Source organism: Tamandua tetradactyla, chromosome 3, assembly GCF_023851605.1.
Source record: "Tamandua tetradactyla isolate mTamTet1 chromosome 3, mTamTet1.pri, whole genome shotgun sequence".
In the NCBI taxonomy this organism is placed as follows: Eukaryota; Metazoa; Chordata; class Mammalia; order Pilosa; family Myrmecophagidae; genus Tamandua; species Tamandua tetradactyla.
The window spans coordinates 153,979,182-154,037,060 of NC_135329.1; the positions used below are offsets into that span (position 1 = coordinate 153,979,182).

General features: G+C 35.0%; 1 long non-coding RNA gene across 1 annotated transcript; it reads left to right on the plus strand.

Annotated features, from left to right (window-relative positions):
- Nucleotides 1-381: 381 nt before the first annotated feature.
- Nucleotides 382-56,225, plus strand: LOC143677833 (uncharacterized). The gene is made up of 3 exons (XR_013172916.1): nt 382-412; nt 10,988-11,064; nt 56,148-56,225. It is a non-coding gene; the product is annotated as an uncharacterized LOC143677833 (long non-coding RNA).
- Nucleotides 56,226-57,879: the final 1,654 nt, after the last annotated feature.

Here is a 57,879-nt window from a genome sequence, read left to right on the forward strand (position 1 = left end):
ACTTGATAGACTGGGGCATCTGAAAATCCTATTCTTAAATCCATAGAACAAATGTTTAAAGAAACAGTTGATGAATACTTGACTTTAACTAATTCCTTGAATATGGAGCCATCCATTTTATGTCATCCATCATTGTGGTTTCTCAGCACTTAGAAATATGATCCCTGAATAAAAATTATAGAGAACCACCTGTCTGCATGGCAGTATTCCAAGAATCCACAGCCTAATTTATGCTTACCACTAACAGGAAATGTAGGCGACCACTATCTACTTGACATTCTCAGATACGTTTTTCTAAGCAGGGTATTACAAAGAAGCTAACTTTATAAGACCAAAAATAGTAAAGCACACTTCTCATATATTGCACTTTAGAGGTAGATGTTGGGATTTGAGGAGGCACTTGGGGAACCAGGTAAGGTAGACTCACAATATATAACTTCTAACATCCTTTTCTGCCATTTGATTTTGGAGTATAATATATTTGGAGTCTAATGAGTTTGTTGGTGAGTCTAATGAGCTTCTTGGTGATGAGGTAATCTAATAGTAAAGTAGACCGGGAGTATTAAGTTTCTGTCTTGAATAGTTAAGTAATATGAGAGTAATTTCTTTTTGTTTACTTAGTAGCTTTTTTTAAACTGACACTTTTGGCAATTTCCTATCTGACAACTGTGAGCTGAGCACCTGAACTGTTGTTGTGACAAGTAGAAATAGAAAAGGCACAACCTCTAAACAATGGAATGAATATTAAGGTATGTTTGTAAGACAGAAATATCACTAAGAATGGAAAATAAATACTGATATATATAAATTGTAATTTCAAATAACTATGCTGTTAAAATTTATAGTATTTGTTTCTGGCTAATTTCACTCAGCATAATGTCTTCAAGATCCATTCATTATGCTGAGTGAAATTAGCCAGAAATAATAAGACAAATACTGTATGGTCTCACAGATATGAACTAACATTAATGAGTGAACTTGGAGAATTTCAGTTAAGAACAGAGGTCAGCAGGAGATAGAATAGGGTAGAGATTGGGTAATTGGTGGTTAAGGGATACATATTGTGCAACAGGACTGGTTGTAAAAATTCAGAGATGGATCGCATGATACAACCTGATTGTAGCACAAAAACGTAAGTACACTGAATGAGCTGAATATGTGAGTGATAGAGGGAGAAGGGCTTGGGGCACTTACAAAACCGGAAGGAAAGATGGATAATAAGGACTGAGATGATACAACTTTTGAATGCCTAGAGTGTACCATGATAGTGACTAAATGTACAAATTAAAAAATGTTTTCGCATGAGGAAGAACAAAAGAATGTCAGTATTGCAGGGTGTTGAAAATAGATGGTCATTCATATTTTAAAACTTCAACTTCTATATGAGACTAAAGGGAGAAATGTTCATTTGTTGCAAAATTTATATTTTCACTAGTGCATTTCCTTATTTAACTTGTATGGTCAGTGTAATTGAACACCATAAATACATGGAACCTTGAATAGGGCATGAGATTTTGTTAGTTTGTCCAGGTTAGTGTGATGCTCCGATAAATCCCACATTGATTTGAACAGTGAATAAAGAGCTATTTGCGAAGTCCCCTTGGGGGAAAGGGGAGAAAAGGAGAAACTTTAACTTTCCCATTTGGAGAATTCCTGATACTCTCATAAGCAGTGAGAACAGCCAAATCAATAGCAGGGCCCTCGATCTCGGGGTTTGCTCTTATGAAACTTATCCCTGCAAAGGACAGACTAAGCGTATTTAAAATTATGCCTAAGAGTCACCCCAGAAAACCTTGTTTGTTGCTCAGATGTGGCCTCTTTCTTTCTCTAAGTTGACATGGCAAGTGAACTCACTGTCCTCCCCCCTCTATGTGTCACATGACTTCTAGGGGTGTAAACCTCCCTGGCAGCATGGGACAGAAATCCTGGGATGAGCTGGGACTAGTCATCCAGGGATTGAGAAAACCTACTAGACCAAAATGGGTAAGAGAGAAATGAGACAAAATACAGTATCAGTGGTTGAGAGATTTCAAACAGAGTCAAGAAGTTATCCTAGAGGTTATTCTTATGCATTATATAGATATCCTTTTTTTAGTTTACGGTATATTAGAGTGGTTAGAGGGAAATATCTGAAACTGAAGAGCTGTGTTCCAGTAACCTTGTGGCTTGAAGATGATTGTATAATGATATAGCTTTTGCAATGTGACTTGTGTGATTGTGAAAACTTGTGTCTGCTGCTCCTTTTATCTATGGTATGGACAGATGAGTAAAAAATGTAGATAAAAAATAAGCAAATAATAAGGGGAACAAAGGTTAAAATAAATTGAGTAGATTGAAATGCTAGTGGTCAATGAGAGGGATGGGTAAGGGGTGTGATATGTATGAGTTTTTTCATTTTACTTTTTTATTTACTTCTTTCTCTGGAGTGGTGCAAATGTTCAAAAAAATGATCATGGCAATGAATACACAGCTACATGATGATATTGTGAGCCATTGATTGTACACCCTGTATAGAATGCTTGTACGTCAAAAATGTTTGTATGTTTGTTTGTTGCTTACAATAAAAATTTAAAAAAATTATAGAATTTGCTAGCTTCTTTAATATTATAATGTTTGACATTAACAACATACTATAGTGACCAAGTGTATGGGCTTAAATTAGGACCTAAGACCTGACTTTGAAACCTGCAGATGAGAGACAGCTGAGCCCTGGTCATCCGTCACCACATATTCAGGACACAGAACATCCAGTCATGGATAAAAATGAGATGGTGGTCATTTTGGTAGGTCATTTTGGAGGGTAGTCTAAAGTATTGAGCAAATGATGGAAGGTTCTGAGAAAAAAAACAGCAAATGACTCAGGAATAGAGAGAGAAAATTGAGACAGAGCTAAGAGATATCTGCAATGATGTGCTCTCTTTTGGAAAAGCTCTTGATTTTCAGTGCCTCACGAGCAGAGAGCACAGTCTTCTATTTGAAAGTGAAAGGAGACTGCTATAGTTACTTGGCTGAGGTTACTGTTGCTGATGACAAGAAAAGGATTGTGGATGAGTCACAGCAAGCATACCAAGAAGCATTTGAAATCAGCAAAAAGGAAATGTAACCAACGCATTCTATCAGATTGGATCTAGCCCTTAAGTCTTCCATGCTCTATTATGAGATTCTGAACTCCCTGGAGAAAGCCTCCTCTCTTTTGCAAAGACAGCTTTTGATAAAGCCATTGCTGAACCTGATAACTTAAGTCAAGAGTCACACAAAGACCACAAACTAATAATGCAATTACCAAGAAACTTGACATTGTAGAATTTGGATACCCAAGGAGACAAAGCTGAAACAGGAGAAGGAGGGGGAAGTTAACCAGCCTTCCAACTTTTTTATGCCTCATTCTAAAATTTACACAGTTGTCATCCATGCTGCCCTACAAATAGCTTTTTGTTTATGACTAAAGACAGGTTTATGTCACTTCTATTTGAATTTCTGTATTTCTCATGTGGTTTTTATGTTTAATATTAAGGGAGTAGAGCCAGCTAACATTTAGAGAGTTATCTATTTTCATCTTGAGGTGGCCAATATGTGGATGTGGAATTTTTATATAAGCTATAAATGTTGAAAATAGTGCTTTATATACATGTGGCTTCACAAGGACCAGTGTTAAAACTGCTTCTATGTCTAAGCAAAGAAAACTGCCTACATAATGGTTTACCCTGGTGGGGTGGGGGGTGTGAAAGGGATAATTGGTTCCAATGACAAGTGTAGTAATGTGGGAACTTTAAGGTTTGGAGAACTTTCAAGGCTGTGATAGAAAGAGATATCCAATGGCTATAACATGTTGAGCCATGACTATCTGTGGAATACAGAATCTCAACGTGCTTACCTTTGACTACCGCTGCACTAGTGTTCCTTTAGATCTGGCCCTTCTCCAGACCAGTTAACTCTGGAGAAGGGAAGGAACAGTTCACATTCTATTATTTGTAAAGTTACTTATTGTTAGCTTTCATTATTTTTGCTGTATTCATTTTATTTGTATTTACATGTTTTAGGCACCCTAAGAACAAATGTTCAAGTAACGATGCAGTAAAAATGAGTTGCTTGATATCTATTACGTCATGTATATCAAGCACAGCAGTGAAATAAAAAACTCATATATTTATCTTTTTTTAGGTTTTTTGCTTTTGTGATTTTTTTTTCGATACTTGCCTAACATGCATGTGCTGTAAAAATAGGTAACAGGGAAATAATTTGATGATGGCTAGCTTTATTTAATGTCTTATGAAATTTTCATGAACAACCCAAGCATAATTGTTAAGACATGTCTATTAAGTTGATGTAAGTAGAATAAAAGTTTTATGAATGGACTTTGCAACTTCTTTCTCTACAGCTTTTTATGTAAATTAGTCTTTTGGGTCTCAAACTTCTCTAAGAAATTGTACATTTTTGGAAATTTATTCTTTATTCCCTTTTTTCAGCTAATGGGCTTTTACCAAGTTTAAATAATGGCTAAAATATTACTCATGTAACTACTGTTTCCAACCATGTCCCATTCTCCTTTCCCACTCTTTTTCTCCCCTACCCCAAATCAATTTCTTTTTTGTTTCTTTTTTTGTCAGGGGGAGGGTGGCTTCAATTGGATAAAAGTAATATGTTTCTTTTAAATTTTTGGTATATGGCATTTTGTAACTTAGGAAGCCACAGTCACAGTGTTCTTGGCCCATCATGATGCTGAGTAGCATTAACTGTAAGTTTTGTGCTTCCACTTTTGGTTGTTAAGAAATTCTTGATCTTCTTATAGTCTGCCTTCAATTTTGATTATTTATTCCTTCTATTTGTCGGGTGTACAGGATTACCTTCCTTTTAAGCCTTCTTCTGTCTCGTCACCAGCCATTTCTGCCTGGTATTCCTTTACTTGGAAAAAGGCCGCGTGATATTTCTGGCTCCACTCAATGTCTAAGGTACTACCCTATGCTTTGCTTGCATCCCACAAACTATTCTCCTTCATCCTACCTCTCCTTGGTTGATGAAATTGTGTTTATCTCCCTCTAAACTCTATCTATGTGAATGGTCTGTCATTGTCTGTCTTTAACTCCTTTCTCTTCCTCTATTCTCTAAATATTGATTAGCCTAAGTTATACCCAAAGCTCACCCTACAGATTATTTCCTCAAAATCTTGCAGAAAACACCAAACAAAAATACCATTTTAAAAGAGGTATGTGGGTTTTTTCTTTTAGAATGTAAGCTCCTCAGAGCAGGGACAATGTTTTCTGTATGTTCTTTCGTGCCTAGTACACTGCAGATGCTCAATAAATATTGTTGGTAGGCAGTGAGTCTTAATGATAAGGCTGAGAAATTGAAATAGCAAAATCTGTTTTGTTGATGTTCTACTATGACCTCAGATTAAATTGGGAAATTATTGGCCCTTTTGGAAAATTATCCCAAATATTACATTCAAATAAAAGTGCAATGGAGGCCTTGGGGTCTTTCTTTTAAAGAGAAAAGACTTCTCATATATGTGTTTGGGACAACATAGCAATGCATCTTCACTTACAGATCTTTACCTTGTCTATTGATTTCTCCTGACCCCAGACCAAAGAGGTGAAATAATCACTTCATAGCTAAGGAAAATTGAGCTACAGTGAGGCTATAGATATCATTCAATTAAGTTACACTTAAAATCTGAAACTTACTACATTTGCCTACTAGCTGTTTCTACTGATCAGTCACATATGAACCTGAAATAAATTGTGCTAATACTTCATTTAAAAAAAACCTGCATCTGATACTTAGCAGTGATGGCATCATGAATTAGTGACTTAACCATGCTAAACTTCAATTTCCTCAGTTGCAATACATTAATAATCATAACTATCTCACAAGGTGATTGAGCTCAAAGTAAATGCTGTGAATAGGTACTAGTTAGTAAGAATGGAAAAAGCAGAAAATCATTCTTTGACCACAGAGTATCAAGATGTATTATTTTTAAAACTTAAAAAAAGATATAGTAGAAGAAAAGAATCAGAATTATTTTTAGTATGTGAGCCCAAAATGGAAAGAGCAGGGTGAACGTGTGGGTCTATGTATGAGGTTATGCCTTTGTATACATTAAGACTATCATAGCTACTGCATTTGAGCTTCAAATTTGGCTTTGAAATAATTGGCAGCCAGTTATAAAGAAGAAAATGTTCAGTTATAATTTGTCATTATCTGTATGAAAAAGCATTCCAATCATTTAGGCAAAACAAAGTTTTCCTTAATAATATTTTCTTAAAGAAATTTCTTATATGAGGGTTTACATACAGTGTATTTCATGGTAAAGATAAGTCATGCTTCAATAATATATTCCTGAAGCAAAACAGTAATTTCTGGTTTCTGTGACAAAAAAACTAAAGAGTTATCATCAATGGACAACTTGATGAAACCAACTACATTAAGGATGATGTTTATGTGGTTCAATTATGTATTCTTCTGGTGATTGTGGTGGGTTCAGTTATATACCCCAGTTTAGATATGTTCATTATCTTAATCCACATACCTATAAGTGTGAACCCATCATAAATAGAGCCATTTGAGGGTGTTGTTTTTAGATAAAGCATGGCAAACTGAACCAGGATGTGTCTTAATCCTGATTACTAGAAGCCTTATAAAGAAAAGGCCATGGAGAAAGCCAGAAGTAAGCAGAACCCTGGATTAGAAAGGAGAGGACATTGCCATGTGATGGGAAAACCAAGGAACCTGGAGGATTTCTTGCAGCCTAGAATCAGAATGCTACAGTTTTCAGGGAGAGAGAGCACGACTTGCTGTTACCTAGATTTTGGACATCTAGCCTTAAAAACATGAGCCAATAAATTTTCACTATTTAAGCCAAAACCCATTGTGTAGTATTTGTCATGGTAAACGGACAAACTAAGACAGTGCTCAAGCCCATTCATCCAAGGAAGGACTTAAAGTAACTTGAGAAATGGATGGAATATGCACCCATCTTATTCAATGTCTTCAGGTGGCCTTCTGACGAAAGCTGGTTATGAAATGTTTGAGCTCATTCTCAGAGGTAAGGGTAGATTCATGAACTTTAGGAACAGAGGAGCAATTGGGAAGATTAGCATCCTTATGAAGATGTCAACCAAATCCCTTACTGGAGTATTCAATGTAAAGCCCTTTTAATAATTATAGCTAAAAATTGCTTGCGTGGGAGGGGTGAGTTCATGTTTACAAAAAGATTTAAAGTTGCAAAATATTGTTTTATGAGTATTTTTATGTTTTTTAGGCTAATTCATGGCATTTAATGTGTACATATCTAAGAATTTCTAAGAGATAACTAGGGCACATCATCAAAAACTGAAGGCCACTAAAACATAGGTGTAAAAGTTGAAGTGCCACATGTTATTAAATTTGTTTGGAGAAGATTTTGGAAAATGGGGTACAGATTGATGATATGATAAATATATTTAATTCTTTATTTAAATGAAACCATCCTTGATGTCAAATAATAACAATATGGATGTACACTGTCTTATAGTAACCAATTTTTGTTAGTGTCACCACTAACAATATAACACCATAAGTTAACCAGACTAGGTTTTGACTTGTGCCAATTGAAATAATCAAAACCTTGCTAACTTGAATGTGGGTGGTTTTCCCTTTATTCAGTCCTGGATATAAGTAATCAGGCTGTGTTGTGGTCCTGCCAGGTTGAGCAGTTAAAGAAACTAGAAAGATTTTCCTAAACCTCTCTTATCATAGACTCACCTGGAGCTTCCCTTGTCAAAAAATACAAGTCATGAGCACCATTATCAGAACTGGGGGCAGGAGAGGTTTGTTGGGAATCTGTATCTTTAACAAGAGTGATTCTTATAGTCAGGCAAGGTTATGCCAACAAACTAGGCCAATACCTCTCAGAATCATTCTGGGGACTGACTTTACTTTTGAACATCATTCTCCTCACACCCCCTACAGTCTCACCTTTTGGAACCACTGAGCGATCCACAGAGGCTCTAAAACACTACCATCAACTGTTGGCCTTTTTGTGCCTCCTGCTCACAGAGTTTACCAGATTAGAATCTGTGAAGTGCTCTGCTGCTTTTTGGCATACTGTGTACTTTGTGAGTACTTTTTTTTTTTTGGCTAACAACTCATGTGGTCTAGAATTCATTTACAGAGCCCTATGTATATATAGAAGATTAAAATCTGATTAATTCTGGGACTTGTCCCCTCCATTAAGTAAAGGAATATAGGGCACAAGATAATGGAATAATTGTCTGAACAGTCTTCTTTACCTTTTCAGGTGCAACTGAATGTCAAACATTTATTTCTTGGTGTGTGGCTGGAGCAATATATCTATTTTTAAACATTCTGATTTTTTTAAAGTTATGATGATGTTTTAATATGACTTTTTTCCCTTTTTTTAGGCAATTACTATTTATTAAGATAAATATCACATCACTTGCACATGTGCTATGTTACTATAGTAGAAATAATTTTAGGCACAACAAAATTGCCTCTTCAGTTTTATACCTTCTATTGCTAAGTTACACATATAACATACCAATTTATAGTTGAGGTTTTATTTGACGACTAATTACAATTAAAATTGAGTATATTATTTAAAGAGTATAATAATATAGATATAATTTCACATACATGATTGATATATAAATTTTTAATTTCATTTTAAATTTCATATACATGATTGATATATAAATATTCTTCTGAGATACATCAAGACTGAATTTGAGAAAATGTATAGTAGATTAAGCACCATCAATTTCGTAAATGGACAATAGCGAGATAAGATTCCTTTCGAAGATTTCAAAGACCCAAGGTTCTTGGTGAAGTTCCAGGAGCTTGGATGGTTGATCTGAAGGTTGAATTAATCATGAGGGACTCCTATCTGCAATGTGATCATGGTGGAGAATTCAGTCCTTGCAGTTTCTCATACGCCTCATAGAGGAGGCTGAAAGAGAAAAGGGGATCTTCTGGTGAATGTCTCCATAGATTCATTCACAGTAATGAACTTCAGATTGAAAGATGGGCTGGTGTCCTGGACGGGAAAGAAAATGAACGGAATGGGAAGGAGAAGAAAGTAAAGTCCTGCTTTCAGATAGATGAATGGCACCCCCCATCCCATATTTGATTATGGGCCATAAGGAAGATTATTCTTGGCTAAACACTTTGTTAGTAAAGTTGTTTGTGATGTGCTGGCTCCTGAGTCATCATCTAGTGACCAGATCATTCTTGTCATCTCAGCCATCAACTCTTCTTCTGAACATTGTACCACTCTTCATTCAGTTCTTGGTCTTAGGAAGTTATTCTTCCTTAACGATGAAATTGGTCCTCTTCAGTTTTTTTGTTGTTGTTGTTCATGGTCCGGAAATTGAACCCGGGTCCCCACATGTAAGGTGAGCATTCTACCACTGAACCACCCGTGCACCCCCTTTTCAGTTTTTTTTTTATTGGTTTCCTCCTGACTTGTTTTTCTCCTGACTCTTTCTCTAGGCTAGTATTTTCTAAAGATGATCCCATTTCTACCTATTCCTTTTGAACAGAGCTAGGTTTGTCAAAGGTTTTACATTTTCTCTGAATCAGTTTAGAAAGTATTAGGGCATGTTTTTTTTCATTTCCTTTTTTATGTGAAATATAAACAAAAATATTAAACCCATAATGAAATCGGAAACACACAGCACTAAAGGAAGCCATAGGTTATGGAGTTTAGTCTCAGTTGATTCAACATCATGGCTACCTCCTTGCACGGTTTCCTTTGGATTTGCTAAAGCCAAAGCTTCACCAGGGTTTGTAGACCCTCCAAGATGGCACAGCTCACAGAAGAGCTCATCCCAGGAGCCATGGCTCCAAAAGCAACAGCTGCAGGGGATGTCCGAGCATTCTTTTTTCTTCCCACCAGTGGGCAAACAAAATTCTTTATTTCGCAATGCAGATCTGCATTACCTTAGCTCATTTCATTTTTTTCTTTTTTTGTGAAAAAGAACATACAAAACAGCAATAAATTTCAAAACACATTGCAACAATTAGTTGTAGAACAGATTTCAGAATTTGGTATAGATTAAAATCCTAGCTGCTTTAAGATAGTAATATAATATTTTAAACATTTACTGTGAGACCCTTCATTTAGGTCAACTGCCAGCTTGACTAAGACATTTCTATTGGCTTAGTTTGCAAGCAATGAGGTAGAAATGATAAACTCATCATGAGGATGCTATGTGTAAAAACATGAAGTATTTTCTTCTTCCCAGTACTTTGCTTATTAATGATATTTAAATAATATTAACTAATCTTTGGTTATGCAAAGATGAAGACTTTAATTTTTATAACATATTTATACAGTGGCTTGCAAAATAGCATCAGGAAATTAGAGCTATCCCATATCGCTATCCCATAATATCATTTAATGTAGGTGAGGTAGGTTCTTACTTGTTTTATCCTCTGCATATTAATAATGAATATCAAACTCACTCTCCTTTGGCTATTCTTGTTTAGCAATGTGTCGGGAGGCAAAGCGGTTCAGTAACCCCTCAATGTCTTCTTACCTGGGACTAAGCAGTTTTAGTGATGAAGGAGTGTATTTCATATAATTTTCCCAATTATATTTTATCAAAATATAATTGACATGAATTCTAGATCAAGATGGAAGATTTTAAGGACTCATTTAGAGGTTAAGATATATCTTGTAGCATATAAATAAAATATGCTTTTATAAAAGTTGCCTTTTATAAGCCAGACTCCACAGATACTTGCATGCTTGGCCAAAAAAAGTTTTAGCAGCATATTCCTTGAGGAGAGTGCAGGAATTTCCAAAGGAAATGTTACCGTTTTTTGTTTAACACCCATTTTGCACAGTAAAGATATTATTTTCAGCATGGTCAATTGGTGTCAAATATCGAATCTTCTACTTTGCTGTACTTGTGAGTTTTGAGTCCACATATTTCTGTATATTACTCCAGTGCAATAACATTTGGCTTTTGGTACTTCTTTTCAAAAGGCATTGAAGACCTTAATCAGAAGATTCTTGAAACATGGCCACCTGACAGTTGGAGGACAATTCTTTGCCTCCCAGAGGTCAGAAACTTTCCTGTTATTTGATTTTGGTTGATTGGGATGATCTTCCCGTTAGTGATGATATGACCACTTTTTTATAACACAATTGGTAGGAAAAGAGAGCGATACAGAAAAGCAGACAGTCAAGTCTTCAGTTATGAATGCTGCTTCTGGCAGTGACCCTTTGTGAATTTTAAAATTGAATTTAAGCCCCCTTTCTGTTATTCTCTTTATTTTCAATTTTGGGAAATAGGTCTGCTCCTAATGTCAAGGGGTTTTATCATCTGACAAAACATGTTACTTATGTGCCTATGAGCCCAGGTGCAGCGTAACAGGTGGAGGGGATGAGGGCGTAGACACTGCTTGCCGGAGGCATTCTGTGAAAAATTCCGAGGAGTTTTTGAAATATGATGTTAGAACCTACCCATTTCAGAATGTGTTAAAGATAGCCAAAGTATATATATATATATGTTTGTTTATAATATGTAGTTTATAAATTTGCTGAATTTTTCTCCACCAAACATAGCAGAATAAAACTTATGTTAATCTTTGAAAATATTGAATGTCAAAAGAGATATACTATTCTCTTTAAAATCTAAAACCATGCTTTTGTTTAATATTGAAAAGAAGTCTTTTATGGTGACATACGTTTTCTTTAATTGCACACTCTTATAACTTCAATTTCTTAATGTATGTGAACTAGATCCAACCCACAAAATGTTCTCAGTCCCAAGAGTTTTTAATCAAAGTAACTGATCCTTCAACTGAGCTATTTATTCATTATTGCTCATGCGAAGAAACTATATGGAATGCAAAGATGAGCCGTGCACCATCCTTGGGAAAAATAACACACAATACCAAAATTATAGTTCAACTTGTGAAAATAGTGAATGTTTTCTGAGAATTGAAGAAGTAACGTATATTTATAATTCTCTCAAAATGGAATTTTTTTTTTACAGATTTTCTGAAATACATGTTCATAGTTTTAAAATCAAGCAACACTGTTGTGTATAGTAGTAGATAAATCCTATCTCTTCTTGAACCACCTTAATTTTCTATTCTTTCTCTCTACCTTCACCTTCTCTTCCAGGATTCCCACTTCACAATGTTGAAAGCTTGGTGCCTGTGCACATGTGTGTATGTGCGTGTGTGCTTCATATACAGGTACTTAGCTTGTGGCTCATTTCCTTTCATGTGGGAAGCACCCAATAGATGTGAGCCAAATTACAACTGATATATTACTCAATTGCATATTTGCTCCTATAGCCTTTTCTGTAACTGACATGTTTTTTCTCAATATTGCAGGGATTCCTTTTCACAGTCTCTCTATGCCTTTTGATAGTTATTATTTATTTAGCTGATATTCTAATTTGTTAACCTAGTCCCTCTTGATAGGTATTTCAATGGTTTAAAAATATATTTCCCATAATAAAATGTTACAATAAATATCTATATGAATTGTACTGCTATATTTTATATATTGTTCTGATTTTATTTCTATGGAGAATGTGTTTAACTGGAGTTCTAGATCAAAATGAACATTTCATATTTTTACTGATATTGCTTTCCAAAAATATTGGAGTAATTTACACTATCACCAATATATGAGAATATCTATTTCTGTACACTCTCCTCAATACTTGGTATTACCAGTACTTTTTTATATTTGCTATTCTGATAGATATCAGATGGTTGAATTAATTAACATTTTTGATGATCATCTTTTATATGATTATCAGTCTTTAGTTTTCCTTGGGGATTGCTTTTCCATGTCATGTAATAATTTCTTCCTAATTAATTATGTATATGTTTTTGGAATGTCATGTTTCTTCACATATTATGAATATTAACTCCATGTTTCTCAGATAGTTTGCACATATTTTTCCCTCATTGTATCCTTTGTCTTTGATTTTTATATGGTATATTTTTCCATATGTATATGCAGTCAACTTTCTTTATATTTTATGGCATAAAGAAACTAGAGAAGGTTTTCTAATTTAAGATATAGGTAATATTTGCTCATATTTTCTTCTTACTTTTATAGCTTTATTTTACACACTTAAATCTGATCTATCATCATTCTCATGCATTTATTCTTTCAGATAAACTAAACATGGATTTTTTGGGGCGTCAGATGTCAAAATGAATGACATACATATGTATATATTAATTTGAAGAGAACTGATATCTTATCAATAAAATAATTTATATCATACCTAAACGTAAGAGAAATATGATTTGCCTTTCCATGTATTTAATTTTTCCATTATATCCTTAAACAAAGCTTTGAATTCTTTGTATGGCTCCTGACTGCTTCTGAAATCATAATATCTTTGCAGATATCCCTCCCAAAATTCTTGGCAAAGATTGCCTTTGGTCAGATTCCTCACCTCTAAACAAGATCATCATGGAAAAGAGAAGGGAACATTCTGTTTGGGTAGACTCAGTAAGGCCTGCAAGGGGACCCCCAAATGACACAGGAAAGGAAAGGGTATATAGGGCTTAGCCGTCCAAATCCAATGGCCAAACAGGATTACTATGGATATGGTTGGGGTGGAGTCCTAAAAGAAGAGAAGCTACAGATGCACAAAGTCACATTCTTTGGGCCAGAGAATAGCTATTATGTTTTTATTTAGCAGTTCATTCAGACATTGAGTTAATTACCCAAGCTTTGAAGATAATCTTATTATAGACAATATGTCTAAAAAGGTATATAGAAATTTTGTTCAGTAGTTCCTACTTATTTCAGGCCATGACACAGCACAACTAGGGATGCTATGGGGCAAAAAAAGTGAGAGCAGAATTTGATTTAAACCATTTTTTTTCTTTCTTTCCTTAAACTATGATTAACCTAAGGCACTAGCTCGCCCAGACCCATGCTTCTAAAAACAAATAATCCTCCCTCCTGTCTCCACTTTGACCATCAGCACTTTCATCCCCACTGCCCCATCAAAAGTTAGCAAATTGGAATGAAGAAACCTAGGCTGTCACAACAAATTAACATCCTCACAAGGTTTCATGCCAAGCTGAGATTATTTTAGAGAATGCTTCCTTCTCCATTTTGACCATTTTGTTTAATCATAACTTTTGCTTTATTTTTTATTTTAATTGGCTTGGGAAACATAAGAAAAAGAAAAGATTTTCAGATTTTTTTTCTTTATACTTTTCTTGTATAAGATCATTTCTTGTCAAACGTTGTTTCATCGCACTGCTTTGGAAAATTTCCTGAGGCTACACTGGATTTATAGAATTTAATTGCAGCATCATATGGAGTTCCAAATATATGTCCAAGACTTAGGATGAGAGGTAAAGATTAAATCGATATCTTCATTTCCATTCTGGATCAGATTTAGCATTGAAGAGAACAAAAAACCTAATGGCTACATTTCCAAACCAAATTACTCTTTATGGTTAATAGCTTCCCCAACAAGATTAAAATGATGAATGTTAATCTGTAAATACATTTCTACACTCCTGTAGTGATATGTCACTTTTTCTGAATCATTTCTGAGATATTTTGCTTGTTGCTTAACAATAAAATAGGAAATTAATGCAAGTAGCAGTTTACAGAGGAAAACCGTTAACTAACATAGGTTGATTTATAAGGCTATCTCTTTGTATACTTTGGGGGGCTATAGACTGATGAAAATTTAATCTCTAGTACATTTTTCGTGTAATCCCTAAACTCACATGCTACTGTGCCACTTATATTTAAATGTGTGCTACCACAAAGCACTAAAGAGAATACAAATATACTACTCTAAAAGAAAAGGGATATTGTAAAATATTTAGAAATCAGTGAAGATTTTCTCTAAGAAGCCTATTATTATAGGATGGCCAAATATTTGAAAGTGATGCCCTTGACATAATTATATGGTTAAAGATTGACTAGTTAACAAAGTTAAAATAGCATATAATAATAATAGCAAATAATATTGTATGTGAATAAGCTAGGGCTTTTTGTTTAGTTTTTAAAGTAAATAGCAGTTGAAGTTAAAGGCATTGTAATATCCTTTAATTGAATACAAGAAAGTATTGGTTTCATTTTTGGAAAACTATTAGATGCCTGGTTGTTGAGAAGGCTCTTCTGCTTTAAGGATCATGAGAGAACTTTTTGGAAGACCACCACATGGGTAGCAGGCAGAGATTTTCAGATTTCAGCATTTCTTCACCAGACTCAGAACATTCTTTTGTAATTAAAAACCATACTGAAAAATATAGAAATGAAGGAGTTCCTTATTTGATATAGGCAAATACCTCCTAGTAGGTCACCCTTCCCACAGATAACAACTATAAACTCTTGACAAAATATAAAAACAACTATTTGAAGACACTGGAGCATAGAAATGTCCCCTCTGACACTAGAGGTGAGTCAACACTTAGAGGAAAGAGAACTGGGCGAGATCAGACTCCAGTCTGCATTACGTGTGGCTACTAAATCTCTAGTGGAGAATCTGCAATCTCGCTGGCATGAAGAACCAGATAATAGAGTTTGGTATAACCCTAACACCTGGAAGTAGGAGGAAAATTCTAGAAAAGAGAGAACCAGAAAGGGGGAAATCCCTTAATTCTGTGTGTGAATCCAGGGGTCTCTGGCTGATCCCTGAATCATGCGTGCATGGGGCAACCTTCAAGCAGGCCAGGTGTGTCTAAAACACCTCAAGTGAAATTTGAGCCTGGCCGCTACAGGGGAAACAATTTTGCAATTTGAGGTCCACCAAGTTAACTGCCTGCTTTGAAAAAAAAAAAAAATCTTAGAAAAAACACACGGTATCCAAAGATTCTATAAAACATCATTTGCAAGATCCAGCATAGAATAATTCTCCACACATGGAGAAACAGAAAATGGCCATCCTGAAGAAGAAAGGTGATTAATGGAGAACAATCCTAAAGTCCAAAAAAGACTTTGAAGCAACTAATTTAAAGATGCTTAGTGAGGTAAAGAAAAGTATTCCTGTAATGAATGAAAAAATAGGAAATCTCAGAAGGTAATTAGAGAATATGGAAAGGAACCTAATAGAAAGCCTAGAACTGAGAAAAGCAATCCAGGTGGAGGATGAAAAGTAATGGTCTCGTTCTCACAATCCCACCTCATCTCAAATCACATTTCTATCCTAGTCCCATTTTTACCAAAGTGGAACTTCTAAACCTTTCAGTTTATTTTTCCCTGGCACTTATCACTACAACTAAACTCTAATATAATTATACCCCTATGTCTTGATTTATCAATGTCAGACATCTAATGATTTCTCATCATGAAATATTAGAAATTTATTTCCACTACTTACATCATTCCCATTTCCCTCACCCAGTCCTTGTGACATTAATTTTAATTATTCTCATAATATTAAAGATCACAAATTTATCCTTTAGCAACATCCATTCTATTTTTTACCTCTTTTGTTGACTTTTTTGTAATTTTAAAAGTCCCCCTTTCCGATTTTGAGACGTAACAGTTAAATGGTTCTACGTATAGTTATGTTTCAAATTATCTTCTGCTTTTTATATAATCTCCGGCTTCCCTAGATAATTTATTCTGTTTGTTTATTTCAATCTTTCACATTGTTGTTTTTTCTCAAATATCTAGTGAGATTTATTTTATCATTATTAATGGTGGATAAGAGCTACATCTGTCAATCGAGATAACCTGTATGGATTTTCCTTGCATTTGGATATCTCTTTTAACTCAAAACTGTTCTTCCTTGGAAATGTCGACTGACTGCAGGTTCTGATCAGAGGACAGGTCTTGGCTACAATCATGTTTGTTTTCCTTTGGGGGTTGTGGTCCAGGAGCTGGAGGAAGACTTGAAACTCAGCACTTGTTAAAGTAGGAAAACTTTTGTTTAGAAAATAGAAAGTTTTAGTGTTTTTCATTCACTGATAGAGCTGATATTTTCTTCCTTCCTTGAAGTCAAGTCAAGATTAACTGAGGATCTGTCTTCTTCCTTCTCCACCACATCAATTACATAACGGTTTACCAAGGGAAAATTTCTGTGTTTAGAGAACAGTTGTCTGACTCCAATTGGTGGGAAAGATTGCAGCAATCAGAAAAGAGAAGTGATACCGGGCCTATCTGTTTCAAATACAATCCTCCCCTAGTCTCCCAAGTCTTTATACTTATAAATTCCAAATATGGAGTGTCTCTGGAGCTACAAGGATAAGAATTTTTTTTATCTTCATGGTAGCCAGTTCATGTGCATGTTCCAGGTTGAAGTTTCTCTGTGGCTTGTACATCAGTGAGAACCCATTTGCTTTCTCCCAGATAACTGAATGAAGGTTTAGTCTGCTGATGTCATACTCAGACCTGTTTTTGCCCTGTCAGAGATTTATTCTTTTGGTATATACTTACTATCCATGAAGTGGGATCATGAGAAAGAGGTGAGATGAACATGAGTATTCAAACTACCATTTTGAACCAAAAATCCAGTTCCTTTTCGACAACAAGGAGTAGAAAAGAGCTATATTTCTTTTGGAAATATTTAAGTTGGGTTTTTTTTCTGTTCTTTATTGAGAGTACTTCTCTGAGCCGCCCTCGGAGATAAAATGGTTACTATACATACTCTCATTTAATCTTCATGTCATCCTCAAAAGTAGTCAGTACTAGTCCCCTCTTACTGAGAAGGAAACCAAAGTTCAAAAAAGAGAAATAATTTTTCCCAATCATACAGCTAGTAAACAATAGAGAACAGAAGTAAACCTATAGAAGCTATATTCTAATCACTCTTTATACTGCTTCTCTATTCTCTTTCTAGCTCAATACTATCATTGCCCACTTAGTCTGAAAATCTAGTACAATTATCTGCAAACTCTTGTCATTGTCTTTTATAGACTAGGGATTTTTCCACATGCTGATCTTATAAAAATAAATAAGGTATGGCCTCTGTGTAATCCTTATCCTGCAGGAGCTCCTAGTTCAACGGAAGGTGGAAAAGTAAAGTGTTAAAGTACAACAAATTCATTTATTGAATTTCTGTTCTGTGAGAGCCAAGAGGTTGGATATGTACAATAGAATAAACTGTCAATATCCAAGATTAAAGTAAATGGGAAGGAATCTATTTAAATATTAGAACTATTTTTATTACTTTATATTATTTTATATAGGATAGAGAAAATATTCTAGGAACTACTGAACCACCAGATCTGATTGAGACTACTGGACCATCAGACCTAGTCACCTCACCATCACTGTTCATCAAATCATGCATTATTCCATTGATGAAAGGCAAGGCAAATGAAGACACTTAGGGCTTTTCTTTCTTTTTTTATTCTAGGCGAAAATACTTCTCTTCATCATGAAGAGCAACTTGATTCTTCTTAGGATCAAAGAAACATATGAGTTTCCCTACCATTTTTTCTGAGTTTGAATATTATTTTAAAAAAGTGACAACTCTGTACATTTTCCACCTAAATTCACATTTTATTGGAAATACCCAAGCTTTCATAGTTTCTTAATCTACAGTAGCCTAAGACATTCAGAGTCAATTCCCGCCTTAAATGTCCTGAGAGTGCATGTCATTTGGTTTCGTTTTAGACCATGGAATGTCAAACCTTAAAACAACCAAGATCACAGAAGTCTGAACCTTCTTCCCTATTATAAGGGTCTTCCTTTAGAAACAATCAACCCAAGCTTATAATAAGCACAATTTAAGTCCAAAAATTTAATGATATTATAACTGAGAAGTAGGATCCAATGGCTTTCCATCAGAGAATTTATAATATATGAAAATGTAAATGAAGATTAATTCTGTGTAAAGCTGACAGGAGAGGTCAACATTTTCAAATGGCCACCAGTCTTGAGACATAACCCTTTATTATTTTTTTGAAGTTAGAATCCTGGCTTTAATGACAAGGGATAGGAATAGTTGATAAAGTAGATACGGTAGCTACTGCTATGCCAAAGTCTCAGAAAATTGTGTAAAACTTGTATGTCATTATATGCTTGGCCTGGGATTATTTCATTTGTGGTATAAGTGTTTAGTTTCATATTTAATTTGCAAGATATGCAAGAAATTCTGCTTCTTTGGTAAAGTTCAACTTAGAATTTAAAGGTAGCAGGATGTCCTTTGTCACTGAAAGGAACCAGACAAAGGGCAGAGATAAAGTAAGTGAGGTTTTGAACCTCCTTAGAGGTCTTGATCATAAAGGTTAGAAGTGAGCAAAAACTCAAGTGAGTTATTTCTTTTTTTGTTGGCTGATATGGAAAATAATATTTGGAGAAGAAGCTGAAATATGGGCAATAGTGAAAATGTACATAATATTAATCATTTTGATGGGTAATTTTTATCTATGAGAAACAACATTTTCACAATTCCACATGAATGGCGTGATTATAATATCTGTGTTTTCTAAAACATGTGTGAGTAAATAACGGGATGTGTGGTTAGTAGGATTTAACCTCATGCCACGTGCTTGTTTGTGTGGTATAAAGTGAAACCAACTGCTCTTAACCACCCAAAGGTAACAAAAGGATGTTGGAAGGAGTTAGAAAGCAAAATATATTTACAGCTTTGCCAGCTTAACACTGTTTTTGAAATACCACCACCTAATGCTATCATAGCAGATATCCTTTACATGTATGGTTGTGACTATAGTTTTTAATAAGGCAGCACCTCTAGTGACCAGTTTAGTGACATAGGAACCATTTCCTATGCTTTTTTATGTCTTTACTCTCCTCTGTCTTCCCGATTGGCTTTATACACATCAGTGACTTCAGTGATCACCCTGCCTTCTGATACTCCCAAATCTGTATTCTCATCTAGCTCCTTATCGTAGAATGATATCCTGCTTCCTGGGTCTCCTCATTTGAATGTTCCATGCTCTACTCATCTTCACAATCATCTTCTTCCTTCCAAGTTTCAAATATGCTCTTTTCTGGTATTTCTTACTTCAGTAAATAGCACCACTATTCACCCATAAAGTTGAATTTGAAACCTTACCATTATCCTTGAGTCACTCTCCCACAACTGATGGACCACCAGGTTCTCCAGTCCCGTCTCTTGACTGTGTCTCAAAGCTGTCCACTTCTTGCCAAGAATTCAGGTCCTCATCCAGTTTCTGTTTTATGATTATGATTATTATTATGTTATTTATTATTATTACAAGTTTTCTAATTGTGGAAAATACCATTGTATCCAACTTTTGGAGGATGTCCTAAAAATAAGGTGGGTATTTATGCCTACATGATTATAACTAAGGAAACTGCATCTTATGTCTTGTTTATGACACGGAGTTAGTACTGGTCCTTTCCTGTGAATGATTAATTCAGGCATGTACATATATGTAGATAAAGGGTGTGTGTGTAAAGACCTCACCAATTTGATCTTGAAATTGATCACACTTTAAAGTAAAACACTAGACATTACCATGTTAATAAAATAGATAATGACAAGTATATAGTGTTTATAACTTATATTTTAACATATTTTATTTAAATACATAGTATTAGTATTAATACATTTTGATATTTATTTAATACTTTTATTAAAATAAGTAAAGTAATATTTCCATCTTTGAAAACTTGATTTTCTGACTCATTGCCTAGTTGACTATGATTTTGGCATACATCTGGAACAATTTTTCTGAATATCTTGGTGCTCTCTGTTGGGATGTACTATTTGTACTTAAGAAACCCTATGTAAGTCCCTCCAATGGACCAGACAGTGTTCTAAGTACTTTACAAACATTAATTCAGTTAACCATCATGACAACACTATGAGGTAGGTACTAATGTAGTGCCCTATTTACAAATGAGGAAGTTAAGTAGCTTACCCAAGGTCAGGCAGCTAAGTGGCAGAAACAGGATTCAAAATGAGTCGGTGTGCCAGTTTAGAAAGAATTGACAGCCGTATTGGAGCAGATTTTATTTGCTAATCAGAAGTCAAGGGTATGGAAAAAAATTACCCAACGAATCCACGGTTGCTTGGCTGTAGGACGCCCAGGGTCTGGCAGCCTCAGCTTCCACTTGTTACTCTGTGCGAGTTACCCAAGAATTTGAGCCACATCTTATGTGACCTCCTCTTGGAGTCATGTCTGCAGAGTACAAAGCAGCCAGCCCCAAAGGGAAAGTAAGAATCAAGCAGCAGCTCCTTTTACGTGACACAGAAATGACCCCTTTTAAATTTTTGACTGCCTCCACAGCTGCTGTAGAATTGGCTTAGCCATGGTTACAGACTGGTTTCTGTGGTAAGCGTGTACGTTTGCAATTCTTTGAAACCTCTGATAGGACTAGAGAAATCAGTTTCTGTATTAATTTGCCCCTGTGAATAGTAAATTTATGAGCATATCATGTAGACATCCTCACAGGTGGAGGATCTGAGAGAGATTGGGAACAGCTCTTCATTACTTCAGGATATTTTTCACTATCTTCTATAACTGAAATTTTAAAAATCTAGTTTCTATTTAATAGTGATAATGAATTTTAGAAATTTCACAAGTTTAGGGAATGCACATTAGACTTTTCTAGCTGTAAATGAATACTCAAGGGGAAAACAGAGTTTTAAAGCACAGTAGCTGTACTTAGTATGTAACATCATTATTTTTTCATTTCCTCACTGAACCTGGAAGAAAAGAATTTAAGTAGTTGGTTTTAAATTATTCCTGTTTCTACCTTTTGCATTACTGTTCAAATACCTTGAGCTCACCATCTGTGTTATTTCAGAAAGTGAAGAGACTTAAAAATTACCTTCAGAAATTTTGTTTCCTTATAATTCAAATTCTGTAATGTCCCTCCAGAATAATAGTAAACTTATTCAAAATTAAATAAAGCTAACGAGCTTAGTACTTTTTTTGTACAGTAGGTGCATGTGCGACCATGTACCGAGTGTCCATAGACTGCCAGACATTTTACTTCACCCCTTACCCAATCTATGGGATACACATTATTCACCGCATTTTATTGATGAAGAAATTGAAACTCAGGGAGATTGGGCAAATTTTCCAAGATCACACATATCCTAAGTGGGACCCAAACCCAGGGTTACCTTGACCTCAAAAATTATTTTCTGTTTATCACAGTACTATAAGCTTTTGGGTCTTGCATCTTGGTCATTTTAGCCTTTAAATTAATCATTGGCGGAGGCACAAGGGTAGTTTGGAGGTAGAATTCTCACCTGCCATGTGGGAGACCTGGGTTCGATTCCCAGCCCTTGCACTCTCCCCCCACCCGACCCCACCCCAAAATTCAACAAATGGTGCTGCAATAACAGGACAGTCACATGGAAAAAGAATGAAATGTGACCCCAACCAAAGAGCATGCAGAAACGAAAAATTGATTGGGCGGGTCATGGTGGCTCAGCAGGCAGATTTCTTGCCTGCCATGCCAGAGACCCGGGTTCAATTCCTGGTGCTGCCCATGCAAAAAATAAATAAACAATAATAATGAGTGGCATCAACAATACACTTTAAGAGGAAGAACATTTTTAGAGAGTTATAATCTCTTACTCCTTTTTTTTTGTCAGAATTACAGAAATAATGCTGACTATTAAATGTAGTTTTATGGTGGCAAGCATCTGTAGTGCTAACGTGCTTAGTGAAATACCTCTTTTGAATCAATTGAAGTGCAGATTTAAGTCCAGATGTGAACTGGGCTTCTTTATCCTGAGTCCGTGGAGGTTACCCACGTCTCATGGAGCCAGTGCGCGAAGCACAGCTGCCTACACCACAGAACCCTGGCGGGGACAGCCGGAAGGGTCCGCGGGGGTCAGCCGGCGTCAAAGGGTCTAGCTCACCGTGCCCTCGACTGCAAATCGAAGGCAGAGAGCTGCCAACAGAAAAGAAACTGTTGCTTAAACACTTCAGTTGCTCTCCTTACTTAGTAGAAGCGCAGTTTGTGGTTTGGGGTGCGACGGTGACAGTTTGAAGCTGTTTTACCAATTCTGGGTGTATATATATATATATATATCTTTGTAATGTAGTGTGCTTTCTTATCATCAAGAGCATGCTTTAAAACGGTTTAAGTATGTTGACAAAAATGAGGCCTGTAAGGAAAGCACAAACCTGGACATTTCCTGATTTCATAGTTTGTGCTCAGTTGCCAATGTTAGTGATGATAAAGGAAAACGTTAATGTCTGTTGGTGATGTAAAACTACCAGTTAAAGGATGATCAGTTATGGACTTATTTCTAGTTTTCCCCAGCTCTTGAGAGCTGTGAGCAGTACTGTTCCAAATTTTCATTAGATTAAAGAAAGTTTAATAATTCCCTGGAGAAATAAAATACAAATCCAATTCTACCTGCAAAGAGATTATTAAGCAGTTGTAAAACAATTATTAATTTTATTATAGTTATAACCTTTTAGTACTGAGTAAGGACTCAAGACAACTTGTTTTAGAACCTAACAGTGTCTTGCAAATCATGAATTAAGTGCCAAAAAAATATGTGAAAGAAATATACAAAAATATAGTTTTTGCTGAGAGTTTTCATTTCTCAGTTATGCTTCTGTTCTTATGTGTGGAATGGAAGTTTTTATTTTTGGCAGTTTCAGGCTTATCTTTCAAAGACCCTTGAGCGCTTTAAACAAAAAATAACAATACTGTGCATTATGCCAATGATATACATCCAGCAGCACTCTCTGTGGAGTTCTTGCATATTTGGGAAGGTATGAATATTTGCTTTGCCTGTGGTTTAGTAATCAACAATTTCTGTTTTTAACCACAACTGCCCTACTTATTACTTAGTATGGACCTTTCCTATCTATTTCTTTAGGTCTGGTGTCCCAAACTGTTGGTAGGGTTTCTGGATAGGACAAGTTTCTAGAAGAGAGCCACATTTAGGTAGGGTTGTCTCAGGTCAGAGGTCAGAGGATTAGAGAAGTGACCTTGATTTATCTTTTGTTGGTATCAAATTATTTCATATTTTATAGTCAGTATTGCTTAGACCTAGAAGGACCCTGATGACATCTAATCCTTAACCAGACAATTTAATCAAAATGTTCACACCAGTTGGGAGCAGTTTGGCAGACATGTCTGAGTATTTTCACATTTCGTGTCTTCTTCCCGTTCTCTGTAGATTCAATTCTTAATTCTGTTAAATGTCAGACTTCGAAAGCTACCTCTTCTTAATTTGTGCCTTTAAGGTGCCTTGTAAGAAGTTTGATAATCGCTTATCAGATAAATGCTAAACTTTAAACAGTTCTAGGAAGAAGTAGCAAAGGACACTCCTAAAAAGGAATTAGTTTTTAGGGCCTGTAGATGCTTTGTGATTTCATATATTTGAAGACTGAGAGGCAATAACTTTACCTTGGAGCACAGATGGAGAAAGCAGAGTAGATGGGCAGACTGGGATGGATTAAAAAAAAACATAAATAAGGCAAGGAAAGCAGAGTTTATTATATTTTATAATAGTCTGAAGGTCTTAAGATACATGCTTAAGAAAACTTTGTTCACTGCTGCAAAGAGATTCAAAATGAGATATAGAAGAAAGAAAAATAGTAAAGATAATGAGTTATGGAAGAAAAAAATAGAACAGCTTTGTTGATATATTCTCTGCTCCTTTAGACAGGATGTACATTTATAGACTGTTTACTTAGTAACTGAAAGCTTTGTTCTTTTCCCCTTTGTGCAAATCTTGAAACATGAAGTTAGAAGAGAGAAGTTTCTTCCCTACCGCTAAAAATGCAAACCTCATCCGAGCACAGTTATAGAAATTTACAATATTTTTTTAGTAATCCAAAGTGATAGAAACTTTAAAGCAATTCTGCTATTCCTATTGGCTATTACGATTTCTTAGAAATTAATCTGCAAAATATTTTAGTGATCTCAGGGACACTTGAGTGACAACTTTTAGTACTAGTAATTGCAATTTTTTACTTTGTAATTACTTTCAAATTTTTCCAGTGTCAGTGAGCACACATAACTCAACATGTCCAAGGAAAACATGTATATGTTCCCTGAGTTGGAGAAACATCTCTCTACCTGAAAACTCTCTCCTTAGTGGCAGGGTGGCAGGGTGGCTCTGAGGCAGGCTGCTTGGGCAAGAGTCCCAGTTCTCTTCCTTACTCTCTGTTAAATTTGGGCAAAGTCACTTCTCCTCTCGAAGGTACTGTATGTGGAGGTACTTTCTCATGGGGTTGGGCTGTTGAATGAGTTAATGCAAGAAACTCTGAAGGATTTCTGACATTTAAGAAGTATTTGGTAAATATAAGTTATTACAACACATTTTCAAGTATAGAAAAGAGTAGAAAGTCATTTCAAAAGAAAAAACCAGAAAGCTATAGAAGAAGCAAGTATATTTGTGTTCAAAGGTGAAGATTGCTCCCTAAAATAAATCAGATTGAATATTAACTTATTAAACTTTCTGTCACATAATAATTGTTCAATAAATATTTTTTGAAGAACCAATGGCTTAAAAGAAAAAAATACGAAACTAGAGCTAGTCCTCAAAAAAGTATTGAGATTTAACATGAGGTTATAACAGTATTAGCTCTCTTTGGGTTAAAGAAGAGTTATTATATTTAACCCAGGTCCTAAAGGTTATTTTAGTCAGTTGAAGAGAGGAAACCATATATATGGCACATTGCAGACACATCATTCATGTTTTACATGTAATAGGTACTCAGTAAGTACAAATATACTCTTTAAATGAATGAAAAAACCCAAAGTATTATAATGATAATAGCAATACATGGTACCATTAGGTAGGCATTCAGGGAAAAAGAAGAGCATAATGGGTTGACATAGTTCAGAAAATGGGACTAAGACTATTTAAAGAAAGTATAGATTTAATCCTATCATTGTCCACTCTGGCTGAGCATTAGGATATTGAATACCCAGGTCCCACCCCATGAAATCTGAGTTAATTGTCCTGAGGTGGAGCCCATGTACTTAGGTGATTTAAATTAAAAACTACATAGGTACTTCTATTATTCAATCAAGGTGAGAAACCCTGGTATAAATGGTCAGAGAGGACAGAGGTAATATTCCAGGCAGGGCTGTAGAAAGAGGGATGATGATGTAGAGGAAACAGGTGTATGGAGGGCCATGATAAGATGTGTGATGGCTTAGAGAGAAACTACCCTGAGGCTGATATAGCTTGGTTTTGCAATAATTAAAGCATGAACTAGAGTGGCTTGGATGGGGATGGAAGTGATGCACATGGCTGTCTCATATGCATAGGCTTTGAGTTTAAATTGACTCAGTTTAACCCCCCTGGGCAAGATGCATAGTCTGCAAATGCCACAGATTTCTTTACTATAAAATGGGTAATACTTCTACCTTATAAGGCTCTCTCATAAGAGCCAGGGGGACCAAAAGGACATGGTAGAAAGAAGAGCTTAGTTAAAGATGACTGGGAAAATGGTGATGTCATGACAGAGGCAGATAAATGAATGTGCCCAAAAGGGAACAGAAAAAGCCACATACTTCATGAATTTTTAAGACTGTATTCCCAGGGAAATAGATCAGTCATTCAAAAATCCCCAAATAAAATAGATGGTGGATCAGTAAGCTGCTATTTTATAAAAATGCAGATCCCCTCTGCCCACCTAACTACTTACTGTAATTTCCCACTCAAAATAAATGTTACCAGCTCAGAGACGAAACTGTCAACCAGTTTGGGAAAAATAAGAAATGACCCTTCTGAAAGTTTACTTAGTGTTTGCAAATGTTCGTATTAGAAGCAGAAGTGCCCATGTCCCGTGAGAACAAGCTAAATGAAAATAGGAAGTACTGAAAATGAAAGCCACATACATTTTGTAAGATTTTGTCCTAACAAATCATCTTACTAGACTTTTTTTAATTAAAAAGAATCTAAATTGTTTGGTCTCTGATGAGGATTTGTCACAGACCTATTTTTAAATTAAATATGGTTGCTTAGAGACCTGTTAAATGACCATTTACACACCTTTTTTTTTTTTTTTTTTTTGATTTGGCATTTAAAGAAAAAAATATTAAGTAAAGAAGAGTGATCTGGAGATGAAGTGATTTGTGATTAGCTGTCTTTTTATCTGAAGATCTCATATTAGTTTGTCAGGTTAACTTTCGAAAGGGTTTTTCAGTATCATTGACCTAAATATTTCTGTTATCACCATGCATTATCATGCACTTTCCCTTATTTTATTTCCCCAGGAACTCTGAGACAAGACTAGAGTAGACATGTCACTCCATTTCACAGTAGGAGGAGAAGGTACTTTGCAGAGAGGGACTGACTGCCCCAGTGAGCATGGCTGGTTAGGCAATAGCAATGTCTAGGTTTGAACCCAGTTTTCTTGTGTTTCAGTCTGAAGTCATTTTATTTTAGATTATAAGGTTCATTCCAGTTGTCACTGACCTTTTTTAACCACATTCAGCAAAAATAATTCCTACATATTTCCATTGCTTGATATAACACTAGTGAAGCCAAATGCATTCACTTGAGGGAATTATGTATCACTGGGACTTAATAGATGAAATGGGACATTTTTAAGTAAATAATATTTCATATTTTCAACATGTATGACTTTAATTTTAAATAGACCTGCTTAAGTCTCCTGGGCAAGTTGCATAATCTCTGTATGTCTCAGATTTCTCATCTGTAAAATGGATAATAATTTTTACCTTAAACTTTGTGAAGATTTTATTGCATGCATGTACTATTCTTAATTCACAATAGGCTCAGTAAAAGTTATTTATGTAGTTACAGTGTTGAAAGCAATTATTTCATAATAGCATAAATGTGAGCCTTATTGATATTTATTACAAAAGTATTTTTCAAAGAAAAAGATACAGTCATAATTGAAGATGCACAGAAAGTGAATTCAGGTTAAAATATGACAAAATATTTCACAAAATATATAAAAATATGAAAGGAACAATAAAAAATATCAAATAAGCATTTATATGAAACTAGACAAATTGATATATGTGTGTATAGAAAAATAAATAAGCAAGGTAGTTGAGAAAACACTAAAAAGAAAAAGCTATAAGAGCAGATGCACTCTAACAGATATTGAAACATACTACAAAGCTTCTCTACAAAAGGTTCTTTTTACAGTTTAAGAGCCTGAGAGGTGGAGAAGGTTCTAGAATCCATCTAATCAAATACCCATCCTTTATAAGTAAGGAAATAGATTATGGAAGATACAAAGACAAAAGCGATACTCGTGGTAAAACTCTAAAAAGAATACAGCAAATGTTAATAACACTGCTCCTTCTCTGATTTGTTATGATTTTTTAAATCAATCCCCACTGCTGGGAAATTCAGAGATGCAACAATCAACGGCATGTTTTGGTTCCCTTTTCTCACGTCGTGCTTTCCAATATTTGTTTTTCTTTATGTTATTAAAGGAACATTCTTATTTTATTAACTATTATTTGTAATAAGTATTTATTAAACATTTTATTTTATAAAAATAGAATTCTTTATTTTATTATGAGTATTTAAGTTTCTCCATCAAAGCCCATAATTACAGTGACTTAAAATGAAAAATAAATACCCTAACATTGTTTTATCTTGTAGGACAAGTTCTCTGCTATCAGTGTTCAGAATCTTCTATTCTTTTCTCCTCCATAATGTGGTACTTGATTTGTCCTGAATTTTAATGAGTATAAACAGGTTTAATTTTTTTTTTAACACTCTTATTGGGTAACCTCTTCAACGTTGTTACCTTTTTTCTTAGGAATCATGAGACACAGTATGAAGATGTTTAATTGTGATAAAGGACCCCAAAAATCACACGTTTGCTATTAGATACAAAGAAAGTTTGATTGATGTTAGTTATGAGAATTAGTATTTTATGTGAAAATGCAACATTGATACATAGATTAAATCTTTGCTTAGAAAATTCCCTGAAGTGGTACAGTTTGGGGATTTTGTTCCCATAAAAAATAAGTTTCAATTTATTGCAGCTATAAAATTCATTTCCTGTTCTGTCCCTTTTTCCTGATTTGGATACTTCATTTTCCACAGCTAAATGTACCTGAAACTTTTTTGCATTAGGTTAATTTTCTCATATAGAATTTTTGCAACTTATCTACAACTTTACTAAGTGGGAAATCATATTGCGTGGTATTCAGAAATGACAGAACCTAAGAGAAAGTCTAATTAAAGAATAATGATTTTTCTTTTTATTACAAGGGTTAGTAAATCTTAACAGATGTGTATATAATATGATAAGGAAAATAGAAAATAACTAAGGATTTACCAAATTTTGGAATTTGAAAAGAGTATTTTATTTTTCCCCATATTTTACTCCTTACAGGAACTAATACAAAATTAGAGAAGACATATCCCAATCGAGAGTAAAATGCAAATATAAACATATCTGGTGTAACATATTTAACTTCTCTTATATGAGGATTGCCATGATAAAGTTCTGTCATATATATACCTTTTATAATTTACCGGGTTGACTACTAAGATTTCGCCATTTTATTTGAAGATAAACTGTGATGAGATTAATATTACTTTGGATATTAACAAACAAGTTGTACCTTGTTGATATATGATTCCATGTTTAAAAACTCTAGCCTTGTTTATATATTACCAACACTGTGCTTTTTTTTTCAGTGAGTCATCTGGTTTCCCTCATGCTTCCCTTCAGCTATTATTTCCCCTGAACGCCTCTTACTTTCTTTTCCATTGAGGTCCTCTTTCCCTTTCTCCCCAGTTCTTACCTGTTCCATAGTCACATGTCTTTTATTAGTTATTTTTTCTATTCAGGAAGAGCTCATTGGATGATAGGACTAATATTAATTATAAAGGAAAGATTCCCAAAAAAGCTTTCATTTCCAGTGCTGAATTTTTGTCTCTCTATTTTTCCTTTAAAGGAGATTTTGGGAAGAATTCCAAGATGAAAATTCTCCTGAATAATAGCTCCCTAAGCAAAGTTCTTTTTCAGTTGATTTTTCTCCATTTACAATTTCATGCCCTGGTGCAATATTTCTGGATACTTAACCTCTCACTCTTTCTCAATAGGTATCTTTTTTCTTTATCGAGAGTAACAAAGCCAGGAGAGGAAGCAGATGTTCAAAGCTTCAGTGGCCACAATTGGAAAAAAAATAAAGAAAAAAATCTACATCCCCAATCTATCTAGAGAATATAATATTTTAAAAATATGTCTTCTAGGTAATTATATTAGCAGGTTTATTCAATTTGCTTAACTGTGAGTGCATGCTATGGCCTTGCCAGGTAATTTTTGGTACATCCTACTTCCCTTGTTCTTGCAAATAAGAGTGACATTCTAGACAGCACTCCTTTGGTACAGCTTGTGCCCTGACCCAGAAGCAAAGGGCCCATGTAAAATTAGGGCCAGAAACCTCTCAGGGGCCTCGTCATAAGTCCTTTGTAATCAGTCTATAGGAATCCACAGATCAGTAATAAAATATTCCAATTTTGAGACATTATTTTAATAATGAGCTGTTCATAAAACTGTAAATGTTATATAAATTAAACCATCATATACCCACTACTTTTATTTTCTAATTGAATATATAGTGATCCAAAATGATCTATAGAAATAATTAAGCTTTTTAAACTGATAAATTGATGAAATTAACCTGTTAATTGTTTTGAGACACAGAGATGCTAGCACTCTCTATTCAGATAGAAAAAATATTGGAGAAGTTGTGTCACCATCTTGTCTTGTTTTTCATCTCTCTTCTTAAGTCTCTAACCTACATTTAAAAAAATCTAAACTAAAGTATTTGGTGAGATGTTTTCATTCACAGTCAGTTCCATTTGCTCTCTTCAAATAAACCTAGAATATTTCTCTATTCAAATAAGCTGCATTTCAGGTGGCATTCAAAAAAACACCTCAAAGTGTTAAAACCCTATGAAAGGAGAAATAGACATTTTTGTATATTTTTTGGTGGTGGTGGTGGTGGAGTTAAAATCGGTACAGTGTCTGTGAAGAACAATTTGATAACATACATCAAAATGTTAAAAGCACACAAAGTTGAACCAAAATTTTCATTTCTACTTGTCCTCTACATACACATGTTCATGCATAAAATGATGCATGTGCAATGATATCCACTGGAGCAGTTTCATAATACCAAAGATTAGAAGCAATTTGAATGTCATTAATTGAAAAGTAGTAAAGTAAGTTTGGTTATGTCCAAGGAATGGAATGCCATAAACTATTAAAATAAACGATATGAATAAAATGATGCAACTGTTAAAATAGTAATATTACCTAATATTTATAGAATACTTGCATTAATTCATTTCATCCTCCTAATATCCTTATGTGTTTACACCATTATTGATCCAATTTTACAAATAAAAAACTGAGGTATGGAGAGTTTATGTAACTTTCCCATAGTCACTAAGAGAGAATGTGATGAGATCATTATACAAACCCAACCTATAAACAATTGTAGATGTATATAGTGTACCCACAAGTAAGAAAAAATACATATTTGTAAATGTTTGTTAATGCACTGAGACATCATATATTCTATAAATAATATGTTTCAATTGAAGTAAAGGTCTATAAGTCACACATTACAAAACATTTGCTAACACTACATCAACCAATATAACAGCTCTATTGTGCACTTGAAAGGCAGTTAATCAGAATTTATATGTCCTGAAGTGTAAAAAATTGACCAGATTTAAAAGATTTAGTCCTTCAAAATGCAAAATGCCTTATTAATATTTACATTGATTACATGTTAAAATATTATTTTTACTCTATTAGGTTAAAGATATATTATTAAAATAAATGTTACCTATTTTTCATTTTTTAAAATGTGGCTACCAGAAAGTTTTAGATTGTATCTGTGGTTCATATATTATATTTCTATTGGACAGATATACTCCAATACCTTCAGATTTTCACGATGCTTCAATTCACCTCTCCAGCATTAGTCCTTGTGCCTGGTGTTTCTCAATTCCTGTTGCACATTAGAACCACCTCAGAAACATTTCATATATACCTGTGCCCCACTATACTACCTGAGGTTTTGAAGTAATTGTTGTGCCATAGGCCCAATATCACTCCTTTTTTGTTCTTTTGTTTTTGGTTTTTTCCTTATTTCCAACATCACTACTTTTTTTAAGGCTAACTTTTCATAAATTAATTTTTTGCAATAATATATGCTAAAATTTCCCTTTCTTAACTAGGTAGCGATTTTCATTTTGTTAGATAATGCCATATAAGGGATATTTATATTTTTGAACAATGCCAAATAATTTGAAAAGTATGGGAAGGTATCAAGTAAAATATATTTTTAATTATTTGAGTTGGATTAAATTTGTTACTCATTATTGGGGGTGGGGGAACCTTATTCTTTTTTCCATTTGTTCTCCAAGCTTGGCCAAAGGAGAAGCATTTAAAGCACTTCAAATAGAGCAAATGAAAGTTGCAAATCTGTTTGTATTATGACTAATAGAATTAAATGGGACCAACAATACTGGCTCAAAGAATATGTCTTCACAAGACACAAAAATAGATTTTTCTGGACCCTCAATATTCTAAGTGCCCTATAAATGAATTATGTAAATATACCAAATTTGTGCCCTTCAGAATAAGCCCTAGTTTTATAAACTGCCACTAAAAGAAAATTCTTACATATCATTGTGGTCCATAGACCCAATATTTAGCATCCATTTTTAAATCGTTTTTCACAATTAATTCCATCCTCTATCATAATGATCTGCTTCATATTTTGACTCCAACTGCTGATTGAATGGTGGTGGTAAAATACTACTGTTTTAGAAAAGAAACTGAAGGAAAGTAAAATTGTGATGAAAAAGTTATTTACCTATTTCCAGGAAGGAAACAATATTCATAACATTTGGGATATTTTTTCTGACCTCTTTGGTATTAGCTACATACTTGTTTTCTCTTTGAGGGATACCAGAAACTGAACTATAGGGCTCTCTCAAATTTTTATTAGCTTTTAAGTTGTTATAAAGTTGCCCTATATGTGAATGTACCTTGGGTTAAAGCATGTGAACTGTGCTACAATCGCTTCATCCTATAGAAGCCTTTTATATGAGCATCAGCTTAGCTTTAACCTTTTCTGGTAATAGTTCATATTCAAATGCTATGTAAACTGGCTCCCTTGTTAATGAACAAATAGATATGTAAGTAGCTAAAGCGTTTATCAGTAGATTGCATGCAAGGTCTATTGTGCTGCAATATTCTTTGTGAAGAGAAATGTGTGGACATAAACTAGGGCACTTGTGAGAAACCATTCTCTCTACCTGATGAGTATCATCAGCTGGAAAGAATTGAAATGTATAAAACAGGGCAAGCAGACTTGGCTGATTCAGTAAACTACCATAGGATGAGATGAAAATATGTTTTTTAATCAAATGATTGGCCTGCAAAGGCTTTAAGTTTTTGCTAAAACCTTGTCATTGTTTGCAAAGAAAACGTCTACCAGAAATACAAAATGCTCAGCAGAACAATCCTAACGATTGCTGTGGATTAAACTCTCTGTCATCTATAATTAATATATTTTAATACATATGCTTAAAACTAATAAAACTTTCAGCAAGGCGAAATCTCTGCATTCATTAACTTTAAAACCAATAATCTAAAATTAGTACCTAGTGTTTGTGAAATAAAAGGTTAATACTTTGGAAACCCCAATATTTTAGAAATGTGATTCTACTACATAAACCCCAGGAAATTGCTTTGCAGCTGAATTTTGAGCTTTGTTTTCAGTTAAATAGCAGCAAAAATATAATAGCTACAAACTCATTTCCTCAAAGTGAAAATGAACTGAATTTGGATCTTCTATCTCTCTCTCACTAGCTCTGGCTATAGAAATTACATAATTTCTCTACACCTCAGCTATGATGCAGCGAAAATAGTCTCTGCTCAAAAAATATGAGGTATGTCTATTTTTGGTTGCACAGACCATGGAAAGTTATATAACCATTTATGCAAATAAAACTGTAGAAACCTTGAGAGTAAAAAGGTTCAGTTTTAGCCATTAACTCCTCTGGTTAGAAGCTACTTTAGCACAGCCAGAATAATTTGTCTTGTGTTCTCCTCTCACCTGCTTACTGCTTAATTGCCATGTGGGTGGAGCTGTTGAACTGATATGTAAATACAAAAAATATCCTTAACAAAAACAACATTTACACAAATCTCATGCTTATTTCATCATAGTTGTTAGGATTTAAGATTTATTTTCTTCCAGGCACTATGTATAGGCAATTACATTTAATTTCACAATAGTCCTGTGATAGAAGTACTACTACTCTATCTTTTGTGAGTAAAAGAACTAAAAGTTAGAGAAGTTATATAACTTGCTTCATGTCCTGCATTTTAGTACATATTCAAGATGAAATTCAAAATTGTCTCTAGCACCTGCCCTTTTAGGCAGAATACATTATTTCAAATGTACGATATGCATACCCTAGGATTTAAGATCATTTATGTGGTAGAAAACATTTTTTAAAGTTATTATTCAAGTGTGCATTTTTAAAAGTTAAACTTATCAAAAACCATGATATCAAAATATTTTCCCATGATATCAAAATATTTTTACAAAGTCGTTAGTACAGGAAGCAATTGATCCTGCATAGGCTGCATGAATTTCACAGAGGTGCTAGGGCATATCAGTGTTTCAAGCCTTCAGCAGTTAAACCATTAGGATTTATGTATAATATGGACTATCTGTTTTGCAATAGGGTTTCTTACACACTGAATTTGTGAGTCATTGCAGTGTTCTTTTTAGCGATACTAACATATACCACATATATACTTTAATACGTGAAGTATCACTAGGTATACATAATTATAAATTGCAATTGGAACTGTACACTCTTTGATTTCCTTTTATCTTGCATATATCATGGATCAGTGCTTTATTAAATAAATCTTCTACAGCATAATACTGAAGATGCTGATACAGGTACTGTGGTGATTGTGATGAGATCAGTCATGTGCCTTCAGAATAGTAAGAACACCAAATTGATGAATCACTTGAAGCCATCTGTTACTGTTGAAAAAGAACCAGCTGCAAAGATAACAAAAATATCATACAAATATGGTGAAAATTATTTTTAAATGTGGATTTTAATGGACTGGCAGTGAGCATGTACTTATAAATGCTCAGAGTTCTGGTAACCAAAGCATTGTATCTTGAGTATCAGTTTTGAAATATATGAAGACTATTATGGGAAGTATTTCGAATTTTTTAAAGCAAAGCAGGAAGATATTTAGGTATCTAAGAAACACTAGCATAGCGTGGCAGGAGACAAAACTGCAAAAGTTGCAGAAGCCTTATGTACAGTGTCAAATTTAATGTCAAGTTTAGAGCTGCTGAAATAATTGGTGAGACACTTACCAAACCAGCTGCCAAAGTATAAGTATTCTTCTCTAGAATAAAGCAAGGGAAAAAAAAGCTGGTGGGATGACTCTGTCAAGTACAGCAATTTATCAAAAATTATAGCGATGGCCCAAATATAGAGTACAATAAAGACTGTGATATCCACTGAACTCGCTGAGATAAATTCCCTGAAGTTGATAACTCAGTGGATCTTTTGGTGTTTGTCATATATAAACTGAGTAAAGGAGCCCAAGAGGACGTTTGGCCAACCTTCACCTACTCCTACTAGAGAAGAAATTTTGAATTTATTGAAAACTCAAGCTGAACAATAACATGCAAGAGATGTATTGGCTTATGCACAGATGACAATAGTATGCAATAAGAATGACAGTTCCATATATTCAAGCTGTTGTCCTGGAAACGAAATCTATTCACTATTTCATACCCGGGGAAAGATGTCACCACCAGAGATGTTTTCAAGGATTTAAGGAAAGAAACTAATGAGGTTACAAAGATCACTCTCATTAAGGACAATCAAATTGAATTCCTTACTTTTTCTCAGTTTTGAAAATGTATCAGCAATGATTATGAACAATTACTGTTTCAAGAACTTCAGGTGTGAAGGGATAAAACTTCCAGTGTGTAAAAATAGATACATAATTTTTATTGGCTTTTCAAAACATCATATATCGAAGATATATTTTCTCTTCTGACAACCTTTCAGAGGATAATTAAACATCCTTTCAAAACAGGCAAGGTTGCTTTATTATTCTACATGAATTAGAAAGGGAATGTAATTGTTGCAGCTGTGATACTATGGCCGTGAGTTGGAGTCTTTTATTTGAATGAACTTCTAAAAACTTCATTGAAAAAATAACTGAAACTATAAATATCCCCTTGATAAACATCTCCATAAACACTTGGCCAAGAAGAATGACCAGTGAGGCGATAGGTACCACATTTTCCATGACTCAGCCAACATAATCAAATATCCTTGGCATATTCCTCTTAAAATGGATTCTGTAAATGGCTTCTTCCAAAACTTTGTAGAGCTACAGTTACTTATGGCATTGATGGCACCATGATGGATGAAAGTGCCTCATGTGTCTGCTTTAAGATATTTGTAAAGGTTGTTTTGTGGTTATTTCCTATGGTCAGTTTACTGAAATTTTCTACAAATGTTGAAAAAATAATGAATTTTCTCTTTTATCGTATAGAACTCAAGATAAAGCTAATAAGTAAAGCTTAATAATAATATTATCTGTGTCCTCTGTAACCTTGCTCATTTTTATTGGCAAAAAAATATCTTTGTCTTTTAAACAATTTTACTTTGTAAATATTCTGATGTTATTCATCATGTTAAGAGTATGGCAATTAAACATTCATCATGCACTGCAGCTGTCTTTAAAGCAAATGAAACATTTTGTTCCATTAAAAAAGGTTAACCTTGAGTTCATCTTTGTTTGATTTTAATATTGCTATCTATGCTTATTTTGCATTTTTCTGGGATACATTTGTCCAACATTTTCCTTTCATGCACTCTGAGTTGGTTTTGTTTTATTTCTTGTCTCTCTTATAAATCATTTGTATATAGCTAAATTTTCATGTTTTACCAAATTTGGTTATATCTTTATTTCAATAATGAATTTATCCCATTTCATAAATATCTTAGAATAGTTGTAGATTTATCAAATAATCATGCAGAGAGTGCAGAGTTCCCACATACTCCCTCTCTCACACACAGCTTCCCCTATTATTAACATCTACCATTAGTGTGGTACTTTTTTTTTTTAACAACTGATGAAACATTATTTTAATTATGCTATTAACTTTAGCCTAATGTTTACATCAGGGCTCACTCTTTGTGTGGTAAAACTCTATGGGTTTGTATGTGTGTGTGATAACTTATAAACAACCTAAAATTTTTCTTTGACATTTTCAAATATACTGTTCAGTGGTATTAATTACTATGTACACTGGTGTGCAAATATCTGTTTGAGTCCCAGCTTTCAGTTATTTGGCATATACTCCCAAGAGTGGAAATGTCAGGTCATAAGGTAATTCTATGTCTAACTTTTTGAGGAACTGCCAAACTGTGTTTCACAGCACTTACACCATTTTACAATCATACCCGCAGTGTAATGTTTCTCTACATCCTCTTCAGTATTTATTTTCCATTTTTTAAAAATAGCCATCCTAGTGCATTTGAAGTGATACCTTATTGTGATTTTTGATTTGTATTTCCCTAATCACTAATGATGTTGAACATCTTTTCATGAACTGGCCATTTGTTTATCTTCTTTGGAGAAATATTTATTCAAGTCTTTTGCTCATTTTGTAATTGGGTTCTTTGCTTTTTATTATTGAATTGTAGGAATCCTTCATATATTCTAGGTATTAAACCCTCATCAGAGATACTGTTTCCAAATATATTCTCCCATTCTGCTACTTGACTTTTTACATTCTTGATAAGTCCTTTGATATGCAAAAGTTTTTAATTTTTGTTTAGTTCAATTTATCAATTTCTTCCTTCAATGCACATGCTTTTGATGTAAAGTCTAAGAAACGACTACCTAACAGAAGGTCTTGAAGATGTTTCACAATATTTTCTTCTTGGACTTTTATAGTTTCAGTTATTTTATTTAAGTTTTTTATCCATTTCGAGTTGATTTTTTGTGTATGGTGTGAGGTAAGGGTCCACTTTCATTCTTTTACATATGGATATACAGTTTCCCAAGCACTCTTTGTTGAAGAGACTATTCTTTTCCCACCGAGTGAACTTCAAAGATAAATTGGCCAAAGATATGAGAGTTTGGTTCTGAGCTTTCAATTTAATTCTTTTGGCCTGTATTTCTGTCTTGATGCCATGACCACACTAATTTGATTACTGTTTTTTTTTTTTATAGTAAGTTTACTTACTATTCAGGGTGTATGAATCCTCCAATGCTGTTCTTCCCCAAGATTGTTTTAGTTATTTGGAGCTTCCATATGAATTTGGTGATTAGGTATTCCATTTCCATAAAGAAGTCTGTTGGAGTTTTGAGTGTATATTATCTTAAGTCTGTATATCCCTTTCAGTTAACTTGACATTCTAATAATTAGTCTTCCAATTCGTGAATGTTCTTCCATTATTTAGATCTTCTTTGATTTCTTTTAGCAATGTTTTGTAATTTTCTGCATATGTATCATTTATTTCCTTGGTTATATTTATTCCTAAATATTTGGCTCTTGCAGTTGTTATTGTAAGTGGATTTTTTTTATTTCTTCCTCTGATTGTTCTTTGCTACTGTATAAAAATGCCATTGATTTTTGCATGTTGATCTTATGCCCCACCATTCTGTTGAATTTGTTTATTAGTTCTAGTAGCCTTGTTATGGATTTTTTCAGGATTCTCTATGTATCGGATCATGTCATCTGCAAATAAAGAGACTTTTACTTCTTTCTCTCCTAATAGATGACTTTTATTTGTTTTTCTTACCTAATGGCTGTTTCTAGAGCTTTGAGTACAACATTGAATAACAGTGGTAACAGTTGGCATCCTTGTCTTGTTCCAGCTCTTACAAGGAAATACTTTCGTCTTTCACCATTAATAATGGTATTTTTTTATATGTGTTCATTTTCACATTAGGGTGTTTCCTTCTGTTCCTAGTTGTCTGAATATTTTTATCAGGAAGGGATGCTAAATATTGTCAAATGTTTTTTGTGTTTCAATTAACATGATCTCATGGGTTTTTCCCTTCCTTTTATTAATGTGATGTATTGTATTACCTAATTTTCTTATGTAGAACAATTTTTGAATACCTGGAATAAGTTCCACTTGACCATGCTGTACAAGTTTTTAAATATGCTGTTGGATTTGGTTTGCTAGTTTTTGTTGAAAGTTATTGCATTTAAGGCTGATCCCCCAGTGTTGGGGTTTGTTCATATGAAACTTAACCCCACAAAGGATAGGTTAAGCCTAATTAAAAATAGGCCTAAGAATCACCCCCAAGAGAACCTCTTTTGTTGCTCAGATGTGGCCTCTCTCTCAGTCAACACAACAAACAAACTCACTGCCCTCCCCCTTTCTGTGTGGGCCATGAGTCCCAGGGGTGTGGACCTTCCTGGCAACATGGGACAGAAATCCTAGAATGAGCTGGGACTCAACACCAAGGGATTGAGAAAACCTTCTTGACCAAAAGGGGGAAGAGAGAAATGAGACAAAATACAATGTCGATGGCTGAGAGATTCCAAACAGAGTCAAGAGTTTATTCTGGAGGTTATTCTTACACATTAAATAGATATCCATTTTTAGTTAAGACGTAACAGAGAAGCTGGTAGGAACTGCCTGAAAATGTAGAGCTGTGTTTTAGTAGCCATGTTTCTTAAAGATGATTGTATAATGATATAGTTTTCACAATGACTGTGTGATTGTGAAAACCTTGTGTCTGATGCTTCTTTTATCTACCTTATGGACAGATAAGTAAAACATATGGATTAAAAATGAATAAATAATAGGGAGAACAAATGTTAAAATAAATTGAGTAACTTGAAATGCTAGTGATCAATGAAAGGGCGGGTGAGGGTATGGTATACATGAATTTTTTTCTGTTTCCTTTTTATTTCTTTTTCTGAATTGATTCAAATGTTCTAATAAATGATTGTGATGATGAATATACAACTATGTGATAAAAAGAATGTTCATGTTGTATGCTGATTGGTTTATTAATAAAAATTTTTAAAATTAAAAAAATAGTTATTGCATTTATATACATCAGGCATGTAATTTTGATATTGATCTATAATTCTCTTTTCTTGTGATATCTTTATCTGGGTTTGGTAATAGGGTGATGCTGGAAAGTATTTCCTCTGCTTGGAGGGAAATATGTATTCAATATTTTTACTTATTACTAGTCTGTTGTTTCCTCCTGAGTCAGTATAGGTAGATTGTGTGCTTCTAGGAATTTGTCCATATCATCTAGGTTATCTAATTTGTTGGCACATAACTGTTTATAGTATCCACTTTACATCCTTTTTTATTTCTGTGGGGTCAGTAGTGATGCCCCCATATTATTCCTCATTTACTTATTTGCACCTTCTCTCTTTTTTCCTTGTCAGTATAGCTAAATTTTTTCTCTAATCTTTTCAAAGAACCAACTTTTGGCTTTATTGATTCTCTCTATTGCTTTTTTACTCTCTGTTACACTTATCTCTGTTCTAATCTTTGTTATTTCCTTCTGTCTACTCACTTTGGGTTTAGTTTGTGCTTCTGTTTTGAGTTGCTCCAGATGTGTTTAGTTAGGTCTGTGATTTAAGCTCTTTCTTTTTTTTTAAATGTAAATATTTAGAGCTATAAATTTCCATCTGAACAACACCCTCACTATATCCTATAAGTTTTGATATTTTGTGTTTTCATTTTAATTTGTCTCAAGATATTTCCTAAATTCCCTCATGATTTCTTCTTTAAACCCATTGATTGTTTAAGACTGTATGGTTTAACTTCTAGACATTTGTGAATTTTCCTGTTTCTCTCTATTGTTGATTTCTAGCTTCATTCCATTGTGCTCAGAGAAGATGCTTTGTATAATTTCAGTCTTCTCAAATTTATTTAGACTTGTTTTGTTACCTAACATGTGGTCTGTTCTGGAGAATGGTCTATTGGCACTTGAAAAGAATGTATGTTCTACTGTTTGGGGTGCAGTGTTCTAATTATATCTCTTAGGTTTAATTCATTTATACTTTTGTTCAAGTTTTCCATTTCCTTATCAAAATTCTGTCTAGATATTCTACCCATTGATGAAGCTGGTGTGTGGAAGTCTCCAACTATTATTGTGGAGGTATCTACTTCTCCCTTCAGTTTTTTTTTTTTTCCATTCTACATATACAATCAGTAATTCTTAATATCATCACATAGATGCATATTCATTGTTTCTTAGTACATTTGCATCGATTTAGAAAAAGAAATAGAAAGACAAAAGAAAAAGAAATAAAATGATAACAGAGAGAAAAAAAGAAAAAAGAAAAAAAAACTATACCTCAGATGCAGCTTCATTCAGTGTTTTAACCTAATTACATTACAATTAGGTGGTATTGTGCTGTCCATTTCTGAGTTTATGTATCCAGTCTTGTTGCACAGTCTGTATCCCTTCAGCTCCAATTACCCATTCATTACCCTATTTCTATCTCCTGATGGTCTCTGTTACCAATGACATATTCAAAGTTTATTTTCGAATGTCGGTTCACATCAGTGGGACCACAGAGTATTTGTCCTTTAGTTTTTGGCTAGTCTCACTCAGCATAATGTTCTCTAGGTGCATCCATGTTATTATATGCTTCATAAGTTTATTCTGTCTTAAAGCTGCATAATATTCGTATGTATATACCACAGTTTGTTTAGCCACTCGTCTGTTGATGGACATTTTGGCTGTTTCCATCTCTTTGCAATTGTAAATAATGCTGCTATAAACATTGGTGTGCAAATGTCCGTTTGTGTCTTTGCCCTTAAGTCCTCTGAGTAGATACCTAGCAATGGTATTGCTGGGTCGTATGGTAATTCTATATTCAGCTTTTTGAGGAACCGCCAAACTGCCTTCCACAGTGGTTGCACCATTTGACATTCCCACCAACGGTGGATAAGTGTGCCTCTTTCTCCGCATCCTCTCCAGCACTTGTCATTTTCTGTTTTGTTGATAATGGCCATTCTGGTGGGTGTGAGATGATATCTCATTGTGGTTTTGATTTGCATTTCTCTAATGGCCAGGGACATTGAGCATCTCTTCATGTGCCTCTTGGCCATCCGTATTTCCTCTTCTGGTAGGTGTCTGTTCAAGTCTTTTTCCCATTTTGTAATTGGGTTGGCTGTCTTTTTGTTGTTGAGTTGAACAATCTCTTTATAAATTCTGGATACTAGACCTTTATCTGATATGTCGTTTCCAAATATTGTCTCCCATTGTGTAGGCTGTCTTTCTACTTTCTTGATGAAGTTCTTTGATACACAAAAGTGTTTAATTTTGAGGAACTCCCATTTATTTATTTCTTTCTTCAGTGCTCTTGCTTTAGGTTTAAGGTCCATAAAACCGCCTCCAATTGTAAGTTTCATAAGATATCTCCCTACATTTTCCTCTAACTGTTTTATGGTCTTAGACCTAATGTTTAGATCTTTGATCTATTTTGAGTTAACTTTTGTATAGGGTGTGAGATATGGGTCCTCTTTCATTCTTTTGCATATGGATATCCAGTTCTCTAGGCACCATTTATTGAAGAGACTGTTCTGTCCCAGGTGAGTTGGCTTGACTGCCTTATCAAAGATCAAATGTCCATAGATGAGAGGGTCTATATCTGAGCACTCTATTTGATTCCATTGGTCGATATATCTATCTTTATGCCAGTACCATGCTGTTTTGACCACTGTGGCTTCATAATATGCCTTAAAGTCAGGCAGCATGAGACCTTCAGCTTGGTTTTTTTCCTCAAGATACTTTTAGCAATTCAGGGCACCCTGCCCTTCCAAATAAATTTGCGTATTGGTTTTTCTATTTCTGAAGAGTAAGTTGTTGGGATTTTGATTGGTATTCCATTGAATCTCTAAATCAATTTAGGTAGAATTGACATCTTAACTATATTTAGTCTTCCAATCCATGAACACAGTATGCCCTTCCATTTATTTAGGTCTTCTGTGATTTCTTTTAACAGTTTTTTGTAGTTTTCTTTGTATAGGTTTTTTGTCTCTTTAGTTAAATTTATTCCTAGGTATTTTATTCTTTTAGTTGCAATTGTAAATGGAATTCATTTCTTGATTTCCCCCTCAGCTTGTTCATTGCTAGTGTATAGAAACACTACGGATTTTTGAATGTTGATCTTGTAGCCTGCTACTTTGCTGTACTCATTTATTAGCTCTAGTAGTTTTGCTGTGGATTTTTCAGGGTTTTCGACGTATAGTATCATATCGTCTACAAACAGTGATAGTTTTATTTCTTCCTTTCCAATTTTGATGCCTTGTATTTCTTTTTCTTGTCTAATTGCTCTGGCTAGAACCTCCAACACAATGTTGAATAACAGTGGTGATAATGGACATCCTTGTCTTCCTGATCTTAGGGGGAAAGTTTTCAATTTTTCCCCATTGAGAATGATATTAGCTGTGGGTTTTTCATATATTCCCTCTTTCATTTTAAGGAGGTTCCCTTGTATTCCTACCCTTTGAAGTGTTTTCAACAGGAAAGGATGTTGAATCTTGTCAAATGCCTTCTCTGCATCAATTGAGATGATCATGTGATTTTTCTGCTTTGATTTGTTGATATGGTGTATTACATTAATTGATTTTCTTATGTTGAACCATCCTTGCATACCTGGGATGAATCCTACTTGGTCATGATGTATAATTCTTTTAATGTGTTGTTGGATTTGATTTGCTAGAATTTTGTTGAGAATTTTTACATGTATATTCATTAGAGAGCTTGGTCTGTAGTTTTCTTTTTTTGTAATATCTTTGCCTGGTTTTGGTATGAGGGTGATGTTGGCTTCATAGAATGAATTAGGTAGCTTTCCCTCACTTCGATTTTTTTGAAGAGTTTGAGGAGAGTTGGTACTAATTCTTTCTGGAATGTTTAGTAGGATTCACATGTGAAGCCGTCTGGTCCTGGACTTTTCTTTTTGGGAAGCTTTTGAATGACTGATCCAATTTCTTTGCTTGTGATTGTTTTGTTGAGGTCATCTATTTCTTCTTGAGTCAAAGTTGGTTGTTCATGCCTTTCTAGGAACTTGTCCATTTCATCTACATTGTTGTATTTATTAGCATAAAGTTGTTCATAGTATCCTGTTATTTCCTCCTTTATTTCTGTGAGGTCAGTGGTTATGTCTCCTCTTCCATTTCTGATCCTATTTATTTGCATCCCCTCTCTTCTTCTTTTTGTCAATCTTGCTAAGGGCCCATCAATCTTGTTGATTTTCTCATAGAACCAACTTCTGGTCTTATCGATTTTCTCTATTGTTTTCTCTCCCTTCAATTTTGACAGCATTTGTCCCATGTATTTTTGGAAAATGTTTTTAGGTAGATAAATGTTTATGAGTATTATTTCTTCTTGGTAGATTGGCCATTTTTTTATTATGTAGTATACATCTTTGTCTCTTGTGACTGTTTTGACTTAAACTCAGATATCATTTAGTTCAATATTAGTGTAGCTATCCAAGCTCTATTTGGATACTGTTGCATGTAATATATATTTTTTTCAATTCCTTAACTGACAATCTATTTGCGTCTTTGGGTCTAAGTTAAGTCTCTTCCAAGCAACATATAGTTGGGTCATGCTTTTTAACCCATTCTGCCATTCTGTGTTTTTATTTGAAACTTTAATCCATTTACTTTCATTCAATTACTGATAAGGTAGGATTTATTTCAACCATTGTATCCCTGTTTTCTTATATGTCATATATTTTATCTCTCTTCTACTTTGTTCCAACCTTCTGTTGTGTATGTTGATCTTTTGTAATGGTCTCTTTCTCATTTACATTTATTTCTGTATATATTTTAAATGCTTTTTCTTTGTGATTACCCTAGAGTTTGTATTAAAAAAAACTAAGCCTATAGTCTACTAGTTCTAAAAGATATAACTTAATTTCAATAGCATACACAGTCTTTGCTCCTGTACCCATCTGTTACCCCTCTTTGTTTTTTGTCACACATTACCTCTTTGTATGTTACATATCCATAAAATGAAAAATATTATTTCTTATTCAATTGTATTCTAATACTTTTAGCAAATATAGAGTAGAGTTACATACTGAGCATACAGTACTATAGGATTTTGTGAACACCCTTGTAACTACCTTCACTGAAGATATTCATTTCTTTATACTTTTCCAAGCTACTCTGTCCTGTCTTTTCCTTTCAACTTGAAGAACTTCCTTTAGCATTTCTTCTAGGACCAGTCTCTTGGTGACAAAATCTTTGTAGTTTTTGCTTATGTATGAATGTCTTAAGCTCTCTCTCATGCTTGAAGAACAGTTTTGCTGGATAAAGAGCTTTTTAAATTAGAGAACTTGTGAATTTACTGAAGAATCATGCATAAAATAACAGTGCTCCTATATATCCCTTTATTATTAACATTTTGCATTGCTGTGGTATATTTGTTACAATTGATGAGAGCACATTTTTATAATTGTGCTAATAACTATAGTTCATGGTTTAACTTAGGGTACATGGTTTGTGTCATGTAGGTCCATAGATTTTTTTTTTTAATTTTTTTCTTATGACATATATACAACCTAAAATTTCGTGTTTTAACTACCTTGTATACCATCACCACCATCCATTACCAAAACTTTTCCATCAACCCAAAGAGAAACACAGAATATATAAGCCTTATCTACACCCTACCTGCACCCTTCCCTGGCAACCTATATTCTGTTCTGACTCTGTGAGTATGTTTATTCTAATGATTTCATTTCAGTGTGATCATAATATAGTTGTTCTTTTGTGTTGCTTATTTAAATCAACATGGTGTCTTCAAGGGTCATCCATGTTGTCGCATGTATCAGGATGCCATTCCCTGTCATAGCTGACTAATATCCCATTGTGTGATTATACCACGTTTGTTTATTCATTCATTGGTTTTGGAGACTTGGATTGCTTCCATATTTTAGCAACTGTGAATAATGCCACTATGAACATCAGTGTGCAAATATTGATTCAAAACTCTGCTTTCAATTCTCATGGTTATATACCTAGAACTGGGGTAGCAGGTCATATGTTAATTCTACATTTAGCTTTCTGAGGAACTGCCAAACACTATTCCACAGACGATGCACAGTTTTTTATTCCCACCAGCAATGAATGAGCACTCATATTTCTCTACATCATTTCTAACACTTTAATTTCCCTCTTTTAATTAGTAGCCATTCTAGTGGGTGCGAAATGGCATCTCATTGTGGTTTTGATTTGCATTTCCCTGATAGAATCTAATAATGTTGGCATCTTTTTATATGATTTTGCCATTCATATCTCTTCTTTGAAGAAATATCTGTTAAGTCTTTTGCTCATTTTTAAACTCAGTTGTTTAGTCTTTTGTTGTTGAATTGAAGGATTTATTTATATATTCTGGATATTAAACTTGTCAGATATGTGGTTTCCAAATATTTCTCCTATTGCTGTCATTTTACTTTCATGGTCCTTTGCATTTCCGTGGGGTCAATAGTGACATCCCGCTTTTCATATCTGATTTTAGTTATTTGTGTTCTTGCTCCTTTTTTGTCAGTCAAGCTATATGTTTGTCAATTTTGTTGATATTTTCAAAGAACTGTCTTTTTGGTTTTGTTAATTCTCTCTATGGTTATTTAATTTTATATTTCATTTATCTCTACTCTAATCATTGTTATTTTCTCCCTTCTGATTCTTTGGGTTTAGGTTGCTCTTCTTTTTCTAGTTCTTCCATTTTTGAGGGGGTGTCTCTGATTTGAATTCTTTCTTCTTTTGTAATTTAAGCATTTAGAACTATGAAGTTCTCTCCGAGGACTGCCTTTACTGCATCCCCTAAGTTTTGTTATGTTTTATTTTCATTTTCACTCACCTCAAGGTATTTCCTTACTTCCCCTGTGATTTCCTCTCTTAGTACGTTGGTTGTTTGAGTATGTTGTTTAACTTCCATATATTGTTAATTTTCCATTTCTCCCTCTGTTTTTGCTATCTAGCATCATTCTATCACGGCTAGAAAAGATACATTGTATGATTTCAATGTTTTTTTTAATTTATTGAGTCTTCTTTTATGACAGGTTATGTTCTGTCCAGAAGAATGATTCATGTGCACTTGAGAAGAATGTGTATTCTGCTGTTGCTGGGTGAAGTGTTCTATATGTGTCTGTTAGGTCTAGTTGGTTCCAAGAATCACTCAGATCCTGTATGTCCTTATTGATCTTCTTTCTGGATGTTCTATTCATTATTGAAAGTGATGTATGAAAGTCTCCTGCTATTTATGTAGAACCATCAGTTCCTCACTTCAAATCTGTCAGTATTTGCTTCAATTATATTCCAGAGCTCTTCTGTTAGATGCATGTATATTTATAGTTGTTCCATCTTCTTGTTGAATTGACCCCTTTATCAGTATATGATGACTGTCTTTATCCTTCATAATGATTTTTTTTACTTAAAGTCTGTTTTATCAGGTATTAGTATAACCACCCCTGCTCTTTTTTGGTTACCACTTGCATGGTATATATTTTTTCCATCCTTTCACTTTTAACCAAATTCTGTGTTTGAATTTAAGGTGGGTCTCTTATAGATGGCATATAGTTTTTTCAAGGTTTTTAAATTCATTCTGCCAATCTCTGCCTTTGACTGGAGAATTTAATTCATTTACATTTCAGGTCACTACTGATAGTACAGGATTACTGCCATTTTACTATTTAGTCTTTGTTAGTCTTAAAAGTCTTTTGTCCCTCAGTACTTCTGTCAATGCCCATTTTTATTTATTTATTTTTACATGCACCATGGGGTCCCTTCCCTCCATCTGGTTTTATTTTTCTCGTTTATTTTCCTTGTAGTTACCATGGGATTAAAATTTAACATCCTAAAAATATAACAATCATATTTTGTTTGATACTAAATTGACTTCAGTTGTAGGCTCATACACTTTTCCTATACAGGAGTTCCCCTTTTATAGGACTTTGAATACCCCTTCTTTTTCCCAGAAAATAGGTCCTCTTCCTCTCCCAGATGTTGCATTGCTAGCTTAAAGCAAGCAACCATTTGCCTCAGGCCATTTGCTTCAACTGTTTCCTACACTGCTATTGTCTCATGCTTTTGCCTGGAAGGCAAATTCTGGGAGAGGGGAACATGCCTGAGAGGAGTTTCTTAAGTCAGTCTTTTCCAGTTGAACAAGGCCAGGGGCCCACAACTGGAGTCCTTGCTAGCCCCAAGTTGCTCTGCTGAGCAGATGAGGAGGGAACAAGAAGAGTGCCAGGAGCTTCTTCACTGGCTCCAAAAGTTGTACTTTCTTGACTCAGTCCCTGTCTAGCCACTACAGTCCTTCAACTGTCCTCTGAAGCTCTGAGGAAGCATACCATCTTTAAGTCTCCTCTACCTCATTTGTCTGGGGTGATTTGAACAGTGGCCACACTCAAAGTCAAGTTCCCAGCAACTAGAAGTAGTTAATTGTATGCTGTGATGAGCAATCAGCCCATGCCCACCCAGATAGTGGGCAAGTGGATTTTTATGTCCTTCTCTGGCATCAGAAAGGTACACCAGGTGCCAGACCCCACTGCTGCCTGCTGGAAGAATGGGAAATGAGTGCCAATAACTGCCATGCAGAGAGAGCAATTTACTGGTCTTTATCATAATTTAACAGCCTCTTCTCTCACTCTTCCCTGGATGCTGTACAGTGTTCTACTGGCCTCTGGGGTTTTGATATAGTTGATTCAGTCAGTTCCTGCCTGTTTAATAGTGATTCTGGTGGAGGGACTGGTTCCTGGACTTCCTACTCTGCCATTTTCCCACAATTCCTCCCCTAGCTAAAGAATTTGGAGTTGGCAGTTTTGCTTTCAGTATCTTAAATAGGTTATACCACTGCCTTCTTGAGTCCAAGGTTTCTGATGAAAAGTCAGCATTTAGTCTTATCAAGTCTCCCTTGTATATGACAAATTGTTTTTCTCTTCCTGCTTTTTAAGAATTCTGTCCTTATCTTTGGCATTTAATATTTTCATTAGTATGTGTCTTGGGGTATGTCTATTAGGGTTTATCCTATTGTACTTCTTGCACATGTTTATATCTTTCATAAGATTTTAGACATGTTTATGTCTTTTGTAAGACTTTGGAAATTTTCAGTCATTATTTCCTCAAATTTTCTTTTTGTTCCTTTTTTCCTTCTCCTCTCCTTCTGAGGCTCCCATATTGAATATGTTGATATACTTCATTTTATACCACCAGTCCCTTAGTCTCAGCTCACCTTTTTCCATTCCTTTCTCTATCTGTTCTTCAAATGCTTACTTTGATTGTCCTGTTTCTACTACACTGTTTCTTTCTTGTGCCTGTTCACACCTCTAGTGTATTTTTAACCTCCATTATTGTATTTTTCATAACCATAAATTCTATGTTCCTTTTAAAGCTTTATAATTCTTTAATTTCATCTTTCTTATATCCTTTAGTTCTATATCCAAATTTATTTCATTTCTAACCATATATTTTTTTAGCTTCTTGAATTGATTTAGGTGATTTGACTGGACATTTTTGATTAATTGTTCCACTGTTTATATTTTCTTTGTAGTTTTGCGCTGGTTTGCGCTGGCTTGAAAGGATGTATGTCCCCTAGAAAAGCCATGTTTTAATCTAAACCCCATTTCATAAAAGCAGAATAATCCCTATTCAATACTGTATGTTTGAAACTGTAGTCCCAGATCATCTACCTGGAGATGTGATTTAATCAAGAGTGGTTGTTAAACTGGATTAGGTGATGGCATGTCTCCACCCATTTGGGTGGGTCTTGATAAGTTTCTGGAGTCCTATAAAAGAGGAGACATTTTGGAGAATGGGAGATTCAAAGAGAGCAGAGAAGAACAACATAGCCATGAGAAGCAGAGAGCCCACAAGCCAGTGACCTTTGGAGATGAAGAAGAAAAATGCTTCCTGAGGAGCTTCATGAAACAGGAAGCCAGGAGAGAAAGCTAGCAGATGACGCCTTGCTCGCCATGTGCCCTTCCAGCTGAGAGAGAAGCCCTGACTGTGTTCACCATGTGCCTTCTCACTTGAGAGAAAAACCCTGAACTTCATCGGCCTCCTTGAACCAAGTTATCTTTCCCTAGATGCCTTTGATTGGACATTTCTATTGACTTGTTCTAATTGGGAATTTTTCTCGGCCTTAGAACTGTAAACTAGCAACTTCTTAAATTCCTCTTTTTAAAAGCCATTCCGTTTCTAGTACATTGCATTCCAGCAGCTAGCAAACTTGAACAAGTTTTCATTTCTTCTCTTGACTGAAGCATTTCTTCCTGTTTATTTGTATGGCTTGTGATCTTTTGCTGACATCTGGGCATTTGATTTATTTTCATGTGCTAACTCTGGAATTCAGTTTCTCCCTCTTGCATAGGGTTTTAGTGTAGATTGGCTGTGTGTTAAGGTTCTTCAATGCTTAATCCAGTTTATTCTGGTACTATAGAGCAGCCTGTGTTTAACTGTTTGGATTTTCTCAGGTCTTTCTGCACCTGCCTCTTGCTCTGGACATGTGCAGTAACTATTAGGATTACCCTAACATATGCAACTGTTTCCCTCTAGAAGAGGATCACCTTCATCATCTTTATCCTTTGGGAGTCCTGAGCTATTGTCTTTGATTTTATACAGATTTTCCTCCCCAGCAACTGTGATTTGCTGAACTTCTTTCCCATGCTCTACCTTTCATGCCTGGTCTACCATGCTCTACAGTGGTCCAGTTTCTTCTTTTTGTGTGGATTTCCTACTTACAGTAACTTCCACGTTAGGGGATCCAGACCCATGAAACTAAAATGAGGTCAGTGTCAAAAAAAGCAAAAACAAAAACTAATTTTCATTTAAGTGGCTCAAGTATGCATAGCTTGCCAGTAGTTCTGCTGTGGGTTACTTTGACTTCTGGGGTCTGCTTTGTATGCTCACACATACTGACCAATAAGGGACTATGTGGCCTTGGGTTCCATGCTTGAATATGTATAGGAATCTAAAATCACCGCTGGGAGTGGCTCTGTAGTCAGTAACCACGGCAGTAGGTGCAGCTGCTGTGTTTCTTATACTACATGAGACTGAGAATTGGGGAGGGGTCCACAGTGGCAGGTCTATGCTGCTCTCGTACCTCTTTTTTTGGGAAGTGGGTCCTTATTTCTTTGATTTGGTATTTATGGAATCTTTGAGTGGTCTCTATCATCTCCAGAGTTCCAAGTGATTTGAATCTGCCATTTCAGTTGGCTGCTGTCTCTAAAGGAAATGTTCCTGGAGATATCTTATGCTTTCATCTTGATGATGTTACTCTATCCTCTCACTCTCTTATTTATATATATATATACACACATAATTTTTTCTTTTTATTTAATTTGCTTTTTGCTGTTTATTTTCTTTCCTTTGAATTATCTGAGATTTATTTTCTTTTTCAGCAATTTTAAGTTATAAAGCTTATATTAGACATGCCAACTGTTAAATATGTATTTTAAACCCATAAATGTTTATTTCTTCATTTTTAACTTCCAAAATTAGTGCTGTTCTTGTGATTCTAACCTTTTCAAGATAGTGATGCCATTTGTTCCTTCACCTCTCTCTTTTTTCTGTCTGTTGTCAACCTCCATTCAAATATTAATTCTTATCAGTTTTTAAATATGTTCAAATCTCACCCATAAAAATAATGTTCTTTACTTGACCATACGTCTCCCTGCTGCAACTGCTTTATCTCTTCCTCACTGCCAAACTTCTCAAAAGAATTGTCAATACCAGCTGTCCCCATTTCTCATCTTCCAGGACTTCTGCCAAAACACTCCTTTTATTTTCCTCCTGCCTCTTGGGGGCTGATTTTCAGTTCTTTTATAGCGTTATTCTCTTCCACTAGGCCTTTGTAGGTTGTTGTTCCTCAAGGCATCTTCCTAGTTCCCTCCTCTCCTCCCTGTACGATGCAAGTGCCACTGTATGCATATGACATGCAAATGTATATCTCTAGCCCCAGATCTCCTGGCTAAGATAGTAGCTCCACACTTGCAACATTCTCATTGATATTTCAAAGCTGTGTCAGACGTACCTTAAAATAAATGTGTTTATGATTAAATTTTGGATTGACCTCTCTGAACCATCTTAATCTTCTCTTCCCTTGAGCAAAGAGAAGAGAGTTTATGCAAGCCAAAAGCAAGTGTGGAAAGAATGGTAGGGAATTTGACTGCAGATAGATCTGGGGCCTGGTCATGTATAGCCTTGGATGTCATGGCAAGGACTTTGGATTTTATTTTAATAGACATGTAAAGCCATGTAAGATTTTTGAATACAGAAGTAATAAGATTTGTATTTTTAAATATTCCTCTGATAATAGAGAGGATGGGTGAAAGTGGAACTGGGAGACCAGTTAGAGCATATTGGAGATATCGCCATAAGAGATAATAGAGGCTTACAGCAGGATGACAACACTAGAGCAGGTTGGATGTAGTCAGATTAGACTACTTTTTTAAGATAGAGTAAACAATATATGTTGATGGAGAAGATGTAGACTAAGATAATGAGAAGAGTCCAGGACAACTCCTGGATTTTGGTCCAAAGTTTTCTGTCTAAGTAGTGGTGTTCTCTGATGAAGGGATGAAGGAAATGTAAAGGGAAGATGCCAGAAAGAACTGGAATCAAGAGTTGAACTTCTAATATGATGCTATTAGACATCCAATTAAGAAGGTGAATGGACAGTAGGTTTCAAAAGTCAAGTTCATATTAGAGGTCAGAGCTGAAGATATAAATTTGGGCATCACCAGCATATAGCTGGTCTTCAATACTCTCTAGTGAGGTTAATATAGATTGGAGAAGAGAAAGAGGTACAAGCACATAAATTGATGAGAAAAAAAAATGGATTGTCCTTTTTGTGGCAGCTGCCTCTGATTAATATTGATTTGTGAGAAAGGAAACATATCTTCATGTAAGAAGTTGGTCAATATTTCTTTCATAGCTTGTCTTAATATTTAGTCTTCATTTCTCCAGAGAAAGGGCTTAACTTCTGATTCATAAACACCTTTCTAACATTGAGTGGACCCCTCAGAGTACTGAAGATCCAATTTAAGCAAGGCCATGACATCCCAGGCTTAGAGTTTGTTGAGGTACTGCATTTATCTTTTCCAAGCTCCAAAAGGGAGATTAAGAATACTGTTGATCTATTTCAGAAAGAAAAGTTCTTCCAGGTAATTAATTTCCATCTTTCTCATGGCCATTCTGTTTTCTACCTCCATGCCTTTATTTTATTTTCTTCTCTTCTTGAAATGCCCTTTGCCCCTGTGATCCCTATGCAAAAAAATTCTACTCATTTTTCAAGGTTTAGTTTAGCCATCATCTGTTTATGAGAACACTTAGTCACTATTGCTCCTATGAAAGGAGCAATTAACACTCCCACTTGTACCCTATAAATGTCCCAATTGTAACAATCATCACATTTTATTGCACTCATTTCTTTATGTTTCTCCTCCACTAGACTTCGAGCTGATTGAGGGCTGGGATACTACCTCTGATTAACGTTTATGCTCATACACAGTTTCTGGTACATAAAAGATACTTAATCACATTTTGAAATATTCAGTAGTGATATTAAAATCTTTAACACCCATATTGAATGAGCAACGATGAATGTGAACATCTGAGTAGATGTTTAACTGATCATAATGGACACCATACTGGTACATATCAGGCTTCAAAGTTTGGATTATTCCCATTCTGTGCCTTCTTTCTTTTTTATTTTGATCTTTGTGGATCTGGTGAAATCACACATAATGAAATGATTCTATAGTTAAATATCTAGTTCTTTTCAAAACCCTATTTCTTAAAACAGCTTTCATCTACACTCTTATCTGTGCTTTATACCGTGCTAAAGTCCATAACAAGATTTTACCAAATCTTCATATTAACACATCTTCCAGATTATTCAAAAGAGAATTGCTTTTAACCTTCTGCAGTGATGGCTTTGACACTCCCCACATAGTTCTCAGCATGTGAGATGCTTTATTCTTGTCTCTGATACACAAACTGCATCACTGAGAACAGCAAAATTATAAAGCTTTTATGAGGGATTATTTATACAACAGTCAGGGCTATCTTAACTCTTGATAAATGTTAGATAAAAAGCCACTGACGGTTTTTGTCCCAGACTATGCAAGGTGAGAAACCAATCTTAAAAAAACCAAAGCAAGCAGGGATGTAGGTAGATAAATGCTCAAAGAAAGTGCTTCTCTTTTGCCTCTTGGATTTAGTCATGCTCTTCTTCTGAAGAACTAAACAAGAGTTAAGTTGACACTGAAGCAGGGAAATGTCTGGTATTTTCTGTAATTTCCAAAGAAGGTATGTTGACATACGTTTTAGCCATCATGAGATAGTACCTTCTAGAATTTCAGCCCTCAGGACTACAAACCATCTCCAATGCTACTTAATCTTTAGGAAGTATTTGCAACAAGCCAATGCCCCCTAGAATAAAGGAGAGCATTTAATGTGGCAGACCATAATGGAGGGAAGGCAATAAAAGAGAAAGCACAGCTTGAAGTGTGGTATAACTGGGTGACTTACACCTCCCTGCTGAAGGCAGCAGACTTGCAGTTATGGAACTGCTAATCTGTTCTACTGTTTTTTAATCAGATGTTGGCATTATCTGCCACTAATTGCTTTTTCATTTCCACTTGTAATTATTCCATTGCATGTTTGTAGTGAGAAGCTGAAAATGAGGCAGATCACTGAGAAAGAATTAATTGTTAATGAATAATCATCAGTAGGAAGCCAATTTCATTATCTTCAAAGAGGTAGCCAGAGATTAACCACTAGCTATGGTTCTTGTACTTTCTGTGCATGACTGTAAAGTAATCACAAATAATCACGCCCTCCAACTTCATCAATTATTTTCTATTATGTGGATTGATACCCATTTTTGTCTTTGTTGTTTAATGATAATGGCAGAATTCATGCTGGAGAGTGCTAATTGGAAGGTGTTACATTCAGTGGGCTCTAGGCCTAATTATTAGAGCATCTTCTTCATTAGCACATGATCCTACAAAGGGTTGCATGGTGGGAGTTACTAATTTTCCAGGCTACAAGAATACTATATTAGGAAACTTTTACACATCCTTATACCAGGTAACACACAGAAAATCTTATGTCTGGTCAAAGTTGTGTAGCCATCAACAGAGACTTTCTATTTAAATAAACAAATTATTTTAATCTACTGCGTGTCTTTAAACACAAAGCCTGTGTCTGCCCTCAAACTGGATCTGCCCAGGACTGCTGATGATCTTTCACTTCTGCTTTGTTTCTGCCATTCACCAACACTGGTTCTTCAGAATGGTTTGCACAACCCCCTGGGATTATTACAGCTTTTAGTGGAACTTTGCCAGCTATCACTGAAAACGTGATGAGATGAGTTTGAAAGTCAGAAGGAAGCGTCCCACCTTTGTTGCTTCAGTGGTTAGTTGATGACACTCTACACAGGTTTAGGAAGAAAATAAATCTATGGTCCTACTTCATATTTGCATAGGGTTGCATGACTCTCTCAAAACAACTTCATGTGTATTATTGGCGGACTGTGTCCTTTAACAGAGCAGTAAGATTCATTGTTGACAGAGCTGCTTTGGTACCAAAAACTGCTATGGCCCCAAACCTCATGTTCAGCAAAGCACAGGTACATTCACCTACCTTCCCTTTCCATGGTGCTCTATGGTTCTTTAATGAGGGTGACTAAACAGGCTGCCCTGCTATTCTGAAAGAGCTTCCTCTGTGCATGTTATCACTCTCCAGGCACCCAAAGCACTATTTCTAACTAAACTACAGTTAAGAAAGGCAGAAAATGCAGCATTATCAACCTTATTGGACTACAGATAATTTTTTGGAAGCATCTTCAAGAAAAGTGACATGCAGAAGAGATTCAAAAAGAAAAAAAATCAGGTGTAGTTGAAGGATCATGGGTTTTTGTATTAGTCCTAGGCATTTGTTGGCTTGTGTGAGCATAAATTGTTTACCTCTTCGAGCCTCTGTTTCCTTAGCTATTGTCGTGGTCGGCTTCATGTGTCAATTTGGCCAAATGGTGGTACCTGTTTGTCAATGAGGACATTTCATAGAATTAAATCATGATCACATCAGCTTCATCCACAGCTGATTCCATTTGTAATCAGCCAAGGGGAGTATCTTCTGCAATGAGTGATACTCAATCTAATCACTGGAAGCCTTTTAAGGAGGATTCAGAAGAGACAGTCTCTCTTTCTGCTTCAGCCAGCAAGTTTCTCTGTGGAGTTTGTCCAGACCCTGCATCGGAATTGTCGGCTTCACAGCCTGCCCTGTGGATTTTGGACTCTCTGTTCCCGCTGTCATGTGAGACACTTTTATAAATTTTATATTTGCAAGTGTTCCCTGTTGATTCTGTTTCTCTAGAGAACCCTAACTAATACAGCTATAAAATGGATTTAATGATAATTCCTCCTTAGGTTGTTATGAAGATTAATGAGACAGTGTATGTAAAGTGCGAAACAGAAGGCCTGCCTTCTAATCAGCACTTGCCTCGGTTAGGAGCAGATAATGAAAAAACTGAATGGCTGAGGAGTAGATTGTTTTCTGGAAATGAATTGAGAGTTTTTGATAATATTAAAACTAACCCAAAGTGCTACAACAGACAAACCCTGAAAAGTCAGTGACTTAGTATGAGAGAGTTTATTTCGTACTCATGAAAAGTCTGTGGTCGTCTTTCCTCTACCCAGTAAAATTGGAGATTTAGGCTCCCTCTATCTGATGAGCCACTGTTTCAAACCTGACTTCCCAGGTTATCAAGGAAGGGGAAGGAGAGGCATACTGGCTCTTATATGCCTTGGACCAGAACATACTCCTATTTTTCTGAACTCAGTCATGTGACGTCAACCTAGAGGCTGGGAAATGTGGTGTTTTTGTGTGCCCAGGAAGAGAACATGGGGCAGCGAACATAGTGCTGTGCCTGCTGCAATGTGCCAAGAGTGAAATAATCAGGGGGTTCATTTGGATAGATTACACTGCAAGTATATAGAGATGGTTGGAAACAGAGAAAAGATTAGAATCTGGGATACCCTTTAGAAGAGTATTATGATAACAGAAAGAAGGAGATAAGGTAGAAGCCTGAAATTGGTTTAGACACTGTGATTAGGAATTTCAAAGAAGAAAAACAGAAGAGTCAAAAAAATAAAATTTCAAGCCTAAACAGTGGTTTTGTGGAAACATATTAGCAATATACGAGGAACACAGGATTTGGAGGATAAGAATGAGGAAAGTCATCAAGTGGTATTCAAAATAGACTGGGTTCTAGCTGGGACCTGCTGTCATGAACAGAAAAGAAACAATCTTAGACATGGGACGACTACCCCTATGAGAGACCCTGGCATTCACATGTCCAGGCTGGAGAATTACTAAGTGTTGTTGGTAAGGTCATTGCTGAAAGGTCCAAAGCCTCCAGAAAGATAAAGAGGATCTTTGAATTGTTGCTTGGTGGAAGTCCTATCCTAACTTTTCTCTTGGATACAGTAAAAGGATATTGTTTTGCATGGTGACCTTTACCCAGGCTCCAAAATACTTTACCCTTCAAGGACAATAACACCAGGTTCTTGGTTCATCGATTGTTAAATGAGTTTTGGGGAATGGAAATGATGAGAAGTAGGGTAAAGGGGATAGTGTACACATATACACACCCTATTTTCACAGGATGTGTAATTTTACAAATGAGAAAAATGATTACCGTAGGATGAATAAATAGATCCTCTTACGTATTAATAGATAATATAATTTGAGCATTTGCGCATTAGATTTTTTTCAAGTGGTCACCTGTAAACTGACACCATGGCATGAAATGCTTTCTTTTGTATAAGTCACAGGAAGCAAGACTCCTTGAATACATGCCAGCTTTGTCTGACTTGTCACTTGTGTAAGTAAGACATCTCACAGGATGTGCTTTTCAAGATCCCGACCCTATTATTGTATAGATATT